We start from the raw sequence: 72,089 nt of genomic DNA on the forward strand, positions 1-72,089 counted from the left end.
ATATTTATACATATATTTTATGTATTCAGACAAGTGCAGCCTGCTCTAAGTTACCTATAATTTAATGTTTATAAAAGTGCATATACTGGTACATACGCACATCTAGAAATACACCTTTGCTACTGCCTCCCTTTTACAAAAAGCTGTTTAGCACACAGCTGTATTATTCTCACTCGCTGCTATTAAGTCCTTTATGATCTTTATTACACGATTTTAACTATTCAACTCCATCAAACTGCATGTAAGTATTTCTATGTATACATTTTTCTAAAGAAAAAACCTGTCCTATTTTCCTTTAAGAAGCTTTAAATCATGCATTGGTTTAGTAAACAGTCACTTCAGCGTGGATTTTAAAATCCCAGACAGTGTAAAATCTACTTCTGGAAAATGTCTGTATATTTAATTTCTTTTTAGTTACAAAAAATATATATAGGATTGAAACATACTGAATACATGTATCTCTCTGAGTGGCTATGTTTTAGCCTTATAGATAAATTAAAAAAAGTACACCCCTGCTAACAGGATGCAAAAATGGCCTCAAATAGACCATTACCTGTATTTAGTACAACTCAGTACATTAAAATGTTCAAGTCGGCTGTTCTCTCATTCTCTCAAGATGGTGTCAAAAGACTGAAGAGTGTATTTATACTCAGTATACAAAGGTGGGTGCACGTACCTAGTGCCATTTAATTACTCAGTACTTCCAAGGCTTCTAGGCTTTGCCTCCGGTGATAAAAGTTCTGAAATGATCTGAATGAAAGTTTAAGTAGAATTTTTTTTAATACATGATAAAAGCAAGTTGTGTTTAAAAGAAAAATGTACACGGAACAACCTGAAGTACTCACTGAAACAACTGTACAGAACTATTACAGATACAGAAAGAAATAATGGTGGACTTACTTCAAACAGAAGTAACACTTGATAACACCTGTAAAAACCTGCTTTGTTTTATTCTTCTACTGGGTTAAGAATTTGCAGCCATTCAGAAGAAGTAAAATTCAAACCACCTCACAATGTTTACATTTAAAGTTCTATACAGTGCAAATGTTTAAGACAGAATAACTCCCCCGTGAGACAGGTGACACTACTCAGTGTCAGTCTTCTGAAGATTCTTCAGTAAGTCTATTTACACATTAAGCTAAAGGTTCACTATATACGCTTTGAAGTTTGCTGAATATCAGCAGAAAAAATTGTGAACTAGCAGCAGTTGTGTTACAAGTATATGATGGTTACTTTAATGAATGCATGAAGTTTTCAAGGCTGTATTCAGTGTCATACTGCTCTTGATCCCATAGTTCTCCAAGGTTTTCGAGCACTGATTTCATTGATGCTTTCCCAGAAGAGGTAGAGGTATCAGCTTTTTCAGTTTTTCCATCCTTCCAGAAAAAAAACAACAATGTTTTCAGGAATATTTACTGATCATAAGCATGTATTCTTAATTTCTTTCTACAAGTCATTCCTGCAAAATTCTTTAAATCTGATGACTGGAAATTCTGGGGCGATTGCACAGGAAGTCCATGGAGATTAGAGTGCTGGAGCATCACTCTTTATCAAGAAAGGCTATGGAGCTGGGCTTGTTTAACTTGGAGAAGGTTCCAGGGAGACCTCACTGTGGCCTTCCAGTACTTGAGGGGAGCTTATTAACAGGAGAGGGACCAATCTTCGACACAGTCTGAAAGTGACTACACAAGGGGGAACAGCTTTAAACAAACTAAAAGGGAACATGCCTAACATCTGTTAGGCAGAAATTCCTTATTCAGAGAGAGGAGAGGATTCAGAGGAGCTGTGGATGTCCAATCCTTGGAAGCATTCAAGGCCTGCTTGGATGGGGCTCCGGACATCCTGAACTAGTGGGTGGCAGCCCTGCCCCTAGCAGAGAGGTTGGAACTGAGTAGGCTTTAAGGTCCCTTCCAACCTAAGCCATGCTGTGATTAATTTGGGAAAATACCACCTTCCTTCCTCCTGTTTTTCAGAGTTGCCTATTAGTCATTATTCCACTTTGTGTTCATCTGATGAACGCAATTCCAAGCAAGGCTTTCTCCAAGCTATTCTGTGGTTTTGGTAGCTATTTCTAAAAGATGTTTCTTTACCTTGTCAAGAGTGAAGAGATCAAGAAGCTGTTCTGTTCCCATGCTCTGCAGGCTAGCATTTTCTTGGCTGATCACTGTATTAGCAATGTTCATTTTGAACTTCTGAAGACCCATAATCTTCTCCTCCAGAGTTCCCCTGGTTATCAGGCGATACACGTTAACAACACGTTTCTGAAAGAATAAAAACAACAGTTAGCTGAAAGAAAAAACTATCATCTTCAGTATTCAAGGAAGTATCATCTTTTACTAATTGTTTAGGATGGCAGGGCTGTAGTTTGGTATACTCTTGGGTAACTGCATAGGTCTGTCTGATGGTTACAGAAAAGGAGTGCAGGGCTATGCCAGCACATAGTAGAGGCATCTGCAATATCAGTACTGAGGAAGTTAGGAATTTTGCTGTTTGTCAGATCTGTAGAGACCATAACAGCTAGTCACTTGTTCCCTGTCCAGGCATCAGAGAAGGACAGTTCTGTGGGGTTTCCCTTCAGTTCCTTGTTTTTGTTGCATCTGTTTCTCCACTAAAAGATCGATTCTTCCTCTGGATGCTTCTCAGCAGCTCAGTACAGAACAGAGGGGATTGTACCAAGCTGGTGAAGCAATACGAAAGTAGACCCTTCAACATCTGACATATTTTTTAGAAGTCAATATGACTGAAAACAAGGTGGAAACCAGTATAAATCACTTGTGTTATGTACTATAACCTTAATCTTATCCAAAATTCAAAGAAATGGGGAGCTCAGCAAGAGAAAATATATGGGAAGTTAAAGAGTTTTTTACCTGTCCAATACGGTGTGCCCGGTCCATGGCTTGCAGGTCTCTCATTGGGTTCCAGTCATGTTCTACAAACACTACTGTATCTGCCCCTGTTAAGTTAAGTCCCAATCCACCAACGTGAGTGGTAAGCAACAAAACATCTATTGATGGGTCATTATTAAACCTGAAAAAAAAAAATACAGTTAAGCATGGTAAAACTCATTAATAAGGATTGAAATATAAGCCTTAACTGCTGGAGGTTCCTTTGTTGATGTAATACTGAATAAGTAGTATAAAAACACAGAGTATCTTATTACTAATTACTAATAAAATCATAAACGAAATAGAACTAGCAGTAGTTAGGACATCTGCCCACTAGCAATAAAAATATTTGTACTGTTGGTCCTAGGTGAAATCAGGCGAGCAGGTCATGCAAGTAAATGCATGCATGAGTAAAATTATTAATCTCCTTAGAATTGTCTTCCTATTTCTATCCCTGATGTCAAAATTAAGATACACTTTTTTCCTACATTAATACATGCCAGTGATTTTGGGGTTCAGTCTTACTTCCATTAATACAGGAAAGAGCCATGTTAAATATGAAGTAGAAACACAGCTCTTTCTTTCCCATATCCCAAGTCCCTTAGGGTTCTTTGTAAAACTGTAATAATCTAGAGGTGATATAAAAAAAAGGACAGTCATTTGCTAGTTTAGGCATTTGTTTTCATGTGTCAGTTGTTAACTCCTGTTTTGTCTGTAATTTGGTTATGCCTTAACTCAGGTAATAGAGAGGGAGCAGATATTAGCAATTTTCTTCAGCAACACAGTTTCTAAAAAGTCACCCAATTACTTTAAAAGCAATACTTATGTTCTGATGCAGTCTCTTGCTAGTAACATAGGCTTTTACATGCAGAAGTGTGAGATTTTTATTTTTAATTTCTTTTAAACGTAAGTTAGACAGTGATGACATGCCAGGTGTCAGTTACAGACTATAAATAACTCACTGCAGTTGTTATTATATCAGTCATGAATGAATATGCTTACCGTGAAACAATGGAATGCCTCTGGCCAGCAGGTATGCTACCATCTAATCGTAAATAAGTGACTGAAGGTAACTGAGGTCTGAGGAGGTCATGTTCCACTATGTCCAGCATGCTCTTAAGTTGACAGAAGATAAGTATTCTGTGTTGGGCCACAACAGCTTCTGTACCACTCTCTGAAGATCCACCATTCCCCAAACCACAATCTAGCAGCAGCTTTAAGTAAAGAGAGTGTTAAATTAAAGCATATCAAAGTGACAGTAGATCCCATGTAAATGTAGACAAGGATGGACTGACAAAAGTAGAAGTAAGAGAAACTCAAACCAAGGAAGTCTGTGACAGCTATTCAGATGACACAGGGAAAAGTCTGACGCTACAGACAAACCATGACAAGTTTTCAAGAGTCAACAGAATATTCATTTTCTTCATTTTTCTGTATTTGCAGTAGAATTTGAAGTCTTTAACACAACCTAATTTTATTAAACTAATAATCTCCAGTATAGTAAATAGGAGTAAATCTGCAGTGAGATGGCCAAGAGTATACAGTTTCTTACAAGGCAGCAAAACTTTAGTGTAAAACTCATTACTTCCTATTCCACTTCTAATTTTGTGTTTCCTTAGTCAAACAGCAAAACAGGGCATAAACTTTAAAAGGAAACCCCTAGACTCGTTTTTATCTGCTACTTAACTCATGTTTTAAGATCAGTTTTCAGACTGATGGAACGTTAAAATCCTAAACCATAGCACCAGTAGAGACACATCAGGGCACAACATGTAAGTCTACTTACTTGTTTTAAAGCAGACAGCTTAGGTGCATGTTGGATATCTCGAAGGGATGAATTATGAGCTGCAAGTTGCTCTGTAATTCTTTTGTATTCTGGATGCTGGGTTGTTAGCACTAGTGCTGGATGGTTGCATAGCTTCCGTAAATACTGCAATGCCTTTAATTATTTAGGAAATGAATTTCAAAGAAACTGTTAGTAATGACGCAGTTACAGCCACTTAGCCATACTCTACAGGTTAGACTGTAAGGTATATTTTCATTCAACTAAATTCACCCTTTTAGATTAAAAAAACCTATATCTTAGACTGCATCCACAACTGTTAAAGCCATAACGATCTTGGTTCTTGTTACAAAGATGACCATTTACTACATCTTCATGAGAGTAGGGAACAGGTAAAAGAGGCATAGGAACTGTGAAGAACCCCCTGAGAATTACTGCTTCCACATAACTAAAGCTGAATTTGCAGTTCTGTAACACAGTGAACCTGCCCTTCTACCATTAAGGTAACTGGTTAATTCGTCAGTTGGTTGGACTGGACGATCTTGTAGGTCTCTTCCAACCTTGGTGATTCTATGGTCTATGATTCTATGCTTTGGAATCTTAATTTTGCAGTATAAGTTCTAAGGTGAAAGTTAGTAGACTCTAGTTTGAAGGTTTTGTACTCTTGATAATAAGTTTTTGATCGATAGTATTACGTACAAAAAAACCTAAATGCTAGTTGAGTGAATATAAGTAAGAAACTTGAATTCAGTTTTACATCACTATTGATACACTGTAACATAATTTAAGCATAACAGCTATACATCATCTTCCAGGCAAAAAAAATCTAAATATTTAACTTAGACTGTGTAGCTACAGTTGTGTAAGTTAACCATTATAATTTTTCAGTTCTAATTAAACACAGAAATATAATTACTATAAATAAGCAAACAAAGTCAGTGAAAATTGAAAAAGAAACTGTACCTGAAATACATGACCTGTAGCTTTAAGCTTTGGTTTTTCAGTTTCTTCACGTAGTGAAATTGAAGAAACTGTTTCATCAATGTCACATTTGGCACGAGACTTGGCAAAGTCTTCATAAAGCTGAACCTGCAGGCCAGGTTCCAGACAAAAGAATGAGTATGCATTTTCCTCACAAAAAAAACCCCATTTTTTCAAATCTAATTTCAAGTGCTGGTTCTAAATTAGTGGAAAACAAAGCAAGCTAGTTGATACGTAGCATAAGATCAACATTAACAGTGTAATCATTTGCAAGTGAATTTACTTCAGCTTGTAAAATATTTGTTAAGAAAAATCTATAGATGACGAAAAAAATTCTGGCTTAGTTCTAAAAGAACAATAAGGTAAAGTCTATTGGACTGCACTTAGGTATTGGTATTGCTGGGAATTTGTTCTTAGTCACGTGACCCTAGAGAATGTCAAGAGCTGACATAAAATTGATGTAGGCATACAGAACTGCTTGTTCTTATCTCTGTGCTGTAAAAAAGCCCTAAGCTTCCAGCCACTTTTTTAACATACCTGCAAAGGACTGAGAATACAGTAATAATCTTGAATAATTTTGGGTGGAAGATCTTGCAGTACATCCTCTTTCATTCTCCTTAGCAGGAATGGCAGAACTTGGCGGTGCAGTGCTTCCATTGCAAGAACCCCTAGTGAAGGGAACGTTATGGAAGCAAGTTATATTTTGTAGAAAACACTTCAAAACATTTAGAACATGCACAAAACCAACAACAAAAAAAATCCCACCACCCAAAACTAACGAACAACACTCATGTTGGAACTGGCTACACTTTAGCAGTTCTCATTTAAAGGGAAAAAAAAATAAACCCTAGGATTTTGACCCTCACCAGCCTCTTGTTCACGACTGGAGCTTCGGGCATCTCTACTTGCCAGTATTGGTTTGCCATAACGAGCTGCAAATTGGCGTTCAGTACCCAAAAATCCTGGCATAAGGAAGTCAAACAATGACCACAACTCTAAGACGTTGTTCTGAACATAAAAGAAACAGTTGTTAAATTCCTTTCAAAAGTAATGAATTGTTCCAAGTTATCAGGAATGTTTCCATACATATTTAATGCTGCCAGAAGAACATTCCAAATGTAACATTTAAGCACAATTTTGAACTCCTGAAACTCAGGGGCTCTTTCATCAGTCTAAGTTACATACATACATCAACACTTAAGTGGATTTTCTACAGTATCTGATGTTTTAAACCACACCCTCAGACAACAAAATCCAGGAGATTTCAGTGGCCTTAGTCTTGGATGGGACAGATACTCTGGGCATAAATCATTAGGGCAAAGCTCAAACTGTGGCGTTCTTCAAGTCAAGGTTCCTGCTAGCTTCACTTTAGAGGCATAAGGAAATTCTCTTTCCCTGCCCACTACCTTAGCAAGTGCTAGAGAATCCTTGAGTATCATGCTCTGTATATAGGCATCATGGAAAAGAAGATCTACTTTCAAGCATTTACTAATAAATGCTTATTTTACAGTGTGCACTTGGATCAAGAGAACTCTGATCAGCAGTACAATAAAACAGAATGCAAAATGCTTGTTTTCACTACTCACCAAGCTCCTTAGAGAAAAGGACAGCAGTTACCTGAATTGGTGTCCCAGAAAGAATTATCCTGTAATTGGCAGTCAGCTGCTTTACTGCTTTTGACAGTTTTGTTTTTCCATTTTTTATTACATGGCCTTCATCAAGAATGCAGTAATTAAACTTAATATTTCTAGAAAATAAGAAAATAGAATTAAGTAGCATTTTAAATTCTAAATCATTAAAACCTCAGAAAACAAAGCAATTCTTACCTGAAGAAATCAATGTCATTTCTCACAACATCATATGAAGCCACTATGAGATTGTGCCTTTTCACCTGGTATTGTAATCTTCAGGAGGAAAAAAAAGAAAAAGACATCATAAATGAAGCATCCCTTGCCTTTATATTATTATTGTAAACTTAGAAGTACCGTTACGTGTTTCACCATCACCACAGACTACGTTTCAGTAATCAAATGAACTGCAAAGTAACGTGATATTCTACTGTACCTAAATCACAGACACCAAGTGCAAAATGCATTACCTTGCTCTCTCAGTAGGAGGTCCTGTATAGTGCAAAGGATTAAGGTATTCTTTGGAGCAAAATTTTCCCACTTCATCCACCCAGTGTCCTGTGAGCGTAGGAGGGCACACCACCAACGATGGAAGCGGTACACTGTCCACCAGTTTTGTTCTTGCATATTCTTGAGCCCTTTAAGAACATCAAAACAAAGTGTTTTGGGGTTTGTTTGTTATTTTTCCTCTCCTAGAGGGTGGTAGTGGTTTTATTCTGTAATTTTTTTGTTCTCTAATTTGAAAACAGAATCTCAGAATACATGTGGTTGGAAGGGAGTCTAGAGGCCATCTGGTCCAACCCCCAGCTCAAGCCGGACCACCTATACCTGGTTGTCCAGGACAACAAATCATAACCACAGATAGAACTTGTACAAGCCCTTATGATAGAACATTTGCTTAAGCTTACCTGAGGCAATGATCGCTTGCAAGAATACAAATGGACTGTAAAGTTTTTCCTAAGCCCATATCATCACAAAGAATTCCATGAAGCTTATATTTATTAAGAAACGCCAGCCAGTTCACTCCATCCTGAAATCAGAAAATGAAGAAACACCTCAGAATTAAAAAATAGCTTTTGGCTAGCTAAACTTCACTTACAACAACTGTGAATTATATTATTCAACACTGCAAAACTGAGTCTGTCTCCCCGCCCAACACTGTTTACATACACATGCAAACTCCCAAGTGCAAATAGCTGGTGCATCTAACAGGTGCTTAAGGTCCATTAATCCAAAAGGACATGCCTATAAATGCATCTGCTATAGCCCAGTTACTCAAAAATCAATGGGGAAATGACAGTAGAAGTGTAAAGTGGCCAAGTGTTACAGTGAGGCCTGGCCCTGCAGTGGCAAGCTGCTGCAGACAGCCTTAGCAAGGCAGACCCCATTGGTCACTGAGTAAAATTATGAGGAAGAAAAAAATATAGAAATTATTATAAATTGAGTGTATTACTTAATTTGGTCTTCTTTACCCATGCACACTGTTCAGTTAATAAGAAAATGATTCTAATTAAACAAAACAAACAAAAACACTCACAAAGCAAAATACGTTAACACCCAAACTTCTTCATAAAACCCTAGCAGACTGGAAATTACTGTTCTTGTTAAAAAAGAAAAAATACAAGCTCTTACCTGCTGGTATTTTCTAAGCTCTGCTTTGATTGGTACTGGAATTTTATAGTTTTCCAGTTTTTTTCCATCTAACAATTGTTCCAGAAAGTGCCGTTCTTTAGCTTTCATTCGAATTAATTCTTCAGACATGTTTGGTGGATCTGGTATACCAGCCTAAAACAGTATTTTTAAGGCAACAGTGTTAGGGCTGTGGTACTTAACTCTCACTGATGATAAGAAATAAAACCTCATACTAGGGTGGACATTTGGTGAGGGCTCTTCCCTCCCAGCCTTGTGCTGGCAGGGCAGTGTGAGAAGCTGAAACATCCTTGGCTTGTGTAAGCGCTGCTCTGCAATAGCCCAAACATCTCTGTGATATCAGCATTATCCCTGTCCTAAATCCGGAGCAGCACATTGCAGCAGCTAGGAAGAACATAAATTCTATCCCAGCTGAAATCAGGACAGCTGTCTGCAGGGAACAGGGCTGGCTGTGGCACCACCCAGCATTTGGAGAAGGTTGGATTCAGTCATCTCCAGAAGTCCCTTCCAGTTCTGTGATTCTGTGATTTTAAAAAACAGATGGCAAAGATCTGCAATCTTCTCAACTTCATAAATCCAGGAAATTCTACGGCTCAGCAAAAGAAATGAAGTATTAATAGCGAACTGACAAGCAAGATGAAGCATGTGCTAAAAGGAAGCCAAAACGTGTAAAGCACAGCACATCAGCTTTGTTTATCGTAACTTTACTATTACTGAACTTTTTTTTTTCTTGAGGTTGAAATAAGTTCCTGAAGTATACTCCCATAAAAACTTACTTAATTAGTCTACTTGCTCCTCCGTTTCTACTGACCCCAACCTCCTACAATTATTTAATTTAAATTACTTCTTTGTCCTCCCATTTAAAAATCATTAGCATTCAAAAGACTACCCCTCAAATCTGGTATTTTCTAGTATTTTCTCTTATTAATCTACTTCACATGACTAAGCTTTTGTACTTAATACACATCCATACTGAATCTCCTTATCTATTCATCAGTTCATATTAAGTAAGTTCGTAATTATGGAAAAGAAACATGAACTGGGCATACATACTTCAGTAAGTAATAAAACAAGTGTTCTACATTTAAAGAGTTACTCAGTTAAATTAGCACAGCTTTAAAAAATGTAACCCACAAGTATTCCAAAGTACTGCGTTTAACACGGATGTGAAGAGAACTGCATTGGAATGAACAGCAGCACACCAGTTAGCTCATCTCCCTAGAAATTCATTTCTGCTGTGCTCACTTTCAACCTGAACGTTTAGTGTAAGCATACTGAAAGCGGTCCCCTTCTAAGGCAGATTTTAAACTTTCCTTACGCTAAATTATAAATCAAGACAATAATAGATACTAAACCAATTAAGTTGGCAACTTTTTTTTTTTTTTCATTAAAAAGGCATATAATTCTCAGCTGTCTTCTATTACCCTCTGGTGGTGAAGATCAGTTACTTGGAAGTCTTGAAGTGCAACATTAAAAAATGTTGGAGGTATGCAAGTTGCAGCAGGAAGAGTGAAAAACAGAAGCAAATCTGTGCTGATTAATCACTACTGGGTAATACTGATGAGTTTGCCAAAAGCTGTGGAATTTGGTTTCTGAGTTTAGAAGAACGTATTAGTTTCAGTTTATCTTGGCTTGTATCAGGAGTGGTATGGTGAGCAGCACTAGGGTACTCAACACTTGGTGAGGCCCCCACCACAAGTACTGTGTTCAGTACTTGTGCATCTCAATAAAGAAAGGGCATCAAGGTACTGGAGCAGGACCAAAGGAGGGCAACAATGCTTGTGAAAGCCCTGGTGAATATGTCCTAAGAGGAGCAACTGAAGGAACTGGGGCAGTTTAGTCTGGGATAGAGGAGGCTGAGGGAACACCTTATTGCTCTCTTCAAATACTGAAAGGTGACTGCAGTGAGAGTGGGGTTGGTCTCTTCTCACTGGTGACAGGACAAGGGGAAATGGACTCAAGTTGGTGTAGGTTGGATATAAGGAAGAAATTCTTTACAGAAAGGGTTGTGGTTGTTAAGCACTGGAATAGGCTCCCCTGGGAGGTGGCTGAGTCACCATCACTGAATGCGTTTAAAATTTGGATGTGATGCTCAGGGATATGATTTAGCCATGGGTTGTTAGAGTTTGGGTAGTATGGTCTGATTGCAGTTGGACTTGATGATTTTGAAGGCCTTTTCCAACCTGAGCAATTCTGTTATTCAGTGATTCAGAGGGGATGGAAACGTTTTGTTCAGTGTGTCTGGTATGACTTTTGGTTCTAGGAGAAAAACAGTGTTGATAACACACTGAGTTTAGAGTTGGCTACTAAGCATTGTTGTACAGAGCCAAGGCCATTCTTGGCTAAGGCCCCAAGGAGCTATGAGGGAACAGAATTAGAACAGCTGATTTGAACTGACCAAAGGGATATTCCATACCATACAACATAATGTGGAATGAGTTTTGAAGAGGGAGTGAGAATTCATTTGTCTCTCTTCCACCGTTCTTGGGACTAGCTAGGCATGGGTTGGGGGGGGAGAGTAAGCAATTGTGCATTACATATTATGTACATTTGTTTCTATACACATTCATATATACACACACACAAATATATATATACATACAAATATATATAATGTGTATAGTATATTGATATATATACAAATATATACATGCACAGCATATGTATCAACATATACATACATATGACTATATGTGTATGTGTACATATAACTATTATCCTTTTCTTTTTCTCTATTTCTCTATCCTAGTAAATAGATTTTATCTCAACCCATGAGTTATACTTTTTTGTTTTTTTTTTAACTCCCTCCACCATCACACTGGCAAGGAGAGAGATAGAGCAAATGACTGTGGTGCTCAGCCACCTGCCAGGTTAAACCACAGCAAAGAGCTAGGAGTTAACTCATTGTACTCATCTTCACTCTACTTCTATTTCTGCTATTTCATTTTTCTGTTTAAATCAGTGTACAAATTTATACCACATAAACAATCACCATATACAGGAAAACAAACATACAACTTCTAGGCAGCTTTACATACCAAATTAACATATACACTTTAACTTTGGGTACACAGTTTAATTGAACTTCCTATGAAGATGATTTTTATTTTAACGCTGATTTAGAAAATGCTAGCAAAAGGGCTCATTTTTCTAATTTTACATCATAAAGAATATATCATCAGTTGGTATGGACTGAATATCTAAAATAGTTATTTATTCAGCATTTAATGAACCAGAGGCTTGGGCTTCGTGCCTGATGGAAGAGTGGAGACAAAACAGTTCATATTCTCATTATACTTACAACTGTAACTTACCTCAAGAGGCATTAGTCTGATCAGTGTTGCGAAGCACTGAGTAGCCATGAAACGTACACTGTCTGTCTGATCACTCATTCTACCCAGAACTGGAACTACCAGAAGAACAATGTATGGAACAATACCTACATCTAGCTGTTCCATTACACCTGAATCATCTATTAAGGAAATGGTGTTCACATGTTCAGGATTGTCTGACATCATTATAAACCTGGCAGTTTCACATACAAGTTATTAATTACTTCAGATGAACAAGAATTCTACTAAGAAAGGAATGAAAAAAAACTGTCTGATGTACCCAGTTACACTTAGGGCAAACCCAGTGAATTCCTCTACTGACCTCAGTGCACTTTGGTGACACTAAACATAAACTTCCTTACTATTTTTCAATTTTAGTACTTTTCAGTTTAGTTTCTCTTCAAGCTTGTTATTGGAGTGCAATGCAGTTTTCCACATTCAGCATTCTGAAGAATGTTGAACTGCTTCCACCAAAACTTCACTTGATAAATAATGAAGAAAATAATTAAGAAATCTCACAGGAGAAAAAGAACATTTCATCTCAGTCCCCTTCCCATTATTTTCAGGTAACAGTTTTTGTTCCTCCAAATTATGCAACTGAAGAGAGGCTTCTGCATTTCTGAATACTCAAGCAAGGATACATGCAAGTGCTTCAATTGCACCTTCTTGTTTGGTGTTGTCATCTATTGCTCCCAGCCATGGTAGAACTTGCTCTAGAAATATATTCATTGTTTCCATGGTAGCTATTTTGCTCATAACACCTACACAGCGAGCAGCCATGTGTCTCACTGCAGTGCTGGGATGTTGAAGGCACATACAAAGATGAGGCAAATGCTCAATTAACTGAACAGAGGATGGAGGAAAAAAAAGAAAGTTAGAATGAGCTGTTAAAAAATATTACTGAATTATTTTCCAGCAAAAGGTTTGTTTAAGCCATTTTTGCCTCCCAAAGAGTGCTTAAAATGGTTCCTTCACATGATCACACTGTTTGGAACTGAAAAATTCTTTCAGAAGAAAAATACAATTTAACACCCAACAATTATTACTCCCCAAATACAGAGAACATTCAGAGTAACAAAATATTTAGTATTTTAGTAAAAGTGTGAGTTAAAACAAAACTTTTTAATTAAAAAGGTGCTTAACACTGGAAAAAAATACAGTAAGCACTCTGAACTTTTTATAGAGTCATTCTAGATTATAGATGCTGATTAAAAAATCCTTTCAGCCTGCAAATTTGTCCCAGACTCATCTCATTTAGAAAACCTGTCCCATTTTAGAAAAACCTAAAAAGAAGCTGTACAAAACAAAGATCTCAAAGAGTGTCAGTGAACAGACTGAACTGCTTCATACAAAAAGCTGTTTTAGAACTTCATTACCAGAGGATGAAGCTGAATATCCATTGAGGCTGCTGTTATTTCAAAAACCTGTAGAGAGTTTACTAACTCTTGGGCAGGAGCATCTCCTTTTTCCAGCAAGGACTTTCGATCTGTTATAAACAGAAAAGGGGTTCAATTTCAGATTATCAAGCTGTCCCCATCCTACTAGTCCCCCAACTTAAAATTCAAGTATAATTACCAAAATTATTTATGTAAATGTTGTTCCTTAATGAACCAACCATAGCATCCCAGAGATGTGGCAATCCCTTTGCCATTTCAGCACCAAAATGTTTTGCTATAGTAGACAAGGCAAACTCAGCTCCTCTTCTCTGAACAACATATGGTTTCTGAGCCTGGAATTGAAGAATTTATAATGAAGTAGTAAGGACAGGATGAAGTACATCTTGTTTCAAACAAGCTTACTTTAGTAAACAAATGTAAAAGATGATGAAAATGAAGTTTCCTCATTTTGTAAACAGAAGCACGTAATATTTAGTACAAGTGTTGTCAGATTATGAACATAAGGTCAACTTCAGAAAGCTTATTTCCACATTCAGAAGTGGTATGAAAACTTACTGTGCAGGCCCTACACTGTAAGATTACTTTGCAATTTATGTTAGACAAAAAAGAAAAAAAAAGAAAAAACACATAGCAAAAATATCACTCACACAACCACACTGTTGATTTCCCTGAATTATGTTTATTTATAAGGAGGCTCCCATCATTACCTAGGCATCTGATTTTGACGGTGGCTACCTCCCACACATCTGCTTGTTGATTTTTTCTTTGCAAATTGTTCTTCATTATTTGCACGTTAAAAAAAAAATAAGGCAAGTCTTTTATAGCTGTTTATTTTCTATAAATTTCAGGATGCAGCTTTTACTGACGTGGCATGTCAGCACTAGGTTTTCCAGTTGGTTCCAATTCTAGAACTTCAGGTATTGCCAATATTGAGGACACCAGTAACAGCAACTTTCCAAAAGCAGTGCTGTATTTGTTATTAAGTCCTTCTCCTGCTCCCACCCTCTTCAGAGAGTGAAACTGATACACATCACTAACATTTAAAAATAAAATCCACAATGCTGTTCAGCGATCACGGTTCTGACTAGCATCATATTAAATCCTTTGGTAGCTTTTTAAGAATAAAAGAGTAACAATAAAGGTTTAGCACATCAAGTGTGTAAGTCAGGTGTACATCCTAAATACAGCTGAAATTTAAGCAGTTCTTAAAGTTTCAGTTTCCACTGTTTATCAACATAATCAAATCTCAGTGTAGATAACAAAGCACAATCACAGCTCAGTTAGAAATTTCTTTTGTGTGGATTTATATTGAGATACTGATATCCTGGTAACAAATGTGAGGTATTTCAGAAGAATTAACTGGCTTAATGACACACAAAAGATTTAAGACATCATCATCATAAATTAACATAGGCTGCTTGCCTCACAGAATTATATATTGACTTGATTCTCTTGGGGTGAAGATCCTGGGCAACCTTTTTGTAGAACTACTGATTTCAGCGTGTTCAAACTAATAAAGGGGAGGAGTGAGCATGCAAATTTTTCAGCTTTACCTCATCGAGTTCTGTAGGAATACTTGCACTACTGCCAGTGGGGAGGTCTGCAATTGGGGCTTTTGGAGCTTTTGGAGTAGGACCTCTTCGACTTGTGATGGCGAAAGCAGCTTTCTGGTGTCTGTACAGTGTAATTATTCCCCTGTACTTAGTAACTGTATGATGCATCCCATCTTTGTCAGAGTTGGGTCCTAAGGGAGAAGAAAGAATAGCTGAAAACAGTTTAAGCTGTGGTTTAAAATGTAGGTGGAAGTGATAGCCACTTACAAATCTTCCGCAGATCTCTAAGTGCTTTGAAAACTACGGATAAGTGTCATTGTTCTCAGGGATGGAAATAATTAAGTACAAAAAGTTACTTAATGTTAAGAGCGTTATTAGAGACTTGGCAAGGAAATCTAACATGCACACTGCCAGGCTAACGACTCTCATTCATCAAGAAACAAGTGAAGTAAAAACCAGCAACGTCCTAAAGACTAAAACTTTTTACCCTTTGAAAATAGTTCAAGACTTTTATCATGAAACAAAAGCAGATGAATATCTCTGGATTTGTTGATGTTTCTACTTAGGCTAATCATCTTAATTTTTGATTGGATATGAATTTACTATTCTAGCCTGAGATGAAGGAGCAGACATTAAGAAAGCAGTAACATGTCTAATGGTCAAACCTGAAAGTTTGCTAAAGATTTTATAAATATTAAGGTTTTAATTTGTGTTCTTCATTAAATCCACATATTTTTAGCAGTGGATAGTCACTTTAAGAAACTCCATGACCACAGCAAGCACAGGATTTTTTGTTAATCTCAAACAACAGTCCTCATCTGTTGTCATCTTGTTATGTTCTACAGACTTACTACTAAGTCAGATCTTTTCCCATTCTTTCTGACAAGCTACTTTCTGGTTTCAAATTGACTCCATTTCAATGAAATGTTTAATAGCACACGTAAATGACACGCATTAGAAATTGATAGTGACTGGTGAACAAGAGTAAGTAAACTGAAAACAGGAACTAAGGTATATTACAGAAAGTTCGTGAAAATTAAACACTATTAGTCTATATGCTGTGTGGAACTGCAGGATACCTGAATGAAGTCATTACTAATAAATATTCAGTTGCTGGCATTTTAGTATACTGAAAGGAAGGCTCACTCAAATACTCATTTTTAGCAGTTCAGAGATAAGCACAGATACTTGAAGAATCCTAGCAGTTTTATATAGCGTACCTTTTGAATTTTCATTGCCACTCTGAGGCTGTGCAGGACACGCTGCTAGTGGGGTGAGATGTGGATCCACACAGAGGGAATTGCAGAGATTTTTTATTATCTTGGAGTTAGGACAAGGAGACCTTGTCATACACTGCTGAAGTAATTTTGCTATGCATGAAGCCACGTAGTTTTGTACTAGTGTATTCTCCTCTTTTCTGATAGCTTCCATTAAAGGTTTTATAACAGGATTTAATTTTTCTGGCAGTTGCTGCAAATTCACAACTGCACATGCAGCAAAAGTATGGACTCGCAGATGCAGCACTTGCCACTCTTGATTTGTTTCTGTAACAGTCATTTGGACTTGCTGTCGTTTACTATCCAACTGTTGTAGAATTTTCGGATTCAAAGTAAAAGATGATGTCACATCATTGAAAACAGAAGTAACCTGATGAAGAGAAAAAGTTACAAGTCTATTTCATTTACTGTAAAATGGGACAACCTCGGAATAGCAGTTTTCACAGCAGAACATGAGCCACTTCTGATGGTTATCTTTATCTCCATTTTTACCAGAAAACCATGAGAAGTGCTCCAAAAACAGTGTCTGGAATCTTGAATTCCAGGTTAAGGGGAAAATTAGGCATGTTAAGAACATTTCAATTCTGTATTCCCAAATCTAGAAGAATTTAGGTACTTCCCAAAAGGTATCCTCTATTCATCAAATATATCCAGATTTTAAGTCTACCAGTAAGTAAGCAGAAGATAGATAAGTGAAGGAGAATACATTTTGAATACAATAGGCCAGAAAGGATGTGCACAGTTCTGTGCATGAGGAAGTTCTATGGTTTTCTTTCGAAGCAGTACAGGCTGATGTAAAACTTAAGGTCAACAACAGAGTAGTTGGCAGCACTTGCTGTACTCCCCATTTTCCCCCCAGACAGGTGACCATTGTTGCTTCATTCTGTCACAGGAAACGGACTGCAAGCAAGAAGGAATTGTGGGAACACTAAGCTTATTCTACAGACAGGACACTTGACTCTGAATTAGGTGAAAAATGTAGGTGAAAAGTGGTAACTTTTGAGAGAGTGAGGGTGTTTTGTGCTTTTTTTTTTTTGTACATTTTATTTTTAATTGCCTTCTACTTTTAAATGTTTCAGTCTTTCAACTATGAAGCAATATTGATATATCAAGTACTACTCCACATGACCTTGATTAAGGGAATGAACAAGGGATGAAGAAAAAATGTACTGCTAGAAGCACAACATTTTTACATGGAGACCCATTCTACAAAAAAAAATTATTTAAAGTATGACACACACATTTCAGAGGTGAAGACAACCACAAAAGAAAGCAAATAGTTTTGGTGTGCACCTTATGAATTTTTTAAATTCAAAATAGGTATCTTCTGCATAAGCATGCAGCAGTCAAACAGCTGTATTACTAGACTGAAGAGTGAACAGCTGAGGTACATGAAAACTCCTTTACTTAAGGAAAGTTCTTATGATTCTGTCTAGCTTTACATAGGGAATCTATTCAATTCAGATGGCAGCAGTAGGACTGCCTTCAGCTCACATATGCAATCTTCTATAACCCTAAGTTTACGTTGAGATTTCCAAGTTAAGCTACTACTAAAATATTACCATCTGAGACTTTGAACATCCAGCATCTTTCTACAGTCTAATCACGGCCATAGTGATACAAACTCAATACCATCTCTTGTTCTTCTCCTCAGCATCCAGCTGCATACACAAAGCTGTCCAGTATTTTCATCCCCATCTCTTCCCATAAAGCTGTATCATATCCATTCCTATTCATTCACCCCTTCAAACCTACACAGCTCTCCCAGTCACCTTTAATTCAGGGGACTCACACAGAGAAAAAATCCCATCATTTACACAGAATATTTTTTAGAAAGCTCTTCACATGAACTTGCACATTTATTTGCTAGTCTTTTGACAGTGGCTTGAAGCATTTGCACCTGCATTCTTTTTTCCTTCTGTGTAGATTTCTGTAGTACCACCAGGAATCGGAACACCAACAATTTCTTCTCCACTAAGAATCTACAATGCATTCTACTTCATTTTTTTAGATAGTCAGTGAACATCGTGGAGGGAGGTGGTATGTGTGTGTAGTAAGTATCTGTCACACAGCTCAGATCAAATGAATTATAAAGCCATCACATGATTTCTAGGAGTTGCTGTCTGTATAAATAACTGTGCTGAATATGTATTAAAAGACAAAAAACCAGATATGAATGAAGGGCGGGCATGCTTCTACTTACCAGATCATTGGCTTGATCTATTGTAAATACACTGCAGTTTATTCTATTTCCAATGTCAATGTGCGCATCAGCTAACAATGAAATAAGCTGTTTACATTCATTCTGCATTCGTGTAAAAGGAACAGCGATTTCATCGTAATAGAGGTGTTCAGAAAGCACCCCAAGTAAACAAGGTTGCACACAAATTGCCACAGTTCTACACTCCTGTAAAAGAAAAGACAAGACAGAGAACTTGTATTTTTGAGCCATAAAGATTTCTGCTGTTCAGTTTTGAGCAATAAACAACAGAATCAAAACACAGAAATTAAGGTACCAGAGAGCCCATCAACATTTTCAACTTGAAATATTAAAGATTATGAACAAAACGTTCAGTCTGCCATTAAGAACTGGAATGACAGTGGAGCACAGGGAAGACATTTATGTTAAAAGGAAAGTTGACACAGATAACATGTATCTTGAATAGATTAACTTGAAGAAGAAATATGAACGTATTTACAGATTCACAGTTCTGACAGTTGGCATTTAGCTACTTGAGTAGCCTAATTTATTCCTCCACTGTCTAGCTATCAAGATTTTGGTATTTTAGCTTATCTACTGAAATTCAAGCTGAAATAGCAGGTGATGAGCTATGGACTAAGTTAGTAAGTCAAATTTATTTTTGCTGCAGAAACATCCTACCTTTTGCAAGGCTGCCCACTCACAGATCACTAACGCAACACTAATCCTCTGCAAGGCAGATTTAGAATTCAAGTGGAAGAGCAGTAGCTGAGCTAGTGATTCAGCTGGCTTTATTTCTTGAGTAACAGTATTTACACCTGGGTCACAAATACAGCAACAAAGTGCTCCCAACAACCTGGCAAAAGGAGAAAGAATGTTTGCTTCAATGTTATGATCACCTGTCAATTAATAATTCAAACTGATGATGACAAAGCAGTTACATAATTAGATTTTAGCAGAAATACTGTAACAAAAAAGACAAGTTGCTTGTAAACATTTTTTCGGTCTTCCATTTAACTGACTTTGCTGCCATCATCCGAGCTCGCATGACAACGTAATCCCTGGTTGCTGGATCTTCTGCAATGCTGTCTGCCCCAGCAATATATTCCTGAATCACCTCCTTGTTCTGGGTTTGACCTTGACGCAGTTTAGCACCTGCCTTTTCCTATGGAATGAAGTTGGGAGAGGTTTAAAATAAATGTGTTTGTAATACAAAAGATCCACTCACGTTCTGTAACATTTCCAGTAACCATCATTCCCTGAAACAATTGGACTAACTCGAAATGTTTCTTGGATAGGACTCCTGAAAGCAGTTAACCATTCTAAGTCACCTCTCCAGTAATGTTCTGTGGATCAATTAAATGAAAGATATGGTTCCTTCATTTGAATATTAACATTAATCCTCAACACATAGTTGAAAAACTTCGTTTTCTGTGAACACAAAGGAAAACTGAAGACTCTTTCAGAATCTTCTTCAAAAATAAACTAATGCTTTCAGAACTGATGCTAGGCTGCAGACAGATTTTGAGGAAATCACTAAGTATATAAAACCTCAAATACTTGTGAAATACAAGATGCACACTGAGCATACTGCATGACAGTACTCTGAATTCCAGTGGATAACTTGAGAAGAACTATTTTTCTTCTACAGAAACGAGGTCTACAAGATAAGTAATATTTACCATTGTGAAACAACACCACACTTTTGCTAAGGGATTTGATTCAGTAGTTGGGTAGGGATAGCGATAGGAGGATGGTTGGACTAGATGATCTTGTAGGTCCTTTCCAACTTTCCAGTGCTATGAACCACTCCCCTCTAACACTTTCAGAACGCGTCTATTACTATACCAGCTAATTACTTTCCTAGTTTCCCCAAAACACTTACCAAAGTCATATTTCACTTACTTTTGATCTGGTTTTTACTTCTAGCAACATGTTTAAATCAATTGGCAAATGAGATGGCTGCATCATTAAGCAGAGCCAAGCTCCCATCCATGGACAAGCAGCTGCAACCACATACTGTACAGATGCTTTGTTTAACAGTTCCAGCCATACCTGGAGAAAATAAAGGGTAAATCATGACCAATTTCTATGTATTTTTACATAAAATCACATGTGCTGATGAAAACACAGAAACAATCCTGTTTCCTTTTAGCCTTTATTAAAGCATGACAAGGCAGACTACAAAATATGCAACACAAATTATTCTTTACTGGCACCAAAGCACAGAGGACATGAAGAGATGAATACACCAACAGTATACATCTAACTCACAAATACCTTATGAATAAGATCCAGAATTTCTTGGTTGCTTTCTAGAATACAGAACTGAAATATATGTCTCAGCATGTCTTGTAGAATTGGAGTCAGCCATGTTGAAGAGCTCTGAAACAAGAATTATCATGATTGAGAAGATTTCATTCTACATCTTAACAGAATGCTAGTAACTCTAATTCTTACCTGGTCTTGTGTAGAGAGCAGTGTGAATAATGTTTCCAGTGCTGCTTTTCGTACAGAAGATATAGTATGATGCAAGAACGGCCACACACGTGGGACCAACACTGTGAGCGACTGCTGAATACTAGTACACGATGGAGAGGCAGTGAGAAAACACAGATAGATTAATTTCATTTTATCCAGAAGAAAGAGGTTCGTTTTTTTTTGTTTTTTAAGGGAGAAGCATTATTACATATATTGGGTGATTTTAAGTGAAAGATCACATTACTACAACTTAAAGTTTAAATAATTTGAGCCAGCATCACTATTTTTCATGAAAATACTGTTGTTTTTTTCTTATACTGTGAAGCACCAGTTAAGATCCAAGCTTTTTTTTTTTATTATACACAAACTTGTACATCAACTGATGCTACATAATGAATTACAGATGGGGTATGGTGACAGAACTTTGTTCCTTGTTTTGTATTTGTGCTAAAACCAGCTTTGGCAGTAACTATCACTTAGGATGTGAAAGGCAAGGTGTGTGAAGTGTAGCAGCTGTGAGTTTACCCTGTGTACAATGGAAAAACATGCTAACATGCAATTCCTTTGCTTCGAAAATCCTGAACAGATGGAAGCTCAACACTATCTTCAAATTTAAAAAAGGATTTGTTTTCCTGTTCTAAAAAGCTAACAGTTACTGCTTTTACCAATTACAAACTGCTATTCTGAAAAAAAAAAAAAAAAAAGGCTTCTCAATGTGAAGAGTTAGTAATGAAGGAAGGAACTTGTCTTTGCAAAACCGGCAAATGTTGTTCACAGTCATACATGACATTTAACATCACTCAACTGCTTTCTTCAGTGAATGTTCCAATAACTTTATATGGCAATTTTTTTCTCCTCTTTTCATTCTGGAACAGAAATCAAGTTTACCCACTGCTTTATCTACCTTCATCAGTCACAGAGTGACTGGTTGCACTATTGATGCGTGTTTTCATGTTAACAGCTTTCTTTTCAGCTGTTTCAATAGTCAAGTTTTATATGCAATAGTAATGTTATAATGTGCAGGTGTTTTAATGCAAATAGTTTGCTCACTTGTTTGGAAATTATCAACAAAGAACAGATAAGAAATTTGGTAATCCTTTCCACAAACAAGTGTGGCTAATATGCTTCACAAGCAGTGGAGTTTAAAACAGAAAAGCAAAAGACACATATAAGCAACATCTACTATTTTTTAATTATTTTGGTGTCCATTAGTAATGAAATGCTAACCTTCCCTTTGAGGAAAAGCAAGAGTAAAATGAAGATACCGATTTAAACTATTATTTAAACTTAAATCTCCTTGGCACGTGATCTGAGAGCAATTTTTATTATTCCACTCTGAAAATAACTTGATATTTATATTGAATACTGAATCAATATGAATTAAAAGGTTACCTGCATTTGCGGACCTGAGGATAAGTCAGAAGAGAAGAAAGAAGGATCATGATACTGTTTGTGGAAGCCGTCAAGTCATCCAACTCGAGGAGTGCATCCCATAAGGTATTAAGAATAAAAGGTACCTAGGACAAACAAGCAGAAAAGTTTATTAATAGACAAAAAGAGAAGAAAAAGATTCAGCTGCTAACTGTTATGTATCATTTTATTTGCTCAGCGAAGCTTTCAATCAGAATTGACAGAAAACAGCTCAGTTACCTTCTGAGACTGAAGGTGGACCAGGCTTTCCACTACTGGTACTAAAGATGCTGCAGCAACAGCTCGGACATCATCATCCAGATCTTGGAGACCTTCAACTACTGCAGGCAACACTTTAGGCAATAATGTATTGATCATGTCCTGCCAAAAGGAGCAAAAGCACATCACACCAAACAACTAAAAAATGCTTGTTAAATAACAAGAAGCTACAAGTTCAATAACGTAATCTAAATATCAGAAGGTACCATTCATTTGAACTTTAATTTAGCTCAGTTTTTGAACGAACAGGAACCCCGTGTTTGCAGAATAGTAACATGAACTAAACCTCTTGTAGCACAGCTCTGTAAACCTCAGACATGAAAGGATCAAAGCTAAAAAGGCACAGCCTCTACAATTTGTTTTGTGCAAGTAACTGTTAGCGAGGTTACAATCATACAACTACACTGACAAACACCTGCTGATTTCTGCAGCCTGGATAATAAGGCTACAGTCGTACATCTTAACCATGTAAGATGCAGTGAAGCAAGTTTGGTTTTGTCATAAGTACTCGCTGTTCCACTGCATTCTCATCTTGGAGCAGAGCTTTCTGCTCCAAAGCTCTCTACAATTGTCATGAGAGTTATTACCTGACGCACTGCCAAAGCATATTTTATTCCTAGGAGTCCACCATGTCTCACTTCCCATTGCTCCTGTGTAAGCAGCTTCAAGAGAACATCCACAGTTTTATGGACTCCAGTCTCATTCATATGCTTCAGTACCACTCCCAGAGTCTGAGCACAAGTTTCACGTACTGGTGCTACCACCTAGGTGATGGAAGAGGCATTTCATTATGAAATTTGACTTAGAAATAAATTAATGAATAGAATCAGATGAGCAAAACTGTTGTACAAGGTTGAAATATGTATATCTGCTAGTTTGTAATACGCATCTATGAGCAGTTAGAGCAAGCACATGCAGTAGTACTATACAAAGTGTAGCTTATCTGCTGCAGTACCATCTCCCACAGAAGATCTACCCCTTCACTCAGACAACTTACTTCATCTGAAACAAAGTCTCCAAATCTGTCTAACGCAAACACACAAAGAAGTCTAATAACCAAGTCTTCCAGCCACTCCTGATGCTGCTGAATCATCTGTAAAAAGAAAAAATCAACACCTGGTGTGCATTTATTCATAAAAGATTTCTGACATGCTTGTGTTTGCTAATTTTATATTTAAAAAGGTATGACTATGCATGTTTAAACTGACTGAATGCAGTATGTTGCACAATTAATCAAGGAAGAATAGTCAGCACTGATTTGCCTCTGACTTGGCTTATCACAAATATCACAATGGTACACAGTACTTTCATCAAAAGGCTGCAAAGCATCATGTAAAACAGAGAGATGACTTTATTCCTATGCAGCATGCAAAGGTAAAGGTCACTCAGATAATCTATAGTAATGTTCTAGGCAAATTAGTATGTGTTTGAAGAGCATTAAGAAATAAACATGAACTGTGAGATGCAGTGCACTTCTCTGTCAAGTCTCCTCCAGATTTAGGTAATTACATCAAGTTTGTTTTGAGGCTCTGGCATCTTGTTAGAGGCCCAATAGCTTCGCAACTCTGAATCCCAGAGCAGAAACCCCATAAAAGGAACTACTCACTACTCAGACATCATCTTTCTCACTTTTGTCTACTACATTACCATGTCTCTTAAAAATTACCACTTAATAAATGAATCTTTCATCGTACTGTAGGCTTAATATATTATGTCAGTAAATTATAACCTGCAGGTGGAATGCACAGCAGCTTTTGAAGTGCACAGGCTCTTCCCATAAGTAAGGACCTGATGAGATTATCTTATCGCTGCAGAATATGTTCTTGTTACCCTGCAATCTCCAAGGAACAAATACAACATGGAAGCAAGGAGAGACAGCAGCTTCTGCTTTCTCTGTACATAAAGTATACTGAAGTAGATTGATCTACATGTGATATATGTATTTTGTTTTTCTTAGCACTGTCTAAACCACTAAACCACCTCTCCGTGCTGCTTCTACTGCACTATCAATGTGAATAGATTCACTATTAATAATAAACAAATAATTACTGTCAAGAAATTAAAAAGTTTTCCTTTTAAATACACAGGAAGTATGTAAATACTTTTTGCATAACATTTAATCGGTTGAGGTAGTGATTTGATCCAGACTGTTCTGAGTAGAAAGATCCGTTCGTTTGAATTCCCTCAAAATCACCAATCTTCTGCCAAGCTTAAGTATTTTGAGAAGTCAGTTTACCAAATCTAAGAAAGCTAGATATTAAATTCACCTAACTTGAAACTCACCTCTTCTAATGAGCTGTCTCCCATTTTACCACCACTTTTACCGTGAGCTTTGAGTATCTCTCTCAGTCCTGTACCTGCACCATGTCGAACCTAGAAGTGAAATAAAAAGTCAGTTTTAGAAGATTTAGGAACAGAAGATTAAAAAAAAAAAGAAAAAAAAACAAACAGTGCAACTGGTAAAGCCAGGTAATTCAAACTTTTTTTTTCCCTAATAGATATATAAGCAATCCCATAGAGTCAGTGGTACTTCATAGACTTGTAGAATAGGATAGTATTTTATCTAATAAAATTGGATTTGTTGGCTTAGATCAGGGTAGTATTTATTAAATATCTGTCAGTTTATGGACAGAAGCAAATAAGAATTGTTTCTGTTTACTAACGAAGAAAATTCTGTTACAATATTTGCACAAATGCGACCAACGAGACTGTTGGCTGTTGCCATTTAGTTTCACTTTGCAATGTTTTATATAAACACTAGTTTTCAGAGAAATAACAACAATTATAAATATAGTCACCTCATACAAGTCTCAGTAGCTATATAAAACACTGTCAGTTAGCTTCTACATCACTGCAGTTTCTGGCTTTGGGGGAATTGAGTGGCACAAATCCCTGCTAAGGGATTTGATTTAGTAGTTTAGTGGGTAGAGATGGTGATAGGAGGATGGTTGCACTAGATGATCTTGTAGGTCCTTTCCAACCTAATGTACCTATGAACAAGGAGCTGCTCAAAGACTGACCATTTTTACTAAGTTTATAAGCTAAAGGAAAGCAATGCTCTTAGCAGACTTCATATTTCTCATAAACTGAAATTAGATCCTCCATGGATATTTTGGGATCCACAAAACAAATTTCTGACAACTACTATTCAGCTTAGTTTATAAAGCTACCTTGCTTGGCCAAATATGAAAAGTGAACAAATGATATAGGAAAGCAAATTACAGCCATATATATGCGCTCACCAAATAAAGAGTTGAATGCATGTAGGAAGAGGAAATGTTTTGGAGATTACAGAATACCAGCAGAAAGGTGTGCTGTGGCAGTACTTGTTTCTCATACTTTTGATCCCTAACTAGATACAACTGGATAATCAAGAAAAGCCAGCACAGTAGCTGCACAAAGTTACAAAAGCAGAAATTTGAGCCTGGTTTTCATTGAGAGGCCTTTACATAGGTTAGAGTAGAATCTGCTTTGTTATTTTTATAAAGGGCACCTAATGTACTATCAACAAGCATACATATTTCATGACAGTAACAACTAGAGCCAAGTGGCTGGTAGGTTCTCAAAGTTATCTAAGAATTTTACATGAAATATAAACAGAAATACATACGGCTCAGTGGCTGCTGGTGAAATCTGTAAGCCAGTAAAAAACAGCCAGAAAACAGTCTTAAAATCTTAAGTGTTCATTATACACTGATCACTTGTGTATATACTTGTTTATACTAGTTTTTACAAGCCAAAAGAACACTGTAAATTTCTGAAAATAAAGAACGTATCAAGGAAATACCAGTAGTAGGATTCAACACAACAGATTTTAGCTGCCTATAAGCTAGGCAAACAGTCTGAACAAGTCATCCGGACTGCCTATGGACTGGCAAGAATAAGCCAGAGAGTCACTTAAAAACAGGTATTTTGAGCTTAACCTGTTCTTCCGTCGAGGACACATCATAAAAATGAACCTGTACTGATCTACTTTCCTTGTTTCAGATCTACACACCCCATATCAAATGTACTAAGAAAGCTCTGAGAGTACTGCATTCCAGAAAACAAGTGAACTTTGGCTTCCACTGCAAGCAGTCTGCCCTGAAATAGGATGAGGCTTATCAGTTTAGATGCAGTGATGTGCCACATGGATGTAATTAACCTTTTTTCAGGGCCTAAAATACTCATGCTGGCTGTGGATGATCTCTCTCTGTTTTTCCAGGATTGAGGTCAGCATGGGCAGAGCCAACTTGCTATTGGTGAACCTGTGATACAGATAACACCTAAGTACATTACAGTTGGTGCTAACATTTAATCTTTCAAAAGGGTAACTTCCTTTTTACAGAATTGAGGTTAGTTCACAGTAGTTCTTCCCATCTTCTGCTCAAGGAAGAATATCCTTTGTCAGTTACTTCACATTGTTGCCTGGAATTAATATTAAAGTTTCTGGAAAACAGTATAGGGATTGAATAAATGCATGAGACAACTCTGAATTTTGGATGTGGGCAGTCTAGGCAGCCAAATACATGGTTTTGTAGTTGGAATTTAATGTAATTCTTAAAAAGTAAAATTCCTTTTTATAAATGAAGAGGCCAATGATTTATAGCCTATTCACCCTCACAGTGATTTTTCCCCTCTTCTAGATGAGCATTAGACAAACATGCTACTGTTGTCAGTAATGCTTGCAAAGTATTCCTCAAATTCTTGATAAGCCTGTTGTAATTACTTAACGTCACTTTGCTCCGTTTTCTATACCTCCAAAAGTCTCATTTCATTTCCCCTCTAAGTCAGTCTTAAAAAACACTTAAATTCTGTAAAACCAGACTGGTCTCAACTATGTAAATTTATGATTCATGTAATTTTTGCTACCAATCAAAACGCTCAAGTCCTAAACACAGAATTTCTGTTTAAACCCACTTCTTATCTAGCTTATAGCTACACCACAGGTACTGCATGCCTTACCTCCCAGGAAGGGTTAAAGAGATCATTGCACACTTCTTCACAAAAACTCTCCAGAGGCCATTCATTTGCCTAAATTCATAATAAACAGTTAAGTGAGTGATTCTTTAAATTTATGAACTGTCATTGAAAAGCAAAATAGAGAAATCCCAGTTTGAAATTAGATAAAGTCACTGGATCAATTAATCAAGCAATAAGTACTAACTTTTCAAAACACATTCTGCATTACTGAAATTGAGAAGAAGCAATATCTATTAGTCCAAAATTACTTATAAAGATGATGAAATGGCTGTGGAAAAAAAATTACAATGCTAACATTAGGAAGTTCACACGATTATAAAGACAAAGCAGTTGAAAGGCTAGCAACCAGCAGCACCTCAACGTGCAGCTGTCATTAAGCTTTCATAAATGCATTTTCCAATCACTGTATTGCAAGTAAGAATTCAACTACCAAGCTATGTTAGGAGAAACTTATTTTGAGTTTAATTTGGATAAAGTCACTGCAAAATACAGTTCTTTGTAATATTTGTATTCTGGTATAGCATTTCTTACAATTATTCAGCTTTTCATTTCTAAGAGCAAGGTCTTAGAAAAACTTGGCTACTAAATATAGAATCTAATTCTGCATCATGCCTAATTAAAGTAAGGCAAAGATTAAATAAAGCATACATGAATGTTCAGATCAAATTATGTATAGCTTAGCATAATCTTTTATCTAATGTTCTAAATCTAAATGTTTAGCATTTAACCTTTAATTTAGCATTAACTAGCTTAATACCCAGTCCAACACCTGTAATCCACATATTCAGGTTTATCTGGGTCGTAAACTACTACAGGTGGATTACATGTGTTTTCCCCTCAATGCTACCTACAGCTTGAACCCCATTTGCTTCACTACATACTAAGGGAAGTTGTCAGTGATATTCTTTCCTCTCACTCAGAATCCTAAAATGACTTTGTAATTGTAAACATAAAGAAGTTTTATGTTATGTTACTCTGCGAAACAATTGATCATTTTCATCATCAGCAGAACAGTGCATCATACCTCTTCTGAAGCATTCTCTACCAATGATTTTGAGTCTGCGGCAGGCTGGTTGATGACAACATTTGCAACTTTCCTTCTCTTTTCTTCTGGTTCCCCATCAGTGCTATCATTGCTGAGAAGGAACAAATGCAAGTTTATAGACTGAAAGTATGCTTTAGGAAATACAATTACTTCCAGAACTGAAGTCTCAGATACAGTTAAGTGTGGAAAGAATCTGAACAAAGAAGTATAACACTTTCTGAAACATGCAAAATACATATAAAGTTGCAGTTAACAAAATTGAGCCAAGATGACCAACTGACAATCTTTACCAGCCTTACCCAATAAATACAGAAATTCTTCAATAACCCAAAGAAAAACAATTCTGTTTACTGCTCTTTATAAATACAGAAGGTACCATAACATTCACTAAACTCCGGTGGCAAGGAATGTACCATGCATGGGAAAGTCATAACTACTATTTTTGTCTTAATTACTGAATTTTCCTGCACTATTCTCAAGATGTGTTTAATAACAGGGACAAACCAGACATTTTTAACTGCAGCATCCCATTATTTCAAGATTTCTCTAAATCCTGCTTTTTAATAAAGTCTACCAGGAATAAGTACAGCAGCACCTTGTTTCCATCAGTAAAATTAGCATGTAAAAGCTTAAGAGGCAAAGACTGTAGGAAGTTTTTGTCAGATCAATCAAATTACAATTCAAGCCTAACCGAATAAAGAGCAAAATAGTTCACTGTTATACCTCTTCTCGTTAGCTTCCACTGCATCTCTAGATCTTTGCTTTGCAAACAGCTTAGCCATTCTTTTGGCTTTGTTCTTTTGTCTGCTGCTCATACCAGCTCTAAATTCTGAGTCAATTAACTCAGCAGCCTGAAGAGTCTGAAAGAGAATCCATTCATTGTCAGCTCTTCTTACAACAAAGGTCCTGAAAAATTCCCAAACCCACATTGTTCTCAACTTCCCCAAGTCCCCATTAACCGAAACTCAGAGCAGCAGTATGACATCAAAATAACACTAATATGGAAATATGGGGCTTAAGGGTTCAAGAAGCTAACGCGTACCATATTAGAAGTTGATCGTGTTTAAAATATAAAAAAATATAACTGCAGAAGCAGAAATAAAGCAAACCCATTGCATTATTCTTTGCAGTGCAACAGCCCGCGGTTTTACCTACAGGTTGTTTGTTTACTAGTGAAACTGAAGAAGGAGAATAGTCCAGATCTTCATCATTAAACAGATCTTCCGTATTCATCCCAATTGCAGCACCCATATCTAAGCCAAGCTTCTTCTGTAACAGTTTCCTCTGTCGTGCTATCCGCTCTTTAGGATCAATTTCACCTTTAAAAAGATTTTCAGAAAGGCAGATGTGCCAGATTTCCAACCAGTAAAAACAGAAGTCATAGAACTAATCTGAATTGTTTTTAGGTAATATATAAATCAAATATTTTAAACCCAATCATATTGATTCTTAGGAGCTTTCTGGTGTTGAAGCTATAGAACTACTTCAAGTGATTTTTAAATAGAAAATAGCTCTTAAGTTCATTAAATTACATTTACAGAAGTTAACAAAAAGAAAACAGCTTTTGCAAAAAAAAAAAAAAGAGAGAGAGAAAAGAAAGAAAGTTTTTTAGGAAATATCATGTAGAAAGAAAATAAATCTAGCAACTGATTTGAGACCCTGCACTATGTTCATCAGCACACACATCTCTGTGGAATCAGTTGCCTAAGGTTCTTTTGCTTTTCTGCTTTATTTTGTTTGTTTCTGTAAATTTTTCTTGTTTTCTCCTGAAAGCAATGGAGCCTGAAGTGTAAGCACAATGGTCCGAGGCTGCTGGAGTCTCTTAAATGCCTAATCCTTAAGCTTCACTTGTCAAGCAAGACTCACTTAGAAACTTAACTGAAACTACCTCAAGAACACTGAATCTTAAACAGTCGAATTACTTAACATCTAGAAGTCTGTAGAAACTTGACAAGTAAGTCTGCTTTATATCCATTAATGCTGACTATCTCCTGGAAAAGGAAAGCTGCTACAAAACACAGAAGAGAAAGGAACCATTATAATTTTTCCTATCAGTTAAAAAAGCAGCAACTAAAGCAATTTAAGAATTTAAGTCGTTTTTTAAGATGTTTTATATTCTTTTTCTTTTTTCTTTTCAGTCTCGTCACTATAAGGCAGTGAGATAAATAACACATCTTTAAAAAGCAAAGTGTCCTATTTCATCTGTTTGATTTCTTAACAGATAGGTACACTGCTCAGATCGCAGCATGCACAGGGGAAAAGTGACTGACAGCTCTGCAGCCAGCATGCATTCCTATCTATGCACCATTTCAGGTGGTACAGAAACTGGAACCCGGACAGGAAGCAGAAAAGCACAATAAAAAAAAAATATATATATATATAATAGAATCATAGAATGGTTTGGGCTGGAAGGGCTTTTTAAGATCATATAGTTCCAACCCCCCGTTCCAGGCAGGGACACCTCCCTCAAGACCAGGTTGCTCAAAGCCCCTTGCAGCCTGGCCCTGAACGCTTCCAGAGAAGAAGGCATTCACAACCTTGCTGGGCAACATATCACACATCTTTAAAATACTTTTATGCCACTTTACAGATGTAAACCAATGCTCAGCTAGAAAGATGAAGAAAGCTGTCTGACAATTCATAGAATCATAGGTGTTGGAAGGGACCTCAAGAGATCATTGAGTTACATATACTTATACTGCCACAACAGTACAAATCACAGAAAGACCTGGATCATGCTGTGGTATTTAACAGTTCTCAAGTATGCACTGAATACTTCTAATATTTGACCTTCTGACCTTGACAGTTTTTTGTGCAGTCTCTCCCACATTTCAAACCTTAATGCTTTTCCAATTAGTCACATCCTACAAGCTATACTGAGGGCACTGTTTTAATGAGGAACAAGTGATCATATCTTCTGAAGCTCAAAAAAAAAAACCAACAAAAAAAAAACAACAACAAAAAAAAACCCCAAACAAACCCTAAAAACAAAACCAAAAAACCACTACAGAAATTCTAGCAATCCACTCTCCTCTCCCCCTACATGTACACTAATTCTAGTAAGAGAAAACACAAAACACACACTCTATAAAACCCCTCCAATTCAAGACAGAGTCAAGAAGGAGGGTACAAACCAGTTATGTTAGAACAGATTTTCTTCCATGTATTTCCCTAGCATTCTGAGAAACCATGGATGTCGAGACTTAAAACACTGCTCCAACAAACCTTTTCAGACCAAAGTTTTCTAGCCTGCAAGTAGAATATAAGAGATATACCTGATTTATCATCCTGGACTTCAAATTCTGCACCAGCAGATCCAAGGAGAGATGCACCATGTTTTAACAAGCGACATATATCAAATCTGTCAAAACGCAACCGATCTGATGAAGGTGAATCCTCCATGGGACTTTCTGATCCCGGTTCTAAACAAACATTGAAAATATTAAGAAAAATGTGATGAAAATCGTGCTCAAAATTTTGGCAGAAATAAAATTATGGTCAGAGAGGAAGAAATAGTTTCACTCCCCAGAAGAATTATCAATTTTCATTCACAAAACATAAAGACTCCATTTCATAAAAACAAATCTTTCTTTCTCCCTCAGTAAGTTCAGCTTTTTAAAACTTTGGACACTGACACACAGGGTCTTCTACAGACACAAAAGGCCACTTTCAGTTTGAGCTGCACATCGCTCATGCATAGTTCAAACGTGCATTATGCCAACTCTGCTTCACAGAACCAACAGCCAGGCATCCCTGATAAGGGAGCAGGAGAGCAGATGAGCTGCAGATACTGTTTGGGTCAACAATGATTAGATGGTTGATCCTCACAAGGTGTCTTATCATTTCCTGGTCATGAATTCACTTCCAAAGTATTCCCTTGCCTCAAGACTTCAGTACTCGTGTGTTTTGTCGCTTCTAGTCATGCATAGCTTAACATCCATTCCTGCACAGGCTGGTGTGCTCACATACAAATACCACTACTGCCTACAAGAAATACAGCTCTTATTTTGTCAATTTGTCTCACGCTTACTTATGAAAGTTTGTTCATTTACAGTAGAATGAATCTAATTGCATATTGAACATGGTACAAAATGAGTAAGTAATACCTACATTTCTTCAGACCTGAAGAAGGATAACGTTTCATTATGCATATACATGGCAGAGTCTATAAATAAAGCTACTAAGTATATACAAATATACTGGGAAAGAGTCAGCATAGCTCCTGAAAAAACCCTCTCATTAACGTGATTACCAACATCCTTAAAGAGCTCCAAAATGCAGATAGAGGAGATCTATTAAAAGAATTCAAAACCCTTTGGCAAGATTTCGTACTGAAAGTTGAAGGAACTAAGTTCCTACAGAATTGGAGAAAGCCTTCCTTTTACACCTGGTTAAAGACATTAAAGCTGTGAATGTTGGAATCAATTCTGTACATCTTCAACAACGGGAAATAGATTTCACTATGCACTATTCTCCCATCATGAACGTGACACTAAGCAGTTCTGGGTAACCAAATGCCACAGTGGTACTATGAAATCCAAGAAGGACTCTTAAGAACAACATGATGGCAAATAAAGTGCAACACTGAGAATTTAAGCTGTGGCAGCACAACGTTGATGTGAGAACTAGCAGTTAACAGTGAATGAAGATTATGGAGGCACTTCAGTTAGATTTCTGTAGTTACCAGCTTATTAGGCAGCAACAGAATAGCCAACTGGGTACTGGGCTTCATCACGAAGGACAAAGTGCATCATTTTGCCACCACACAGAAATACCAGTACTCTTAAGAGCTGTAAGTACATTACAGGCAGGTATGTGTATCTCAAGGAGGACACAGGTAAGAAAAAGAACTGAAAATTACAAATAAAACTGTCCAAAAGATAGAGCAGTTGTCTTTTGAGGAGAAACTGAAGAGGTGGCAACTTTTCAAGCTGAAGAGGAAAAAACTGTTGAAGGGGTGCAAATATAGCAAATGTTCATAAAAATAGCAAAGGCAGTGAATAAGGCAGGTGCAGAAACTGCTTAGCAGATTCTGTAGTAATGGAACAAGGAAGCACTGAATGCAGCTAATATGAAAGCACCTCAGAGCAGATAAGAGTTTTGTTACAACAGAAGCAGCCTCCCTAACACAACAACTCCAGATGCAAAGTGAGCACAAACAGACGGTAGCAAGCTGCCACGTCACCTCTCAGAAAGGTGCTTTCAGAAACTGCAAAATATGACAGAATTGTCTGGTTAAAAGTTTTGCTGTTTCATCAGTTGTTATTCCTCTTAATTACATAGGGTAAAGCGTTTTGAGTGTACAGAGCATAAGCATGTGAATCTTACAAGAAGCAAAGGTCATGAACAGTGTTGTAACTGAATATGAACATCTCGAGCCAGAGAGAAAATATAAGAGCCAAACATAAAATTAAAATAAAATAGAAAGAGAAAAGAGCCAAACAAAATAAAAAAGCAAGCTCATTTTTAACAGAATGGCACAGCTGCCTTGAGAATTTTTATATAACAGTCAGTTTGCATCGGATAAACAATGTACTACTCCGCATAATTCATTTAAGAATCACCTTGCTTTGATCTTGGAGTTGGATTCCACTCAGGTACATTTTTCACTATTGCTTCAACAGCCTGGCCAGCTGCAATACGGGTATCCCAGTTTGTACTTCTTAAATACACTAACACCTTTGAAGAGAAATTAACAAATTAAGTTTTGTTTAAAAAATATACTTTTAGAGCATCTACCAGTCATTATGCTCTGGATAACACTGCTATGGATAAAGACAAGATTTAAAACAATTAAAACAAAGGGTAAAAAAAAAAAACGACAAACCATAAGCAGCCTTCTGTGTATCACTCACACTGCTGGGCAGAACCCCCGGAGGTATAGGCATAGGCAGCCCCGAAGAACTTGCAAGTTGTGTTTAGTTGGATCAGCCAAAGTTAGTTTTGCTTTATACAATGCTTTATTTAGTGTATCTCCAGGTACCAAACAAGGATTGAAACTTTTCTTTCTAAAAGGAAGCATTCCAATAGGAACAATAGACTTCAAATTTTACCCAAGAAAGTGGCCAAGATGGATCACTAGCAGCAACGTATGCTCCACTAAACTCATTTCCCTTCATGCCTCAAATCTGGAAAAACTATTTCTTTCACTGAAGGTGGTTTGATATTCGTGATTCCCTGACTGTTGGTATCATAAATTGTGGTGAGAGCACCTGTTCAATAAAAGCAGAACCGAGACCACTCAGCCACCTCCAGCTGTCAGATACAAAACTATTTTTGGTGTTTTTACTGGACTTGGCCAGACTACAGTCTCAAATTAATGGAAACCTCTTTCCATTTTCCAGCCTTTTTAAAGACACACAGCTTCCTACACTTTCAATCCTGTAGCACAAGAGAAACAATCTTTAAAAGTGGGAGCAAAATATTTAAAAGGTACTTGAGATTCGGATTACCTACCGAAGAAAATATGAAATTTCAGCAAACACTGAATACCAACGTTATATACAAAGTGAAACCTGACTTGAGTAACACTCTCAGAGGCTACCAAACAGCATGCTTTTAAAGACCCAGTCTCCAGATTATTTTCTTCCTTTTTTCACAGAGCTCTACCAAGGTTCTATACTTTCAGCTGCTTCTATCCACAGAAACCACATTCCAGAAAACTCCTTCTATTATCACTAGTTTAGTCCTGATAGCAGTACCAAAAAAAAAAAAAAAAAAGGCCAAGATCCTTACTTTAGATAAGAGATTGTTCAGTTCATGAGGATGCAGTTTCACTACTTCCCCGAGTTGCTGTGCAGCTGCTTTTCTTGTTACTGGTGTTGTACCGGTGTCCAGTAAAATAAAGAGACGATCAAGCCTGAACGATTGACAAGAAACGAAAACGTTACACTATTCATAGTTCAGTTGGCCATTTCTATTTATATTCCCCCAGATTTTCCAGTTTATCTAACACAAATAGAAGAAATGTTTGCCAGCCAACTGACAGACAAATGTACTTATTCCTAATAGTAACTGTTGTTGTTCCAAAAGCGTAGGTAATCTCATATGCAAAAAATAAAAATAATAGATGGAGAAGCTTTTAGAAACTTTAGTTCTAAAAAATCTGCAACGTTCAAGAAGTTGAAATAGGTGCTTTTTTTCTGGGACAGAACATTTTTAATTTTGAAAGCCAAGTATTGTTAGATTGTAAGATATCTTCAACAAATTCAGGCAGAGAAAGTGAAGGGCTCAATTATTCACACTGTGAATTATTTATTTTGAAGCCTCACAATCTACAGTCATACTCTGATTTTCCAGAATACCTGACATTTTTACTTCTCACTTGTAGCACACGAGTCAGAAATAACACATCCTTGGGAACTTCAGTATTTTCTGGTACTTTTCCTTTAATATGCTTGACAGTAATAACCCAACCTGATTTACAATGATCTGTATTATTCACTGCCAAACATGCTACCTTGCAGAGGAGCCACAGCTTGCTTGTGCTCTCATGCTTATATTCACCTTCTTGGTCTTCAGCATTCCGTGCTCAAGAACTCTGCCATTTAGTCCCACCCACTTGTTCAACTATCAGAGTATCTTTTTTCATCTCGACATTCAAGCAGAACGTGCAAACTTAGACCACTTCCTCAGCAAAGAACTCTTCACGTCTCAGAAGAGGAGGAAATGACTGACTGCCTACCCTCAGAAAAGCTCAAGCTTAATTTGTTTTAGCTATAAAACCAGACATTCACTCCTAAACCCCACAGCTTTTATGGCTGTATCACCTTTTTAACTGCAGCAGACTAGGTTTGTAACCTGTGATTTTAAAATGTAGTAAGGCATATGGAAGTTGCAAGCAGACAGCTACATCTCATCAACAGGACAGCAATGATATGTGAACCTCTCCAAACTCATGCGGCATGAGCTCTTTAGAAAGGAGGTAGACATCCTTTTCCTCTCCACTGAGAAATCTGAAATTTTTCTTATCACTGATTAAATGTATCAGCAAGAAAGAACTTGGAACAGAAATTCAAAGTCATTATTAACATTATCACATTAAAATATCTTTTTCTTCTAAGAAATACAGCGTCAGCTTTTACACTGACACAGAACTCGTCAAAAATGTTACTGACATGGAGAAATCAGCCCTAGTGCTTAGGAACCGACACCTAGTAGCATCTGGGACACCTCTAAATGGGTCACACAGGGTTAGCAGGGAAGATGTAGGGGGACCCACTCTGAAATGGCAAGAATACACTGACAGTAGACATCAAGATAAGGCAAGTGAATCCTCCCCACAGAAATACTCCAAGTAATTAAAAGCAAGAACTTTTCATTAGAACACAGTAGATTTGATAAAAGTTGAAATCCTACTTCCACAGGATAGAGCCACCCAAGAGACATACTCAAGAATAACCAGTAGGGCTGCAATCAACTGGGAATAGCCATCCCACACTGGACTGGACTCTTCCACTTGCTGGCAGCTACCACACTCCAACAGTTGACTGATCAATCCTAAAGGTAACAGTTTGTAGCAGGAAACCATGGGCAAGAACTCATAACAGTTAACAATCTCATTTGCAATACTATTCACCAGAATAGCAGGTTGGCTGGGATTAGAGATGAATTTCCCCTTTATCAATACTGGCACACAGAATGATTACACGTGCAGGCTCAGTTCAATTAACTGAAGGAGGGTTTTGTGAATAGAACTACAGAGAAACTTTATTACTGACTCTGTATCACTAAATATAACAAGTCTTCTGCCTTTTGAGTCCATCACTGCATCAGACACTACAAACAATAACCACAACAAGAAATGAAGTGTCATCTGCATCAGTACACTGGTCACAGTATTACGTACTGCATACAGAGGCCAATCAAATGCTGAAGTTAAAGGTTTCTTACAGAATATATATTTGATATAACATATGAACCAGCATTAGGCTATAAGTTTTATTTGTTAGCCATTACATACGTGTCTACATCCAAAGTCAGTATATATGACCATTTATATTACAAAAATACCAAGAAAATAACACAGGAAATTGGAAAGCAGTAAAGATATTCAGAACAACATAAGATGTGTATCACTAAGTGACACAGAGAACAGCTTGGTGAGAATTCGTTTTAACTGCTGGAAAGGGTTAGAATTATTATCAGAACTCAATCCTTGGCTTCCACTTTCATGTCAATCTGTTAGGTGTCTGAGAAATTTTACAGCTCTGTCTCATTTGGGCAGTAGTGCACACGGCAACTCTGCTCTCCCCATGATGGCACAGACGCTCTCTCCCACAAACAGCAGCAGATCCACACTGAGCTGTTAGTCCCCACTGCAGGACCGGAGGTTCGCAGGTTTCCCTTTCAGCTGTAACCCCGGTAATTGCACCGGTTTGTGCATCTGCCTATTGTGCTCATTGGGGTGGGAGATGGCATGATGCAAGCTGCAGAAATTCTAAACGAAATACAACTATTCATTTTTCTTTAAGTAGCAATTAATTAAAGCACACTTCTTGTTCAGCTTAGTGCTTGGTTTTCACGCACAAAGTAATGACTTCCAAGTGACCAGAAAATGAAGTTTTTTCTCTAGGAGAATCTGTTCAAAGCTGGAAAGAACACTTCTAAAAGGCACACAGGACCCACAGCAGAAGTCCTGGACGACCTTGTTACCTTGCAATATTTCAGTCCCCTAGTTATGTGCTATTAATCTTCAAATTTTAGATAAGTAATGATACCAATCACAGCAGCCTCATTTGTTATTAGGAAGACACTACCCTACAGTTCAAAAGCTGATACCCATATTTGAGGTCCATTTATTTTCCAGTGGCTTTACTACACCACAGCCTTCTGACTTTTCGTTTTCTTTTGAATTGAAAACTACATTTCAAGTCTGTGTATTTCCAACTACACAGAAATCCAAGCAAACCAAGGCCCTGAAAACTCCAAAAACTAGCACTGCAAGGCCAAGCACAGAACAGCTTGCCACAGCAAGTTGCTAAGCACACCCTTACTTGCTTAGAAAGTGTCTTGAAATTATTCTGAGAGTACTGGTTTTAAGAAGGTACTTTAGGGTAAACTTAAGAGTATATCTTTTTATTTAAAATTGTTTACCCTTAATACATCTTTGCCAGCTTCACACATTTAAAGACCTTTTTTCCCTCCACACCACAATAGCCCTCAAAAGTACGAGTAGCCTTGGTGTTGAAATGATACATGAGCTGCCTTTGAACAAATTAAAGAAACTGGAAAGTTGTATACTGATATTGAAAGGTACTATCAGCATTTCATCATCTACTGAAGCTCAACCACTGAGTAATCCAGGATTGTTGCTGTTCTTCCTCACAAATTGGCAATATTCATTTTTCATCTGAAGTATCTCAAAAGCTTATTCACAAGGCACTGGGTTTATTCATCTCAACTCTGCAGGAACTGAGCTGAAGCAAAACCTTACACTTCCTTTTTTTTCCTTCTCAGTTCCACTGTCAAGATTTTTAATAGTAATGAACATATTACACTAATTCATATATACTTCAAGCCAGGAAAAGGGAGAGAACGTCTGCACAGATTGGCTTGTGTGTGGAAAGAACATCACCCGCTCAAATGTACTTTTGGGGAGGATGGGGTTCATTCATCTTTTCAGCATAAAACTACCGAAGAGATGAGCATATATAAAAAAACCTGTTTCATAACTGTTCTGCTTTAGGTGTATTTTCTAGTGAATCTCAGAACTGTTACACAGAAACAGAACTTCAGTTCATGTAACAGCAGACTGACTAAACAAGCACGTGTATACAGAGAAAGCAGATGAAAAAGTCAGCAACTGTTTTGTCAATGGATCACAAGTAAATGGTATTTTCTGCTTATAAGATGACCTTATCAACAGCAGAACAAGGCCGAAGATTTGCAGTGTTGAGGTATTTCAAAGCATTCCCCAGATTTGCGTAGATCACCCGGACTAAGGTTTTAAGAAAGGCTTCCAATTCACTAAACTGCAGAAACTGAACCCGACTGCAAGAAAAAACACTTGATAATTTGTTTAAAGGACATTAAAACACTCCTCCCTCCTCTCCATTTTTTTTTCCCCTCTAAATGAGGTCTCAATACAGAATTTACCCTACTGAAGTTTTCATGTTAAAGTTCATGTCTGGTATACATCTAGTGAAGTCTACAGTTTTTAAAGGAAGATTACCTTCTCCTTCACTCCCTGCAGCTGTATAATTAAAGTCATTCAACAATGGAATACGGAAAGGTAACTATCTGGAGGAGAACATCTGATCTCCATGAATAAAGGGAGAGAACCTGGAACCACATCCTCTACAGAAACGTGGTTATGAAGTATACTACAAAGAGCTGTTTTGAACACCGTCTGAAAAGGAAGAATTTTAGAAATCCAATTCTGCAACAAAAGGTGAATATAAGAATTGTTGGATTTACAAAAGCAACTGAGGCTGTACCATCAGGAGCATTTGTCAAAAGCTGCCACCTAATGGGCAAGTTTTGCTGCATCTTAAGTCTGAGGTAGAAGGCACACAGTATCACAGCTGAACAGTACAGAAACTTAGAAGTTCCTCAGGAATCATTAAGGTGCTACAGCATTCCAACACGAGTAATTCTTTCATGTGATTTCTATGCGGAATTGAAACAATCTACACCAACTCACAAATATCACAGCACTTTTATTAAAGCTCAACACCTCATGTTCACTGGTGTCACATTTTGATCTTAAGACAATACACTGAAGCAACACAGCATGTGACATTAACGCATCAACTTTTTTAGTACTTCCCAGCGAGGTTTAAGAACGAGCCCTCTTTAAGAACTCAAACCAGAAGTTTGTTTTCATATCAGTCACTGATCAAACAGGCGTTACCTAAATCTTTGCATAGCTCACTACTGCTTTTCACTCAAGTAGCATAGTTTTACAGAAATACAGAGGCACTGTTAGTGGGCTTGGTACTAATCTTTGCAACAGACACAGCCTCAGCATACAAACTTTCCAGTTCCATCTCGGCATTCCAGACAGACCCCGTATCGTACACACCTCAGCACAGTCACTTAAACTGAGTGTCCCTTATCTGATTAAATCGTAACATTAGTGCATTTTACATGACTGCTTACAGTGCTGGATTACATCGTAGCATTGTTACCGCAATCTTTTTCTACTCCCAGGTCCTTAAAGCGTTACAAAAAGTTCCCCAATACATAAAAGCCTGATGAAGACGTGAGTAGAATAAGATAGGGGGATACCTTGAAGAAACTTCTAAGCTCCAACGAACACACCTGCTATTGAAACCTTAAAAGGCATAATGCTACCAAAAAGTTTGATTTGTAATGCATTGGAGTTTTAAGCACACACACCTTTACTCTGCTGCACAGAACTGTAAACTTTTTCGTGTACAGCTTCAGAAACAGAATTTACATTTGTTACAGTTCCTCGGAAGCACAGAGATATTATCAGCATGTGACTTCACTGTAATCTATCACAAGGTTAACGTGGATTTATGTTTCCTTTTAACTGTTCTCTTTGGAAGCTTAACGTGTCCATTTCACACATATAGGGAAAAAAAAAAAAAGATGGCAGGAATTTGGGCTCAGCAGTTTTAACAGAACAGCTCTATTAAGACATGCCTCTGTATCAGGGAGCAACTTCTAGCGCTGGCACACCCCAGCGCACATGTGTGTAAGCAGATACTGCTCCGCATCTTGAGGCTCAGCCAGAACACACTAATCACTTTTCCCCACGAAGCCCCTTTCGTTTACTTTACAGCAGGGGCTCGGAAGGCAGAACGCTTTATCCCCAGGTTTCGAGACTCGGCCGCGCTCTCTCTGCTCTCGCTCGGTTCTACCCCCGCGGAGGCCCGGCCAACGGCAGCACGGCGGGACGAAGGGAAAATAGGGCAGAGCCCCGAGGCTGAAGGACGGGGGGGGGGGGGGGGAGGAAGGGGGAAGACAGACTCCCCCGGCCCAAGAGCACCATGGCGACCGCCCGCCCCGAGCACAATGGCGCGGCCCCACAAGGCCTCCGCAGGCACCGAGAGAAGCATGGACAGCGGGCGGCCCTCCTTAACGCCCCCTTCCCCCCCCCGCGGCCGGGCCACACGGAGCGCCCGGGCGCCCAGGCCTCCTCCTCCCGCCCTTCCCGGCTCCTACCGACCTGGAGACGGCCATGGCCGCCTGGAGCGGCGGGACGGCGGTGCCGCGGCAGGGGGAAAGGCGCGGGGCCTAACCGCGGGCCTCTGGTGCGCCGCGCCCGGCCTCGGCCCCGCCGGGGATCCGCGGGCAGCGGCTGAGCGCGGCTGTGGTCGGTAGCGGGCGGGGGCTCGCTCCGCCCGGGAAGGCGGCGGCAGCGCTGGCGAAAGAGGCGCGCAGCCCTCGGAGCGCGGGTTAAAGCCTCAATTCCCCCATCGCCGGGGCGAAGCCCAATGCCTGGTTTTATACGAGCAGCCATCTTGTATTTATTCCCTTCCTCCATGATAGCCGCTTCCTGATTGGCAAGAGCACCCGGCCGCAGCCAATGGAGAGAGCGCTTCCAAGAGCGGGGAGGGCGGGCGCACGCAGCAGCCGGGCTGAGCGGGGCCGGCCGTGGAGCCCGCGGAGCCGGCGGGGAGCGGGGCGCCGGATCCGGCGGGCAGTGCCATCCGCGCATGGGAGGAGGGAGGAGTGCGGGGGACAGCGCTCCAGTCCCCGTCCCCGAGCAGCGAGAAGAGGCGCGACGAAGTGAAGCACGAGCGTTCCCCCGCCCAGCGCCGGCGCGTCTCCGCCAGCGCGACGGAACAGAACGGCGGGAGCCCGGGGAGCTGACGCTGCGGCCCCCATCGCTGAGGTGCGCCGTCCCTCGGCCTTCACCCCGGCGAAGCGGCGCTACGACGACACCCGCCGGGACTGCAACTCCCGCCGTGCAGCGCGCCCAGCGCCGCGCATGTGCGGCCGGACCGGTACCGCTACCCCGCGGCCGCCTCAGCGCTCTGCGGCGGACGTTCAGACGGCGCTGGGAGCGGGCGGCCGTGACGGGACCCGGCCGGGCCTATCCCGGCCATTCGCTGCGATCACGGCGGCTCTAACCGGCAGTCACGGCGGCCGTCCCGCTGTCCGCCGTGTCCCGGAGGGCCCCGCGCCGTAGCGGCCGCCGATCTCGCCGGGCTGTGCCGTCACCACGGGATCCTGGGGGGATCATTTGAACTAATGAGCACAGGCAGGGACGTAAATAGAGCTGGTGCGCGTCACCTTTCATGTGATGAATTGAGAACGCTGAAACATTGAATATATAGGTATTTCTTTTCCTATGAGTTATTCAAACTTGCACAAGTACATTCATTTGCATAATACCGTAAGGTGAAGACTTCATCTGCAGCCTGCTGAGCCCTCACACAGACACTTGTGCTCATCCCCGGCCTTCCTGAGGAGGGGTTTGCTCTTCTCTGGTAAACTCCCAGTATGGAACCACTGCTCTGAAATGAGCGTATCCCACATAGACACGATTCCGTCTGCATCTTCACCATCTTCGTATAGTTCTGTAATGGAGACACTACGACGTCCTACCTCAAAAGCTGTACTCTGGCACACGGGTCCTGCCCACAGAGTGCTGGGGAGCAGAACAGCCCTCCCTGTCTGTTCCCTCTCCTGTCCTTTAGCGGGAGCCTGGTGGTGATGAGGAAAGGATGCTGAAAGCAGTGACTGCAGAAGTACCAACCACCAGCAACATGAGTCAACAGGAGGCTCCACGTGACAGAATGTGGCCAGAACACAGGCTTCATTTGCCGTGGCTCTGTGTGTTGCAGTCAGTGACCCAGATAAAATCATTTCCCTCTCGTGGAGCTGAGGTAAGAAATACCTTTAGGTAGCACAACATGCATCCCATAGTTTAGGTGGAGGTCAGGAACCTCTTACTGAAACACTACTTCCAAACTACCCACACCTCCCTTCCTGCCATCGAGGAACCAAGACATGCAACTCTCTGCTCTCAGAACTAAGGGCTCTTGTGGTGTGTACACATGCCTGGGTCCCAATGCATGACCTGAGGTACACAACACCTCCTGCCCCTGTGCATACGTGATTTCCATGATGGGTGCTGGCTATTCAGCCACGTGCTGGGGAAGAGTAGTGAGGAAGCAGGGCAGGGAGCAGCAAGGGCAAGGGTGGATCTGTTTTCCTTGTATATTATATGCTGTTGGCAATGATGTATATAGCAAACATCCTGAATAATACTTCTGCTTTTGTTTAGCCAGGAGACAGCAGCTGTTCTTTCCTGCCATGCATGTTAGTGAAATGACCCTCAGGTGCTATTTCCAATATCTGTGCAATTCTAACCTCCCATTTCCAATATCCATGTAACTCTAAGATCCTGTTTCCTAGCTCCTTAAAAACATTTTGTACATTGTTCTAATAGCACATAAGGCAAAGTACCCATCAAGAATGCTATAAATTTTGTTTGGAGCAGCTCCATAGCAGTTATCTTACCTGATAAAAATAAGTGCAGGGAAAATATTGGTGATGGGTCTTACAGACTGAGTACTTGCTGACATGATGATAAACCACAGTCTGAGTGAAACAATCTGCAAAAGACAGAAAGAATGATCTAAGCATTTGGGACTGAAACAATTTCATCCAAGTTTCACCCCAAATATTTTTATATTTTGATGTGACATTTATGTAAAATAAATCTTTACTTAACTAGTCACCTATTTATCTTCAGTAGTTCAATTTGTATCCTACACTCTATGAAAACAAGTCTTTATCCATTCTTTATGCAAATTCTTTCTGCACATTTGTTGTTTTTTTCCCCATTTTTCTCAAGAAGAAAAATTTTCTCTCCTGTTTTTGTATATATTAAAATAATCTCCCCTCTGTAGATCTGCTGTGTGCCTGTATATTCTCTCAAACCTGTTCCTAAATTAGATAAAACTTAGCAATTTCTAGTTGGCTGGTATGTTTTGATCATTGTTTCCTGCACTGATCCCAGTTATTTTTAGTTTGAGTGTTCCTCCTCCTGCCAACTGTGTCCACTTGTGAACTTTCATTGCTTACTCTGCACATTGGCAGCAATTGAAACTGTCTTATTTACCATGTGTGCCCAGAGTCTGGGGAAAATAGGAGGCAGTCTTCAAGTACTCTAGCTGTACTGACAGGAGCTGAAAGAAACAGTGTTGCTGGTGAAATCCCTCCTGATTAGGACCTGACAAACGATAACGTTTTACACATTCTAAACTAATGATTTCACTTTTCCAGTTAATTTTTCTTGTCCTGAAAGTTTGTCTTGCTTAGGATCACAGCAACATCTGTAACTGTAGGTATGACATTTGTTACCTCCTAGTCTGGTAAAAACAGATAATTGCATAGAATCATTTGAGTTGGAAGGGACCCTTAAAGGCCATCTGGTCCAACTCCCCTGCACTGAACAGGGACACCTACAGCTCTATCAGGAGCTCGGAGCCCCATCCAGCCTGACCTTGTGTCTCCAGGACAGGGCATCCACCACCTCTTTGGGCAACCTATGCCAGTGCCTCATCATTCTTACTGTGAAAAACTTCTTCCTTACCTCTAATTTAAATCTTCCCTCTTTTAGTTTGAAACCATTTCCCCTTGTTGTCCTTCAACAGTAGACTCGGCTAGAGACTGTGCTTGTCTTTCTTCCAGCCCTCCTTTAGACACTGGAAGGCTGCTCTCAGATCCCCCCAGAGCCTTCTCCTCTCCAGGCTGAACAGCCCCAGCTCTCTCAGTGTGTCCTCACAGGGGCAGTGTTCCATTCTTTGGATCATTTTTTGTGTCCCTCCTCTCCTGACTCCAAAAGGCCCCTCCTGTCCAATTTTCATAACGGTCTGCATCCGTATTCTAGTGGCTTTTGATTTGTTTTTTATATTCTCTTGCAAATATTGTCTGAATAGAAGCTAGTATTGGACTAGTTGCATGACCTTCTTTAAAACCTCCTTAAAAAGCAGCAACATGCACACAACCTTCCTTTGAAGTCCTCACCTTGAGCAACGGTGTCATGCCAGAGACTGAATGCTGATCGATAGCTCTTGCAGTCCAAAAAACACCTCAGAGATATCCATGAAGTGATACCTGAGGGACACCCTGACAGGTAACACGACTCAAACTAGGGCACTGCTACTCACAACATTTGTGAACAAAGTTTGAGGCATTCCAGTTCCTCAAAATCAAACAGCATTATATTCAGTCATTTAGTTAAAACCACCAACATCCAAAAGGCTCCAAATGTCACCACAATTACATTTTGAAATCCAATGAATTAACATTCATTTACATACTTCACGTATATATAAGTGGAAATTCCTCATTTTAGTCTAGCAGATATCCGTGCTCCAGATTTAAGCAAGCATTTAATATTTTGGGTAGTTTCTTGTTCCCGTTGCATGACTTTTAGGAAATAGTCTCACCATTTCATACAGTTGTTCTTTTTTTCCACCCCCAAAAGCTAAGGTTTTCCAAAAGTTTTATGTTTATGTTTAAATCCTCCCTCTTTCCCTCTCCCAAAGCAATGTTAGTAGTAACTACACTACCTCCAGTGTCAAGAAAGTGAACTGTATGTACATTCACTAACAGCTTATGAACTGAAATATTTCAAGGTTTGTTAACAATAGTAAATCACATATATACTTAGGAAAGCAGAGAGCTCAATTTATATAAATAAATGTATGTATATGCTTATAATATATTAAATGTACACATATGGGTACGCAGACAGACGTATATATATTATTCATATCCGGAAGTATGACTGACAAGTTCCTCTCAAATATCTGTTGGTTTGTTTTGTGGCATTTTTCTTGGAACAAGGTGTCAGGCAAAAATGAGCTACAGACTCAAAGAGAAATGGAAATCATACGATCAGACTCTTTATATAAATCTGCAGGTCTTTCTACATAAGCCTGTGGAAGAACACAACATGGAAGCATCATGAGTAGAGGCAACGCTAGAAAGAGACTTTTTCTTGTTCTTCCATTGCATAAGCTTGTGTGTTTCTAAATTGTTTGCTCTCTTTCTTTTTTTTTAATCTAATCCCAGTAGTCAGATTCTCTTTTTCCTTTCCCTTTCCTTTCCATTAGATAAGGCAAGAGGGACATTATCCTGTGCAGTTTAAAAAAAAAATGCATGTAATGCCAGCATGCACAAACTGAGTACAAACAACATAAATAGAAAAGCAAGGCTGTCATCAGGGACATACGGATGTAGAAACACTATAATGCTGACTAAACAGGAATCAGAGGTTTCACATCTAGTCTAGCTCTTTCCAAAAGCTGCTGCTTTATAAAGATAGAAAAGAAGGCTTATCTGTGGCCATTGTCACAAGTTCTGCTACAACTTACTGAGCTTAAATTAGATTTAAAAACAGGTTGGGTGAATACATCCTTTACTGCATTGAATGACAGAAAACAATGTTTTTCTTTTAACTTGTAAATGCTTCTTCTCAGACTACATTTAGGTCTATTAAAGATTTATGGTGAATATTGTGAATTTACTACTGAAAATCAGAACTCACCTCTGCTATTAAATAGCTCAACACGATGTAAAAACACTCCACTTGAGATGGATTAATGGTTATCAACATTGGCTTGTAGTCTCTTCTCTCTCCTTAAGGACTTAATTTTGCTTTATAGGCTTTTGTTTGGCAGTGTAACTTCCAAAGTGAAAAAATCTCTGTATTTACGTTAAAAGAGGTTGTTTTGAAGAACTACATGAAAGTCATTGTCGTCTGAGTCAGCTTTTAAGTATATTTATCCTTGGGGGCTCTTTCATCTTCCTTTGTGGAACATCCAGACTTGAACATTGCTTACAAAGGAAGAAAAGGACTCCTGCTCCACGTGTGAGTGTGCTGGCTTGCTTCCTGTCCCCCTTGGTGAAGCTGTTGCTCCAAATTTCTACATTACTCTAATCCATAACTGAAAGTTTTATGCGAAGGGCACAATTACAGCAACTTATGGTGCATTTTGATACTGCCCTGGGAGCGTGCAATAAGTCACCTATGCACTTGTAATATATAAGCTGGACTGGATTCTCAAATTCCTCAAACAATGGGATTGTTTTCAATGTGTGAAACAGATTTGTGGCATAGTTTCATTTTTGATTATCTGAAATTCTCACTGGATTCTGGAGGTGTATCTTCAGGCTATTATACTACACCTAGATTATATTTAAAGCTTAAAGGAAAGCCTCGATTAGCTTTAATCTCCCACGTGACTTTGTTGAAGGATTAGAGGCCTGAACGCTGCTGTGTGTTTTTGATAGCTTACACAGGCACAGTGCTCACACTGCTGGAAGATTCAGGTAAGATGTTTCTAGGAACTCTTTCTCTAGTCTGTGTCCACTTCTTCAACCCAGCAATCTTTTGCACTTGTCTTCTCTCACACTGGTAACTCTCCAGCTCCTGACATTTTCCTTTTCACTCCTCTGTTCATTTTTCTCTTTTCAGTTATTTTTTGTCCTCCCTTTCCCCTTCCCATTGCCTTCTCACCTCAAGAAAGAGGGCAATACTGTGGCCTACAACCAGGTTACTTCCTCACCTGCTTCTCTGGTGACCGGAGCAGAAGAAAAAGATCTGTGGGTTTGGTGCTTGCTAGCCACTGGAAACAGGAAGGCACACTCCACTGACAACTGAAGCAAATACGAGTCAGCCTGGAGAGGAATCACATACCAGTAGCTGGTAACAGGATGAAAGCAATTCCTTCTTGTATTCACCTGTGCGCTTCACTGCCTGATGAAAATCAGGCTGCCAGTTAAATATTTACTTCTGGGCAGTAAAAGAAAAGGAATTTTTATGTTAAGTCAGAGCTTAGTAGTTATGTATATTAAAACTCTTACCACTAGTGTTTTTCTTCAAGATTCACACTTGATGCCATGGGAAAACAACACTGTCCATCAAAGTCCTACCTTATATTGCTGTGCCATATTGCAGCAGGTATTTCTAGGTTCACTGGGAAAATTCATGAATGAGGTCAACAAGACTTTGTGATATTTTTGTAAAACTGAAAGACAGAAGAGGGAAATCTATTCCTTTTCAGTCAGTGCTACTGAAGTACAATACTCAGCTAAAAGAGCAAAAAGCATTCGATTTAATTCCGTTTTCCACCATGTGGATCAATTAGTAATTGAATACTACAGATACTGATATAGAGTAATGACTCAGCTGTGGAACGTGAGATGATTTTCAGTAACAGTTTGTAATATTTTATGTGGGTTTAGCTCTGCCAAATTCTGTTAGGAACAATAGGGAGAGAAAACCTTGTCCTAAGTTCTAAAAAAAAAAAAATCTATCAAACCACCTTTGGCTATTTCCATATAGTCATTACAAGACCATTTGTGGAAACATCACATCTATTAATTTTGCTTAAAAAGAGGAATCCAACATAGTTACAAAAGTGGTATTTATTTTGTCAGACAGCAGGAGCTGCACTGTGTGACTGTACCTACAGTACAGGGCTCTGGAGTGCTTTATCCTCCTAAGATACCAACTTCCAAAGGTGATAGGGGATGCAAAAATGCCCAGTAAGTCCTTACATCAATAATGAAATTGTACCTACTTACAGGATGCTCCCCTGCTTCAGAGGGAAGTTGCTCAGGATCCTGCATGTTGTCTTCTACAAAACATCCTGTAGTTTTAAGAGTTGGGAGGAGCATACAAGTCCTCATTATTTATCTCTAGGGAAAATGACTGGAGTAGGAAATACCAGATACCATTGTAGAACTACAGAACCATAGATTTCTTCAGTATTTATAGCCAAATCATTTTAAACACTAAAATACTCTTTATACCACCTATAGTCTAGAGGGAAAAAAAAAAGGTGAGCTTATGAACAATTTACTTTTACTTGCTACATAATACAGCCAAAAAGATGTTGTAAATCCTAAATAGGAATATGCATTACTTTACTGAAGAATATCCTCACTGGTTAACATCTTATACCTCCTGCACCAATGGCTCCTAATCTGAGGAAGGCCGCTCCAAACTATTAATATTCAGCTGATTATGATAATCTTTACTGTCAATGCTATGGTTGCATTTTTAGCTGTTTCAGGCAGCCTGGGCCCAGCTTTTAGGTGCTCTGGTAGCAGTGCATGTGGCATGGAACTGGCTACATGTGGAGCCACTTCAGATACATTTACACATAAATTTCCAAGATCAGGAGTATCTAGCAGATTGCTTTCATATAAGTGAGTGGCAGTTGTACTCCTGCCAAGCCACTAAGTTTTGACTGAAGGCAGCCAGTGGTAGATCACTACCTATTGCCACGTGGTGCCCTGGGAGGCTTTCTGCATTGCAGCACTGTGCACACAGAACACAAGCTTTTGATGTAACTTGCTGTGGGTGCTGTGTTTGCATTGCTCACAATTAGCTGCAGTTGTTACAACACTAAGAGCCATCCTCCATCCCCAGGATGTCTGCTCATCACAGTCCATTCCCTGCCAATGGAATATAATCTTCCATGCTAACAGACCCTTTGGGTTTTAGTCTGTGTCACTGACACTCTCCTTTAACAATTCCTAGCATACTTCAGGAGGTAAAATACATTTCAGGTACCATTCCCAAATGGAAGCTCTCAAACAGTCCCACAAGAGCTGACCAAGGACTACTAAAGGCTGTCATCCATCCTAACTCCTGATGGAGCTGCCACATTTCTCACTGTATGAAACTGCAGTGCACCGACTCTTCGCCATTCAGCACCCCCACTCCGAAGGAAGAAAAGAGTGACTGTAGGGTCACTTCAATCCTAAAGATGTACTTCAGATCCAAAAACGTAAAGGGCAAACATTTGCTCTTTATTCACTTTATGAACATTGCATACATAGTGTAAGGAGAGAACAAATGCTTGTAAAACCAGTCCATAATCTTAGTTCTCTCATGGAGAGCACCATGAGGATTTTTTTTTGTGTGGTATTTTGTTACTATTTTAAGAATGTGACAATATGCTACAGCCCAATTTCCAGATCTTCCTTTCCCCTAAATAAAGAAGCCTGGACAAAGCCTTTCATTTTACTCTTCATTTTAAAAGCCTAAGTGAAGGAAGAAATGTTCCTTTTTCTTAACATATAGTACTCAGTTCCAAAACCGCCTTACAATCAGACAGCTTCATTCCTGAGAGCACATGAATGAGGCACACTAAGCTAGATTTAATGGGAAATACTACTGTCCAGCTGCTGTAAAAATGAGAGAACAACGTACTTTGTGTAATGAACAAAGCCAAAGTTGCTCTACCAGTTGCACAGGCAATTAAATATTTGCACTTTGAATTTATATCCACAGAATGCTTTGATTTTTAGAACTTACTGCAGTGCTAAAAATCAACAAGAGTTGCCAGATGTTCCAAGCTTTACACATCCAGTCCTTATATAGTAGAGCCATAGACCCATGAATTCAGAAATCTGTTTTATGCTGCTAGTTAAGAGGCAAATCAGGTCTACAGAGTTCTTGCCATGAACACTCTCTTTTTGATCAGTTTTGTTACTTTTTGTTATGCTACAATCCTCAGGCCCAGGTAAAGTGGCAATTCAGAAGAGACTCTTGTAATACACAACTCTAAAAGCAACTTACCTGAAGAAATTACTCTTCCATTCTGATTACTTTGCTGTGCTGTAAAAGGAAACCAGTAGAAAACAGAACTGGAGAATGAGACCTATCTGACTGACAAACGTGAACTGTAAGTACACAGGTAGAAGCAATCTTGGCCAGTTGAGACAGACAACCTGTTAATACATGAGCTGCCTCATTTGGATGTGTTTCTAAGAAAACTGTGAAATTCACCTGCACCGAGCTATTCTGAAGCATTTAAAACTTGAGGGGATTAGGAAAAAAACCCAACGCATTAGCGTGGAACATTCAGGTTGTTGAAAAGCAAGTCTGACATTTGCATAATTAAAACTCCAGTTGCCTCCAAGTTCTTAGCAGTCTGGGAAAAAAAATTGCATAGCTAGATCAGTTCAGATGATGGTACAAAAAAACTGGATTAAAGTGCAGTGTTGCAGAGATTGTTAGCAATAGCTGTTAGCAATAACAACAAGCTGTAATTATTAAAATACGAACTTGACAAAAATTTGTTTCATTCATTTCATGGTATTTTTTTCTGTAACCTTAATGGTGGTTTGCCTGATGGTGCATTATTTTATTATGACTTTTGCACCCTACTATTACATACATTTTAAATAAATGTAAAACAAAGACAAGTATGATCACTCGAAGTTGTATAGTTTAGAGTACATGGCTTCCAATTTGCTGAGAGGAATGACTACTTTCATCCCCTGTGTACTGAGATCTTGTCTCCATCCGCACTTAACAAATACACCCTAATAAATATAGAAGTAGAAACTAATCTTAACAGTAGAGATCAGTTCTCTAGTACTGGAGTTTGCATTTTCCTAACATATGAAAAAGCCAAAACCAAAACCAACCAATGAACCCTGGTCCACATACAAAGTAAAGCCGATTGATACAAGCTCAAGGTGGGGAAACCGTGCCTGTTTTTATTCAGTTCCAGTTGTAATGGTCTCTTGGAGGTAAATCATAAGGTGTTCTCTCTTCCTCTTCAGGTCCATAATCTAATGGCAGACCATAATTGTAATCAACTGTTAGAACTGGTAATCTTTTACCTTTTTCCATTTCTCTAGTAGTTTCACCGTCAAAAGTTTTTATTTCATAGTCTAATGAACTATCTTCCTGGTGTACAGATGAGGATGGATGCATTGTACATGAAGAATATGGTGCAAATCTGTTTTTTCCCCTGTTAAATTCATCTGAAGGATGCACTCTCCTATTGTCTTCTGGACAACTTGCTCGATGACTGTAGGAAGAGAAAACATGAACAGTGAAACCATTAAAATTTAAAATTGTCTAGCACTAAAAGAACTAGAATTCAGATCTCTACTTTTGTTTTTATCCTCCCAAATTAAAGTCTTCTCAACTAGATGTTAATAACACTTATTTTTCAATTCTAGTGAATACATTTTCAGCTTTTTTTAGTAGGTAAATGAACTAGAAAATGCTTTGTTTCAACTGCTGTTTCTAATTAAAACTGCCTTATTTTCTGAAAGTTTCTTTACTTAGGGCCCGTTCTCATTCTGAATCCATGTTTTCATTTTGTGAAGAATACTTAACGGTAGCTGTCTTTTACACAGCCTCAAGCAACACTATACTTTGTATTTATAGCACTTTTTTTGTATTCTTCTGCAACAGAAGAATCTACGAACATCATATACATTTATTTTTTGTTATGGAGTCTCTTCACTCTCAAGTACAGTATGTACTCTGTAAAATAGTGTATGAAGCTGAGAACAATCTTTCTGCTTTTAAATCTTTACTTTCACTAAACAATACATGAATACTATTGGAAGGGATCTCAGCTGAGCACAAAGTATTTCAAAGGATGGAGATTTCACAGCTGTTCTAGGCAAACCATTTCGGTATCCTCAAAGAAACGGCCTTTTTCCATACAGGCTACAGAACTTCTGATGGTCTAACAAGAGTCTGTTGCCCCTTATCCTATCGCTGCACACCACGAAGAAGAGTCTGCCTCACTCTTTTTAACACTTCCTCATTAACCTGTTGGTAGGCACCAGTTAAGAGTTAAATATAGTATCAGTACCTTAGCTTTTTGCTTACCAAACACAGGCTTTTGTATTTTGAACATAGGTTGTTTTTTTGGTTTTTTTTTTTTTTTATTTTATAAGTTAGCTTAAGCAAATGACTTAAGTGAGGAACACTCAAACAATTTCATAACTACTATGGTCTATATAAAGCCTTATAGAGATGGACTACAATTTAGTCACATTATTAGCTCAGCATTCAGATTCAATGGTTTAAACTGTATTTAAGCAAAAATATTAACAATTTTTTATTACACCACAGTTAATCTTAGTTGGATACTGGAAAAGTAACAATATCAGTCAGAAAACAACACACAAAATATGGTATTTACCTATAACTTCTGTTAAAGTCATCATTGTCAGATCCATAATCTCTGTGAAGTGAAGGAGATGAGGAGAACTGAGGTTCTGATACGTTTTCTTGGGAAGAAAAAGATTGACTTCTGAGGATAATCAAAACAATCATATGTTAAAAGGAAAACAAACTACTGTAGGCTTTTGAAAAGTACTAATTAAAATTACTTCAAATAATTTAATAACAATTAACATTTCTTCAATTAAATTTTATTAGGAATATCTTAATTGTATTAGTTTAACATGTCAAAATGGTATGTTTCATGGGAATGGTACCGCGTCCCATTTCACCTCACAATAAAAAGGATTAAATCAAGTTTTACTAAGCCCAGGAAATATCTGAACTATGTTCTGAAAGATCGAATGAGTATTTGGAAATATATCTGCATGCAACTTAACTACTGAATCCAATTTACTAATAAGTGATATATGATCTTGGGAAAATATGATGCAAGTTCAGAAGCAAAGGGACTTGTAGCAAATGATTAATTCATGCCATAACATAAAGTCAAACTTCCTTGTAACATTACTGTTTATCTCAGTTTAGATGAGAATATAAATGAAAATTCATGCCTTCTGTCTTGAGGATTGCTGTTTAAATTTTAACAAGTTTGTTTCAAGCTGAATCTAAAAAGGTGAAGTGTGAGTTTTGAATTAAAGAAACACAATCTTTCAGTGCCTTCAAAGTTACAGCACTGAAACTTAAGTCAAATACATCCATAGTTCAAAATAAAAAGTTAATTGTTAATTAGCTGATCATTCAAGTGTGATTTTAAATAGATGGCTGTTTAAAATAAATTATTAAAAAAAGAGTTTGAAATTTAAAAGTGCTGCTAATTCTGTTATTACAGTTAAAGGATGATCAAAATAATCATATATTAAGAGGAATACAAACTACTGCAGGCTCCTGAAATGTATCAATTAAAATTCTTTCAAACTGTAATACTTTCAACTGTACCTGTCTGAACACCATTCACGTGGCAGGTCATCTTGAACAGGATGATCATGGAAAGGTCTTGACCTTTTTTGTCCTTGACCTTTATTAACATAATCAAAATCTTTTAACTGAGGCTGCTCCTGTAAGCCATCATAAGGCTGATGGTCATGAAAAGGTCTGCGCCTTTGACCAGGACCTTTATTATCATAATCTTTTAGCTGCATTTCTGTTTGTAAGTCATTGTGAGGTTGGTGATCATGGAAGGGTCTCAGTCTCTGCCCACTGCCCCTGTTTACGAATTCAAAACCTCCCAGTTGCATTTGGGGCTGTGAGTCATCGTGTGACCGATAGTCATGGAAGGGTCTTGGTCTTTGGCCAGCACCTTTATTGACACAATCTAACTCTTTCAACTGCACTGGAGTCTGAAATTGATCATGAGATGGGTGGTTGTGGAACGGTCTTTGCCTCTGGCCACGGCCCCTGCTACCAAAATCAAAATTCTTTGACTTCCTGTCTTCCTGTGAATCACTGTGGGATGGATAGTCAGGAAAAGATCTCTGCCTTTGCCCACGGCCTCTGTTAAATTCCAAGTTCCTTGACTGTCGCTCTGTTTGTACATCAGCACAAAACTGGCGTCCATAGAAAGGTCTCAGCTGTTGTCCAGGTCCCTTGTTACTGAAGTCTAGGTCTTTCAGCTGAACGTCTTCTTGGTAATCATCATAAAACTGGTGATCTGGAAATGGTTTTTGCCTCTGTCCTGATCCCCTATTATAGTCCCAATTTCTCATCTGCATCGGTGCTCTTAAATCATCCTGAGTCTGATGGTCATTAAACGGTCTTCGTCTTCGTCCAGGTCCCTTATTAATGAAATCAAAATCTCTCAGTTGTGTTTGTCCTTGCAAATCATTATGAGAGCTGTCATCATAAACTCTTAATCTTTTCCCAGACCTGTAAAGAATTTTTTTTCTTAAATAGAACATCTGTACTTTTAAGTACTACAAGTTACTAATGAAAATAAGCTTTATTTAATCCAAGAATTGATATGAAACACATTGCAAGTAAAATATATAGGTATCAAAGCTACACAGAATCTAAACTGTAAGTAAAATTATAAAAATTTCAAACAATGTCATAGTAGAAGCTATGACAAACATTCAACTATAATTCTATAGTGCTTGTTCAGCAAGCAAAAAGTGATAAGGAATTAATTAAAAACAAATTGCAGACTGCTGTAGAATAATAAAGAACAGCAGGCAAAGTAAAACTAAAATTTTCCCAAGTGAACTAACTAATCACCAATTCCTAGTAGCACACATTCCCTGTCTTCCCTTTATCTTCTCATTACTTTTTCTAATTCTGTAAATACACTTTGCATGTATAGCTTACATTAATAAAATCTCTTTTAAATTAGAATATTTCAATGCTCCCAGTATTTTAAAACACCAAATCTAAGTGTCAAAATCAGCTGATCCTCCTGTAACATCGTAAGGGATTGCTACTATAAAAACAGGACACAATAAGGAATAATCATCCTCTGCACTATGGGTTTTTGGCTTCTTATTCCATGTTTCAACTTATTACCCCTGAAAATCTTCATTTGGGAACTGTTCCACAGGTCCTTCTGATGCATTTGGTGGGTGAATTATATCCTCATCTGAATCCCATACATCCATTCCAAGGTTACTATGAAGAATAAAAATATCTCTTGTAAGCTTCCTTTTTTTTAACATACTACTGAGGGAGAAAAAAAAAATATCACAAGGATTCTTCAGTTTAGAATTACTGATTTTTTTATATGTTAAATAAAACTTACAGACATTCAAGATTTTCATAGCAAATTTTAATCCTGTAAATCTAGTTGAAGGGCTGTAGAGAAAGTCTAAACTTGACACATTTGGAACAACATCAAAAAATACTTGACACACGTACCGTACGTTTAAAAAAAAAATCCAGCACTGAACTAACAATCATCCTCAGTCACTATAGCAATTAAAGCAGTAAAACAAGAACAAAAGGCACTCAAAATGATCAAAATCAGTCAGATATTATTTTAAAATCAGTGTGATGCTACAAGATGTAATCAGTACAAATAACTTAGTGAGATGTAAATGTTAATTATTCTTAGGTACCCCAGGGTCTGAATATGATAAAGACAAAAGATTCCATATGTGTTAGGAATATCACTACTAAAAGCAGATTTGAGAACAATCTTCCACCTTTCTTTTTTCACTAGGACTGATTTTTTATTTATTTTTTTAACATCTGGTTCCACCACACCGGCAACAGTGGGCAGAGCACACAGCTTGTAGTAAAATCCTCGCAGTAGCTCTTTTCAGTTTACAGTAACAGAATACAGACTCAGTATAGTTGGGATAGTGATACAACAGCACCGGTGCTCAGCAGTACACATCGAAGCCATATGAATTCCAAATATAAACAAAGGTACTTGATGTTATTCAGATGAGAAGTCTTGCAGACTTTATGTAGTTTACTGAATGTTTAAGAGGGACTTAATTTTGGCTTACGAATGTAGCTGAATTTTTTAAAAAATACAACCTGAACAATCTAAGCATGCCACTAAAAGCTTTTGCTTACCTTCTCATTGGTTGTGTTCTGAGGTCTGTGAGATACACAAGACCGTCCATGCAATGACCTCTAGCATCACCAAAAGCTAAAGAAGAAGAGGTATGAGTCTAATGACATGTGCTCAAACTGAGTCATGAGAATGTGAGAAAGCTTTCTGTTCAGCATGAGAAACTGAAAAAAACAGCATTAATACAAATGCTGCGGCAAGCTGTGATTGTTGAAGCAATTTCATTTTTATTTTAAACAACTGAAACTAGCAGTGGCAGCAACCTATGACTGAAAATTTTTCAAACAAAAGACAAAAAATTAAACAGCTGAAACCTCTTGTTCAGTTTGCTAACGCTCAAACCTCACTTGAAATGAAAATCAGCACATTATCTGCTATGGAGATGAGAACAGGAGGTAACAACATGCAACAGCAGAACAGCACACTACAGCAGAACCGCAGTATTTGTGAATACAATTATACTTAAATGTGAAGTACAACTCAATGTTTGTCTGAGTTCAAAGGGTGTAAAATACCTTGGATTGCTGCCTCTGGATCCCAGCCTTCAACATCTATAAGATATCTGAAGGAAAATTTTATTAGATGACTGTCCCAAAGGGATTATAGACTTAATATCTTTTGAGAACACCAATTTTCTTTCTTTTTTCAACCCTTACCTACATATAAGGTAGCCAGTTCTGTTAATTCCATTTGTACAGTGGACACCAATGAGTTTCTCTATCAAGAAAGATAAACACAAGCTTTAATACTTCAGAAAATGAAATTGCTTGATATTAGTACAAAACAAAAAAAGTACTGTACTTTTTAGTACAGCAATGATAAATCATTATTGTTGTTTACAAAATGGTACTGTCATGCTCATCAAATAACAAACACATCCAGACTTTATCTTCTATATGCCTGATCCCAGCAGCAGTTAACTCACTACTTCCAAACTCGTGAAGACTGAGATTAATTCTGAGAACATATGAAAAAGAGAAAGGACTGATATCAGAGAAAGCTGCAGCCTTCAGCTAGAACTGCAGTAATAGGAAAGAATAGAATACAGGTTTTAAAGCAACCTTGAACAACTAGAAAATGTAATATCAAATAAAGTTAATAAACAAATTCTTTTAAAACTTACAAAAAAGGAGAAAAAAATGCATAATATCCTTAGTATCTAGGAGTGCATTACAAGAAGAATTAATTAAACTAGACTGAAAGTTAAGATGATTACCTGGACAAAACACAGAGATTCAGGTTCATACATAGAGAAGCACTCTAACGGGAATCAGTGATGTCAAAAGAAAACATACCATTTTTGAAAAGAGTACACTAATCAGCTGTAGGCTAAAAGGAGAATAACTGAGCACTACTAAGCTTATTAAGCTGTTTCAACTGAGATATTTCCAATAAGGGAAACAGTAATGTGGTCATGCAAGACACTGATATCTCATACACCAATATGCAACAGAAAAAAATGCACCAAATTAAAACACATACGTAAAGGTATGCTGTGCTTGTCACAAAAGAGGGCCTACTTAATGAGAACAAACAGTAAGTATGACAAACTTCACAAAGTTCAGGCAGGGACAAAGTACTGACAGAAGGTCTTTGAAATGGACTTTGATAAATTTTTGAATGAGATCCGCTATCACTGTTTGCCATAGAATGGGAGAGTCATGTTATCATGTACATTTATTCTAGGTTGGCTTCATAACCTTCCAGACAGTAAAAGATCAAACTTATTAAAAATTATTTGTAAGAAGAATCTTGATTAGTTATCAGGGTAACCTGAAACAGAGGGCACGTTACCATGTGTAAGTTAACAAAAAAATTGAAAGTTCTCACACCTCTGAATTTACATAAAACTCTGCCAATATAGTCTCACTAGCTGAAACAGTGGGTATTCATCCAGTAAGAAATGAGAAATCAATTCTCTCAACTTTGAGAATAAGAGATAATTACACTTAAATACAGACTATTCTTTGTCACATTAAAGATCACTTGATAAAAAAGACAAAAATAATTTCCAAATAATTTCCCTAAGCCAAAATAAAGCAAAAGAAGAATTTGCACACTACCTACCTCAACAAGGACTAATGCTGCTTCTTCTATCTTTTATATTTCCCACCATTTCCAGTTCAGGCTCTTACAGCTGAGTCTTAGGTCAGAGCCTTTTCACTCAACAGAGCTGACCATCCACACCAAAACCATCATTACATTCTGCAGCAAAAAACTTTATGCACCTGAGAAGTTAACATCTTTCTCACAGAAAATACCAAAGTAATTAGCATGAAGAAAGCCTGAAGGAATGGTTCCTCAAGAATAGAGAGATGAAAAGTTAAAATCTGTTTACAGAGATCAGGAGCAAAAACGTGAAAAGGTAAAAGCTACAAACAAACAGGCTGTAGCACTGTACTTTCAAACTCCTTTCCCTGAATACATTTCACCTTGTACCATTCCAGGGACAACTGTATTAATGCAAGAATACAAAAACCAGTGACTGATCCACACTGTGGAAATACTGACAATGCATCTGCAAAATGATTTTTAAGAGCCACTAGGACATGACAGCAATAATTCAGAAAACTGCTGTGTGTGACTAAATGGGCTTGATTAGTTTGTGTACCAGTGCCCAGTGCCATCAGAGAAACCCTGTACTATTTTCAGCATCCATAAAGGAGCAGCAGCTGTGACACTGAGTTTATGGGGAACAATCTGAGTGAGATGATGAAAGCTTTGTTTCTACTGAGTATTCTATGTCAGCTAGATGGGAGCAACTGATTTTAACCTTCAAGCACTGGATAGGAAAGACTTCCCCAGCACAATCAGAGAAGTATAATAAAGAGGCCTAACTACAGTGGCATCAAGCAGTACAAAAATACTTTATAGAAAATAAGCCTATGTCTCCGGAGTGGATCAATACATTACCAGAAATTCAAAAGCAAGGTTTTCTCACTTGGAGTTGCTTTGTCAAATGACAGATACAGATATAGCACTATTAGGAAGAGCATTCAAGTGAATTGTTACTTTTGAGAAAGGTATGTTTTAAATACAAGAGATATGTGGTGGTAAACATAATATAGCAATAAATTGGAAAGTGCTGTGGAAAGTCTGAGATCCGAGACATCTTTAAGAATGTATTGTAATAAATAAATGATGCAGCTAGCACAATTTTTTTTCTTTTACAGCATAAGATGCTGATATTTACCATTTCTTGCATTTTCCCATAGGAATTTTCTAACCCATTTTTTGAACTGCAGAATAGTAGCATTATCAGGAACTTCGAGTCCAACAGTATAAAGTTTCTTATACTGCACACTTTTAGGTAAATCCTAGCAACAAGAAAAACATGGCAAAAATTATTGAAATCTTTCATCAGTGAAAACCCTTAAGCAGTATATAAAATAACAGCAATGCAAAACAGTAGTTCCAGCACTGCATAGAAACTGAAAACAATCATGACATGACTCTACAAAGAGAGACACTCTCAGAAACCAATATTTACAGTTCTGTTATAAAACCTTACTTGAGAGAAGTTTCTTTATAACAATTATTTATCCCTGCTAATAAGACAGCACATGAATTAAAAAGAGCAGATTCTTCTAATTCCATTCTAACACTTTCAACTATTATTAGCAACATCTACCCTGCCCCTGCTGAACCACAGTCATATTCACACATCTGCCCTCTTACTGTGTCAAGCCAATGTACATTTGAAGGTCATCATTCAGTTATAACACTGATACTTATTCTCCTTCTCAATAGGAGGCAACCAAAATTCTATCAGCTGGTCAACAAACCTGTCATGATGGAAGCAATTCTGAAATATATCCTTTTTTTCCAGTGGATTCCACTGAACACAAGAAACCACTAAAGAAAATCACCTTTAGACATAAATGAGAATGTGTTCAGGGCACAAGTCTCCAATATCTTTTCTACAATGCCTAGCACTGAAGTCCTTATCCATTATTCTATGCTACCATAGCACAAATAAGCCATCAAAAGCAACCAGTAGGTATGAGGAGTTTCTTCCTGTCATAAAGCACTTTGTTTCTATTAGAAACACAAAGTAACTCTATCTAGAGTTACTCAACTTGTCTATTCCAATTCAAGGTGAGTAAATGCATAAATACTTTCAAACAATTAAGGCAGTAACTATTATAAAATTTGTTATTAATTGTACATTACCTTAACTTCATAGTATCGAGTGGTATACGTTAAATCAATAATTAATCCAAGCTCCACATTTAGGGCTTTCATTGCAGCAATTAAGTCTTTTGGTGTGAACTTCTGGGTTGGGGTAAGCCTCTGGTTAATTGCCTACAATAACAACAGAAAATGATCTTGCTTTTTAACTTCTAATAACAAGACATTCATTATGTTGTTTATTGAAATGGGAAAAGAGCAGTTTTCAAAATGGAATGTTTACAGTATCAAAAGCATATCCAAGTTTTATACAGATTAAAAGGAACCAAATAAAAACAAAATAAAAATTTGTTCCTGTTCCAATGAAAGGGCAAGAAAACATGGAGGATCTTCCACTTACACAACGCTAACAAATAAGCACTAATTTGATAGACAAAAACCCTGCAATTTTACATACATACTGATTAAGTAACTGACTGAACAAGGAAACCCAAAACACTGCAATCCAATCCCCCAAAACTTCTTTTGTCCCACACAACAGCACGTTAACAGTATTTCACATAAAACATCAGGAGTTGTGATGCCAGGGTTCACTTACACACAAGGCTTTAACTCTCTCCCCACAAATGTTACGCAGGCATTCTTATTCCTGGTTCAACTCTTGGCAAAAAGCACTTGCATATCACCTAGCACTGGGAAAGGTTAAATAAGACTAAAATACAGTGGCGTGTTGGTGGATAATGAATAATTTATTTCATTTGACAGACACAGTGGGAAAATTGTTTACTCACCCTATTGTAGCTGTGGTTTCTGAAACGTGCTCTCCGCTCTAGGTATGAAAATGCCTCGTGCACAAAACTGGATTTTCTCTGAATAGCGCACTGCCCACTGTGAGAGCCTTTTGACACAGGCTCTGTCACCACCAATAAAGACAGTGGCAAAACAGATGCAGCAGCCTCAACCACCTCTCAGTTCCTTTGTTAATAAGAAATTCAAGTAGACTGGACTCAGAACTAACGGAAAGGAAGGCAGTCACAGACCACACACCTCTCAGAACCACAGGTGCTATAGGGTAGCTAACTATTCCATCTTCTAACCGTGCAGATTCTAACCTAAGATGCTAGCAAGCACTTTGAGTTGAGTCTGGAAACAGAGAGAGGAATTCTAATTAAAGAATGAACAGCAGGACATTCTTATCTATCAAAGCTGGAATACGATTAGAAAGCTTGCACTGAAACAGTAGGGTAGGAAGTGCATAGAAGTATTCACTCCTGAGTATTTCAAATATTGGTTCACTGCTGAAAAACAGGGGAGGCTAAGTCCAAACAAAATGAAGAATAGTCAATTATCTCTAAATTACTTAGAAGTGATTTTTAATAAGATTTGAAACTGAATTTACAAACTTTCAGGTGACAACTACTAACCCGCAGAAGCCTATGACAGAACTTAAAAGTGAACTATGTGAACTCACACTTAACATCAAGTGGAAATACATCTTACAAAAATAAGACGTCTGTAAACAACTGATCACACAGTGAAGCAATATAACTGTGTTATGAAAAAATATTTGAGATGTTCAGAAAAACTCAGCAGGAATTGTCAGAGTACACTTGCCCTTTTTATGATCTCTGGTGGAGCTCCTTTCAGGCTATCAAGGAATTACAGGGGAAGGGTAAAATTAGTACCTTCCTCTGAAACCTAGAGAAATGGGAAACTAGAAACATGTGCAGTGCACAAATCCTGCCCAGAGCAGAGTGTGTCTATGCAAAAAATTGGTGGAATTACAGGAGCTGATGATGCAAAAAATCTCTCATATCCTAACAGCAGATAAGCTAATTACAAATCTTCTGAATTTTATTTCCACTGATAAGTAGGTCTACCTCTGGCAGTCTTTGGTAGAAAGGCACATGGCTACAACACCATCCTTTAATCATGAAGAGTAAGTATGACCAAGGTCTTTGGTGTCAAAGCAACCAAACCATCATACTGAAGCTGGGAAAGCACCTGAGGAAGTAAACCCTGCGAGCATTCCACTTCAGTCTTTGCTGAAAGAAGTGAACTGAATAGTGACTGAAAATGTAAGGGGCACTAATATGCCAGAAGATGAATTTTATTTTTTTTTACTATATGTATACTAGAGTGCAATCAGTAGATAATAGTTTAGACAGAATACTTACTTTAACTGCTATGGTTATGTCTAGTCATTGAACATTAAAAGAGCTTAGAAACTCTTCTTTCCTGTGTATCTGGTGAGAACTTGTACAAATTAATTTACACAGCATCTGTGTTAATTTATACAGAAGGACAAATTTGCAACCGTGTACCTCAATCCACCAAAAAACTGAAGACTCCACATTGTATTCTGTCACAAAAAAAATCAGAGATCTGGCTTAGTGTATTTACTGGATTAAGACTTTATTCCACGTTATTAGGAATCTAATGGAGTTACTAACACATTAATAGAATAAATAATATTGTGTTTCTCCATATCATTGGAGCTTACTACTAATCTAAGTCTCTAATTTTAAACGTACTGCAGTGGCAAGTGTATTTTAATAAGTGCTTCATCTCTGAAAAATCGTATTATGGCTTATACTGCCTATACTGTTATTCGTATTTCAAACCCCTCCCATGGTAATAATGACTTTCCTTCCAACAGTCATGAAAAGATGTTACAAAGATGTTGAATTTATGCCACTAAATTGGTGACCAAACTATTTTACTGATTTGTTAGAGACTATATGATTTACAGAAGGTAAAGATTAACACCAAATACATACATCAGAAGAGTGGAAAAAAACCAAAGACCATTATGTAAATAAAGCCAATGGTAGATGACTGGATTGATTATTTAAAGAACACAAAATATTTTTCCACAAATCTTTCCTGAAGCTTGCATGAATATTAATGCTATTTTTAATTACTTTTGTATTGTATTTAGTAAAGGGAATGTGTAGTTACTGTTTATACATACCCCTTTTAAAGGTACTTTGAATGCAATAAATCTAGTTCCTGGTATAGGCTGCCCAACTGGTGTCAAACTCCTCCACCTGTAACAAAATAAATATTTATTTCAAAATACTTTTATACAACAAATGACAACAAAAGACACAGGTAGCTCTAAGTAAAGCTTCTAAAATGACTTCTGTCCTCTTTGGATTAAAATTTTGGTAAAACGAAGCACATAAAAAGCCCTTTTCTTTAAAACTGTAATAACAGTTACTTCATATGAAGTATCTTTGTAAAATAGCAGACAACTGTGCTGTAATACTTAGCACAGATTTAATGTATTAGTTATTTAAAACTTCTTCAATCATAAAGACACAATAGTTAACTTTTTCTGCCTAAGACAGACCACACAGCTAATAGCATAAGGCATTAAGATTTACATTTCCAAAAAGCAGAATTCAATAGTTCCAAAATTTCTTGATCACGTAAGCAAGCAGTTGCAATGGATATGCACAGAAGTTTGAGAAGGATGGCCAATTAAAGCTTTGTATGTACATAAAAATCAGCTTTCTATAAAATCATCCTCCGTTAGTAACCTGACTGTCTCACCAAGCAATTAACATCCTTTTAGAAGTCACAAGAATTTGTTTTGTTATGATCTTTACACACAGCTAATAGCATAGCATTCTTCAGGGATAAATGAAAGAGGCAGCTGCCTAAGAGATGCTCTAAGAATATTAGTGTACTTATTTAGCACACTACACAACTTACACAAAGACACTCCTATTGTTTGCAAGCATAAAACCAGGAGTCACAATAAAATGAATATTCATTCTCCATAAAGCACTATCATAAAGAAAATACTTTTTACAGATAACATGCTTGACTGCTATCATACAGTAGAATTATGTACCCAAATCTGCAGTTATTCCACAAAGTGGTTTCGAGGTACTGACAGCATATTCCAAAACGATCTTTTTCCTTCCTTTCTTTTTAAGCTTCCAGAAAACTCTGTTCCCTCAGAACATTAGGGAAGCATTTACAGACGAGGAGCACCAACATAAAGTATAGCACAACAAAGCTAAACAGGTTAAAAAAAAAACAAAAAAACTCACTTTTTACATTACAATTCCCAGAAATTTTTCAGTGGCTGGATCAATTTTTCAACTTGGCTGAATCAAACGCTCTCAGAAAGCTGTTACAGCCTCACTTAAATGATTCAGATGACAATGAAATGCTAAGTTTACTTTTCATTAAAAATTACAAAACTTTTAGATTTTGCAAGCATATTCACTTCTCAATATGCTTCTTTTTCAGGGCAACATTTTTCACTACTCTTTCTCTTGGTACTCTCAAAAACACAAAGAGTAGTAGATAGTTTGATAGTAGAAAAATTAAGCACAAATCCTTTCAGTAACACGAATAACATGTTACAACAATCAAATTAGTAGTAGTTCCAAAGCCACAAAGAGATGACATTCACTAATTTTACACTGTACTGAATAAATTCTTCATGTAGCACATTTCAGAGATGCCAGTATACCCATGACTAGAGGACACGTTCCCTGCAGCATGCCTCCTAGTTTAAGACAGATACATTCAATATGAATTGCTCCAAGATCGCAAACAGCTTAAGCATACAGAAAATACTACTGAACCTAACAAAACCCACAACGTGTACATCCAGACTGCAAGATAAATTGTACCAAAGAAAACTTTAATCAACCCTGTGCAGTTTAATTTTATCTCATTCACGTCATAAATCGCTGTGATTCTGTGATCACCTTCAAAAGATGGTAAATACCGTGAACCATTATTAGATGTACATTTGATCTGAAATACTGTTAAAATTAATGAGAAAAACAAGTTTAACACTGTCTATTTTTAATAACTCAGGAAATTATATCAAAAATGTTTGCTCTCAAACTTGCAGGCAGAAATCAGAAAACAGGCTGCTTCTGGGAATAGAGAAACTAGTAGCAAAACCAATAAAACTTACAACATGCTTTACAGCACTGGGATTCAACCATCAAGCAGCCCAAAGCTATACTCACATAGACACATTCAGAAACATTTTGAAGGAAGACAGAAGTAAAGTAACCCAACCACAGAAGACCTATTAGCTCATGCAGATAGACAGCTGGATGGCGTAGGTTAGAAACTCAAGTTGCCTTTAACCAGCTTTCTCTTGGAAAACTGTGTAAGTAGAAATCTACTGTGATTAACATAAAATTCCAAGCAACTAAAAATCAGGAAGAAATGGTTAAAAAAAACTCCTTAAAAATCCTATTTAAAAGATTCAATGCCATCATCATTCCTGTAAATTAAAAGGTTTGAGCAAAAACCACTGAGCTGGACATAAAGTAGCTGAGAAGACAGTGAAAAGCTTCCTCAAAGAGCCAGTAGCATCTCACTGAGAAACAGACACAATGTGTGTTTCTAGGGATTAGAGACATTTAGGCATTTACATTACAGAGGGGACAGCTCTGGCCATAGAGCAGTCACATTAGAAAGATGTTGTGATACCAGTCTAAGATGGAATTGCAGTGAAACGTGACAGCTAAAAAACCCAAACAATAATCAAATGAAGATGGAAATACCAGCAAGAAAATGAGAACTTCTGTATGAAACACAGTGGCTGTCAAAATGCAGGCAGTGAGTTGTCATTCTCTAAGGCAAACTGTTACCATACAATCTGTGCTATTTCTGATCTTTTCATAAAACAAGCAGCCAGGACAAACACCCCTCTGAACCTCATACATGTAAATGAACCGCAAATCAAATTCTGCTTTAAGTTTGCATCAAAACAGCTGAGAGGCTTTTATCAACAACATGGTTAGTTTTTTTTCTGGTCTCTATACAAAACCACAAACCCAAAATTTATTTGTTCTAATAGAGAAGTACTTAAGAGAGAATAGCACTCAAATAGAAAGTGACATATTGCACACACACAACACGTTTTTAATTATGACTTTATTTCTGTAAGTTTTCAAATAGGTAAACAATCCATGGAATACATGCAGAGTAACATCTGAAAGGTAATGAAACAAAAAATAATGAATTGTTTAATTCTTTACCTTTCCCACTTCTCTATGTTTTGCCTTCATCACTTCCCAACTAACATTACAACTACTATTATGTTTATCCATTGTTGCTTAAATGGAAAGCACTGTTTTACTGTCTTGCTTTTTGTCTAAAAATTTCAGCTGTGTGTTAACAGGTGGATTTGCTGTCTTAAAAAAATGTCATGGATCCTATTAAAAGTATGTTCACAATGCATAGGTAGAAATTGTTCAATCTTGTCTTTATAATAGTAACAATCCAAGGAGTGGAGGTTTTTTCTTTTTTTAAAAATTAGAAGGGAAGTATAAAATACTGTTACATATCTGCAGATGCTTTTCAAAGCAGAACCTGAGTTCATGCAATTATGCCCACAGTAGGATTTGGGATGCTGATGCACCACGTGTAAGTCTGCAAAACCATCACAGCACTCTGCTCGTTAGAAAGCTTGAACACATTCTACTGGCTGACTCTCCTCTAAAACACCATAGCACACAACTATCAAAAGACAGTACAATTTCAGACCCTGGTGGAAAGTGCAGCAGAGCAGGATACATGAATCCCTTTCTTACATTACATCTCATTTTGTTACAAAATCACCTCTACAGCACTGTTTTATAGGCTTGAGGCTGCAATGGATACTGCACACCTTAGTTTTGCTCCAAGACTTTACTGGGAAAAGGGAAAAAAATCATTCTTGCTATGAAAGAATATGGAAAATTGTACTTCCAGGCTATTTCCTCCCTTCTCTGCTGGAGCAAAGGTTGTGCAAAAAGCATAACATCAAGCATTCTGGGATAGGGGAAAGTGACAGGTATCCAAGAACAAGGTATGAGACTTGTACTGCAGTTCCAGTGGCAACTTCAGCAATTAACACTTCTTCAAGAGCTGAGTACAATCACAGTTCTGATTTCAGCAAGCCTGCCCAGTGCTATAACACAACCCCTACGTACAGGCAACTTGCTGTATGCAATGCATACAGCTGCAGACTTAGCACTGTAAAGGGTGACAGTAATAGCTGACCAATTCTTAAAAATCCACTATTTCTTGTTTATTTTTACTGTCTCTAGCTAAAGCCTAATTAATTATGCTTTAATTAGCATAAAGGAACCTGGATTAAAACTGTGAAGAACTGAATAAAAAATGGAGGCAGTAACAAAGACAACCTAAAAAAAAATGTTGGCTGTTGCTTAACTGCTACCAGGCTACCAAAAAAGTTAAGTTTTTTTATTTACTATTAAAATACTGTGGTATGATTGAGATTTTACTTCCATAGTTAAATATTGTATAGACTGGTCTCAGTGCTATAGCATACCACAATCTTACTTCTTCCAACATCTTCTTTGGCAAGCAGATAGCATGCCCAGCAGCACCTAGATTAAAATTATGTCTCCTTCATTTAATTTCCAGTGCTCATCACTACTGTTTCCTGGTCTACTCATCTAATTTATAGTGAAGAACTACAACATACTGTGGTAGCACAAGGATGACATCAGTACAGTGCTGCATGACGTTGACAGTCCAACAAGTCCTTTAACTCCTTTACTGCCAAAATCTTGATACTGTGGATGAATTGGTTAAAAAAAGCCCGATTGGTTACTAGTATTAAAAAGTATCTGAAAAAGCTGAGAGCACTTCAGTATCATGAGCTTTGTTAGATGATAACACTAGCTTTACAAGCAGTTAAGCAGCTGTTCCTTGCCTTGAAAGATACACAGGTGTTAGTTTCTCATCAGAGAAGCCAGAAGCACAACCCATTGTTTCTTCCATATTTACAGAAGAAATGCATGCAACCTAGAAGCACCTCAAGCTCAAATGCCATGGGAAAAAGAAGGGAAAAATGAGTACCTGATACATTCACAACATTTTAGTAATAATTTCTAAGTACAATGATGACAAGCAGTAATTATTCTTACAGGCTTCCTCAGTTATTGCTTGCAAGCCTAACCCACTTTCAGCATAACTTTTTGTACTCAAGTTCTAACTGAACTTTCACAGAAACTTTAAAAAAATAAATGCTCACACAGTACTTTCTTAAATTTTATTCTATTTTTTTAATCTCTGTCTACTGTTAAAAAAAACCCAAGTTTCTAGAGGCTACTTTAAAAAAAACTGTTTTTCACTTGTTTCTACTCATTGCTTTTATGCCAGCATGTTTTATAAGAAAACACACTTTTTTGTATATCGTTGCTCCTCTCAATAAAGTTCCCCTGGCTAATGTCCACCTTTCACAAAATATCATACTAATTTCAAGTTATCATCCCATTACAACATGCCTATGTATCTCAGCACATCCTTCTACCACAAAGTTTGTTCTACTATCAGCAGTAAAACATAGGTTAAGCTTTGAAACGTGAACTTCCTTTAACTTTTTTCCTTTTTTTTTCTTTTTTTTTAAACAGAGCAGAACAGTAGGCCCACATTTGTTTCAAATGAGAGTATTCTGTGGTGCCCATGTGCACTTCCATGCAGGTCATCAGAAAGCAAGTAGAATAACGCATTCTTTTGTCTTTTTATTTTCACTAAGATTACATTTTTGTCATCCTATTGTAAAAACAAAAAACAAAAGAAAGAGGATAACATGTTTCTGGACCTGTGTGTTCCTTGCTTGCGTGCATGCAACCACCTGCTCTCATCTCACCTGCTCTTTCCTTACTCTGAGCAGTCAGAATGGGCTACTCTTCCATTTCCCCAGGTAAGTACACATCTGGGATGTGAGTTAGGAAGAAGGGACTGCATCTGGCTGATGATGGAGAATGTTCACAGACAGGCTGGAGCATCATACTTACCTGCACGATGAAGGGTTGTGTTGTTCCTGTCTTGGAGAAGATACCTACCTCACCTGGCAGTATATGGTGAAGTTATTTTCTTGTAGCAAGAAAGGGCCTGGGGCAGTAAGTGCCCCTTCTCTATGGGCAGGGCTGTGCCCACTCCTGCCTCTCGCTTAGTGTGAGGGATACTTACCCCTCTGGGATAGTGTTCTTCTTTACCATGCTGAAAGCAGGAGCAGGCAGAGCAGGAGACAGCGGTGAAAGTGCGCACTGCAGCAAAGGAGAGAGAACCGCGCAGTTAACACGGTGCCTATCTCTTTCTCCATCAATGGGCATTTTCACAGGGCTGACTCAAGGTAAAATAAACGAAGCAGTCAGCCGCGTCTGGAAGCCATCCTGAAATCGTTCTGCTGTTTGCAAGCTACCCTACGTTCTCCGTTGCTACTGTACAAGAGGGAAAGACAACAACTCACCTCTCCTCTCCAGGAGACCAAAAGAACCAGAGAGGAGAGGCAGCGGGTTTCTAACTCTCGCAGCAGCGCTACGAGGGTGAAGATCTTCCCGGCAGACACAGAGCGGTCTGCTCAACCCTCGTGCTCCCACAGCCGGAACTCGTCTCAACGAGAAGCTGCGAGCACCTGCAAGAGCCGAGGCCGGCACCTCAGCGGGCGGGCGGACCACCCGCCCCGCGCTACCCTCAGCGGGGCCGACCCCGGCGGGGCGCGGAGCTCCCCCTGCGGCCGAGGGCCCATGGCCGCCACTCCACAGAGGACGCCTCGAGGCCGGGCCGGCTCGGGGCACTGGGCGGGAAACCGCCGAGCCGAGAGGAGGAATTAAAAAGAAGACACGGGGGCAAAGGAGAGGTCGCGGCCTGACAGCTGGGGGCCGGGCTGTCGGCGATGGGCCGGGCCGTGAGGAGCAGGGCGCGGGCTGCAGCAGGATGCGGTAACAGGGAAAGGCCCGGGCGCCGGGGCGGGGAGGAGCGGGGCTGCGGGCGGCCCGTACCCTGACAGGATTTCCCTTGCAGAGGAAGGCTGGAGCGAGACGGGCGGCACAGAACGTTCCCGAAAGGGTCTCGACTGCGCACGCTCAGCGGCCGGCCAGCTTGCCAGCAGGGAGTATTGCGCCTGCTCCTCACGGCCGGGCCGGCAGGCTCCGAGCGCGCATGCGCGGCGAGCTGGAGGCGGGCGATCCTCCGTTCAGCGTGTATGACCAAGCGGCCGATGGGATGCGGCGCTGCGTGCGCGGGGAGCGCACGCGTGTTGTGGATGGTGCTTGTGGAGGACGGTGCAGCTTTTTGTGCGGTGGCTGTCCCGTCGCTCTCAGGCTCTGTGCAGAGTGGGTGCAAGCATATAGGTGTGCTTTCCTCAGCGAAATGTTCGTGGACTGCGGGGCTGTAGGGACTTGAAGGGAACCCTGAGGGAGAGCCGGGTCTGAGGGGTGTCTTCAAGAGAGGAAACAAAACTTTTAGCCCTGAAGTATTTTAATCTGAGGGAAAGCACGAGACCACAGAGCAGTTCTCAGCTGTTAAGAGTGGCCTAGTACCACCCTGAGGTGCTTTTGTTGAGAGGACCGTAAGTTCTCAAAGTTCTCACATTTCATCTCTGAAGAAAAGATGAATTTCAATTTCTTAAACTTAAATGTGAAGTTTTCTCAATGAAGTATATGTGTGTGCTAATAGAAGTTAGTACTGTTAGCAGAACTGTCCTCTGAAGATTAAAAATTACATTTTGCCAGAAGATACTTTTGGTCCTTTTTAGAAAAACTTTCTTGAAAGTGAAAGTCATTCTTGTTTTTAATAACCTTTACTTGATTGTTCATCTTAATTTTTTTTGTTTTGAATTTAAGTTGTGTAGTC

The 72,089-nt window shown here is 38.3% G+C and overlaps 2 protein-coding genes across 10 annotated transcripts; both read right to left on the reverse strand.

Annotated features, from left to right (window-relative positions):
- Positions 1 to 929: 929 nt before the first annotated feature.
- Positions 930 to 42,653, reverse strand: BTAF1 (B-TFIID TATA-box binding protein associated factor 1). 4 transcript variants are annotated; one of them, XM_065746710.1, is made up of 38 exons: positions 42,002 to 42,643; positions 35,599 to 35,722; positions 34,428 to 34,542; positions 32,139 to 32,285; positions 30,019 to 30,182; positions 29,587 to 29,723; positions 28,843 to 28,954; positions 27,801 to 27,869; positions 25,140 to 25,229; positions 23,854 to 23,949; positions 23,444 to 23,620; positions 22,818 to 22,958; positions 22,560 to 22,684; positions 21,147 to 21,267; positions 20,967 to 21,071; positions 20,592 to 20,741; positions 19,709 to 19,851; positions 19,368 to 19,542; positions 18,690 to 18,893; positions 16,430 to 16,856; positions 15,210 to 15,400; positions 13,835 to 13,988; positions 13,636 to 13,745; positions 12,901 to 13,102; positions 12,242 to 12,390; positions 8,910 to 9,062; positions 8,186 to 8,307; positions 7,748 to 7,915; positions 7,476 to 7,553; positions 7,267 to 7,396; positions 6,516 to 6,657; positions 6,187 to 6,317; positions 5,632 to 5,757; positions 4,672 to 4,824; positions 3,888 to 4,099; positions 2,868 to 3,027; positions 2,091 to 2,261; positions 930 to 1,376 (listed from the first exon to the last, which is right to left on the reverse strand). In XM_065746710.1, the coding sequence occupies exons 1-38, from the start codon at positions 42,013 to 42,015 to the stop codon at positions 1,230 to 1,232; spliced, it is 5,535 nt and encodes a 1,844-aa protein (XP_065602782.1). In that variant the 5' UTR covers positions 42,016 to 42,643; the 3' UTR covers positions 930 to 1,229. The 4 variants fall into 4 exon arrangements, with proteins under 4 accessions (XP_065602782.1, XP_065602783.1, XP_065602784.1 ...); XM_065746711.1 differs by lacking the exon at positions 32,139 to 32,285 and having other exon boundaries at positions 42,002 to 42,642; XM_065746712.1 differs by lacking the exons at positions 32,139 to 32,285; positions 34,428 to 34,542; positions 35,599 to 35,722; positions 42,002 to 42,643 and having other exon boundaries at positions 30,015 to 30,088.
- Positions 42,654 to 51,648: 8,995 nt separating this feature from the next.
- LOC136055201 (uncharacterized) lies at positions 51,649 to 71,322 on the reverse strand. Of its 6 annotated transcripts, XM_065746906.1 has the most exons (14): positions 71,237 to 71,304; positions 70,705 to 70,869; positions 64,426 to 64,501; positions 63,776 to 63,813; positions 62,243 to 62,426; positions 61,494 to 61,625; positions 60,514 to 60,637; positions 57,977 to 58,037; positions 57,836 to 57,882; positions 57,323 to 57,398; positions 56,309 to 56,410; positions 54,749 to 55,675; positions 53,769 to 53,879; positions 51,649 to 52,634 (listed from the first exon to the last, which is right to left on the reverse strand). In XM_065746906.1, the coding sequence occupies exons 6-14, from the start codon at positions 61,563 to 61,565 to the stop codon at positions 52,322 to 52,324; spliced, it is 1,833 nt and encodes a 610-aa protein (XP_065602978.1). In that variant the 5' UTR covers positions 61,566 to 61,625; positions 62,243 to 62,426; positions 63,776 to 63,813; positions 64,426 to 64,501; positions 70,705 to 70,869; positions 71,237 to 71,304; the 3' UTR covers positions 51,649 to 52,321. The 6 variants fall into 6 exon arrangements, with proteins under 6 accessions (XP_065602978.1, XP_065602976.1, XP_065602977.1 ...); XM_065746904.1 differs by lacking the exons at positions 62,243 to 62,426; positions 63,776 to 63,813 and adding an exon at positions 70,425 to 70,501 and having other exon boundaries at positions 71,237 to 71,305; XM_065746905.1 differs by lacking the exons at positions 62,243 to 62,426; positions 63,776 to 63,813; positions 70,705 to 70,869 and adding an exon at positions 70,425 to 70,501 and having other exon boundaries at positions 71,237 to 71,322.
- Between the last annotated feature and the right edge of the window lie 767 nt (positions 71,323 to 72,089).

The sequence above is a fragment of the Cyrtonyx montezumae genome, unplaced genomic scaffold (assembly GCF_038088225.1).
Source record: "Cyrtonyx montezumae isolate F1298 unplaced genomic scaffold, pur_monq_1.0 scaffold_4, whole genome shotgun sequence".
Taxonomy (NCBI): domain Eukaryota; kingdom Metazoa; phylum Chordata; class Aves; order Galliformes; family Odontophoridae; genus Cyrtonyx; species Cyrtonyx montezumae.

Bases quoted from the DNA above. Each gene is read 5' to 3' on its own strand.
- BTAF1 (XM_065746710.1), bottom strand. The intron at 19,852-20,591 runs GTAAGTGAAATA...TTCATTCCATAG, and splicing joins AAGTAAAAACCAGATCAAAA to GAAAAGGCAGGTGCTAAACT. The intron at 16,857-18,689 runs GTAAGTAGAAGC...TCTCTTCATCAG, and splicing joins TAGATCAAGCCAATGATCTG to GTTACTTCTGTTTTCAATGA.
- LOC136055201 (XM_065746903.1), bottom strand. From the start codon at position 70,567: ATGCCCATTGATGGAGAAAGAGATAGGCACCGTGTTAACTGCGCGGTT. The intron at 57,399-57,835 runs GTATTTTACACC...CTTCTTCTTTAG, and splicing joins TCCAGAGGCAGCAATCCAAG to CTTTTGGTGATGCTAGAGGT. The intron at 52,635-53,768 runs GTAAATACCATA...CTCTTCCTACAG, and splicing joins GACTTTAACAGAAGTTATAG to TCATCGAGCAAGTTGTCCAG.